The 72089-nt window shown below is 36.0% G+C and overlaps 2 protein-coding genes across 2 annotated transcripts; both read right to left on the bottom strand.

Moving 5' to 3' along the window:
- Nucleotides 1-17366: 17366 nt before the first annotated feature.
- LOC150099245 (glutathione S-transferase 1-like) lies at nucleotides 17367-33183 on the bottom strand. Its single transcript, XM_090403818.1, has 5 exons — nucleotides 32982-33183; nucleotides 21467-21525; nucleotides 19885-20026; nucleotides 19237-19401; nucleotides 17367-17650 (listed from the first exon to the last, which is right to left on the bottom strand). Exons 1-5 carry the CDS (start codon nucleotides 33120-33122, stop codon nucleotides 17507-17509), a joined length of 651 nt encoding a protein of 216 aa, XP_090259944.1. The 5' UTR covers nucleotides 33123-33183; the 3' UTR covers nucleotides 17367-17506.
- A 12811-nt stretch (nucleotides 33184-45994) lies between these two features.
- LOC150099244 (glutathione S-transferase 1-like) lies at nucleotides 45995-66855 on the bottom strand. The gene is made up of 5 exons (XM_090403739.1): nucleotides 66647-66855; nucleotides 52988-53046; nucleotides 49781-49922; nucleotides 48007-48171; nucleotides 45995-46281 (listed from the first exon to the last, which is right to left on the bottom strand). Exons 1-5 carry the CDS (start codon nucleotides 66785-66787, stop codon nucleotides 46126-46128), a joined length of 663 nt encoding a protein of 220 aa, XP_090259865.1. The 5' UTR covers nucleotides 66788-66855; the 3' UTR covers nucleotides 45995-46125.
- Nucleotides 66856-72089: the final 5234 nt, after the last annotated feature.

Raw genomic sequence — 72089 nt, 5'->3', positions numbered from 1 at the left:
AGGCAGTACCGGGTTCGCCGTGAATGGGACGCCTGGTACTATTAGGGGCTGAGTTTGCGGGACTAAACCACAGGGAAGGTTATTTCTATGGAAATTTCCAAAAATTTTAATTTTTTGTCTTTGAAGTATTAACGCGAAGACCACTGGCCATGCTGAATTTTTGCAAAATGCCGAAATAAATGTAGATAGACTCAGAGTCTCTGAGCGTCGCCACTACATCATCGGCATATGCTATAATTTTGCTCCGTCTGGAGATTAGGGAGTAACGGTATTCCTCTAACTGCAGGGGAGTTATCTATTTTCCTTATGAGGAGTTCTAACGCGAGTGAGAAGAGGAGAGGGCTTAGTGGGCAGCCCTGTCTTACCCCCTTTTTAATAGGAACGGGTTCCGAGAGGAATCCATTAATAGCTATTTGGATAGAGGCCTCTTGCGTAGATGTTTTTGATTGTTTGCCGAAGCTTCCGCCCCACACCTATTTTCTGAAGGATGTCCTGCAAGTACGTGTGTCTGACGCTGTCCAACGCCTTTTCCAGATCCGTAGAGAGAAGTGTCAAAGGATAATTTTTGTTTTTGGCCAGATGGATTAGATCTCTTAAGAAAAAGAGATTTAATTCCATCGATCTACCCGGTATTCCGTAAACCTGGGAGCTTGTTATGATTTTTTCTATACCGCATTTGATGCGGTTGCAGATAATTTTTGCAAATATTTTGTAATCCGAATTAGTTAGGGAGATCGGTCGCCAGCTATCTGCCAAGGTGCGATCCCGATCTTTCTTTGGGATAAAAATTGTGTAGCTTTTAACGAATTCCTCGGGGATATTTCCCGAAGTGAGGAATTCGTTAAATATTTTTACTAAAACTGGTAGCACGTAGTCCCAGATAGATCGGTAGAATTCTATCCCTAACCCATCTAACTCTGGGGTTTTCATTGCCTTCCTTGTTTTGCAGGCTTTTTTAATTTCCTCAGCAGTTATCGGCCTGTCATGCAGAGCGCTAAGGTGCTCGGGAAGACGTGTGATGTTCCACTCACTGAAAACATCTGCGCTCTGCTGATCAGAAAAAGCGCCGGGGGTACTGCTGATGGAAGTATTTCAGGGGTTGATTTTAGCAGTTGGCCATTCTCTTGGATCTGGTCAACCGTTCGCTCGTCATTTGCCGCCACCTGTTGTTGATTATAGAAAGCAGTGGAAGGTGTTTCCAAATATCTGAGATAGAGTCTCGGTCGAAAATCGAGGTCCTCGACTCTACTCTGCCGCTTTTGCTGTAGCTCGGTTTCTACCTGTCTGATAAGATCGCTACAGGGAATTCCTCTCCGCTCGTTGGTGCGGTACCAGCCGAGCTCCCTATAGAGATCCCTCAGACGTTGTCTCTGTTGGTGTGCCCTTTCACGCCCACACCGCTGAAAGAATTCCCTTGCCTGCGACTTGAACTGTAGCCAGGTTTCCCAGTCGCAGTTAGTGGCTCTCCATTCGTTACAGCGGTTCTGTAGCTTATCGCTAAAAAGACTGGGGAAATTGGGAGGGAGCCTCCATGGACCTCTGGCTGTTTCTGTTATTTCTGGTATCCTTATTTTTAATAGTACCATTTGGTGGTCTGTTAGCAGACCTCTCACAGCTATAGTACCCCAAGAACATGTGGTTCTAAAAACTGGGATACATAGAACCTGTCGAGCCTTGTTGATATCTGACCACGGCACCACGTTGTTCCGACTTTTAGTGGATTCTGCCGTCTCCAGATATCAACAAGGTCGAAGTTTTCGCAGCAACGTTTCAGTGCTGCAAACCCGCCAGTTCCGTTGTTAGCATTTCCGCCTATTTTGTCATATCGTGCAACTTCTATACAGTTCCAGTCTCCCGCAACGATTTGGTGTTGCGCACCTATAAAATAGTTTTCCAGTGTGGCAAAGAAACCGTTTCGTTGGTGGAGCTATTCTGGGTGTAGACAGCCACAAACCGGGTGTTACGGCCACCGTACTTCCAGTCCACGGACAATAGACGTCCCCTAGCGTCTTTCTGGACATTGAAGAAGATGGGGATACTAATTCGCCCCCGCGATTGGGGGGCGAATTAGTATCCCCATCCCTCACGAGTGAGCTTCCCCGAAAACACAATAGCTGGTGACCGGGTAGCTTCTCGAAAAAGTTCTCCACGTTCCAGTGTTTGTAAAAGTGGATTTCTTGTAAGAATAAAATGTTGATATTATGCGTTAGCATCAGTCTCCAGACAGCGCTATGCGCTTGAGGATTGCGCAGACCGCTTATGTTTAATGTTGCAATTTTTAAACTTTGGTTCATTTTAGGATTTTGGGGGGAAGGTGTTACTTCTTTTACGAACTTTCTGAATTCTGTGGCAGGGGGGGGGGGGTTTGTACTGTCTATTTCAAGGTTATCCAGAGTACGAAAGATATCTTAATATTTTTGTTTGAGTACGATCAGTTGACATCCTTCATCTCTTTAAGATAATATATGGTGCGGGAGGAGTGGAATACTGTTAATTTGATGAATCCTAAGATAATCACGTAGATAACTTTCTTACATAACTACCAATATGTTATGATAAATTGACAATTATATCTTTAGGGGTGAAGCAAGATGTTTTTCATATTCCCCGCTATCTGTTGTGGTTACAGTGAAGGTAAAATTTATGAGCAGATTGCTCTCCCTGAATGGGTATGGAGATTATGCACCACTAAAGGAGGCTAATATAGCTTTTGGTCTTCTATATTTGAATGTCTGTTGGCTCGTATGCTGCAGCTTGTTGAACCAAGTCGTTGGGATGTGTGGACGTCTTTAGGAAAAACTTGGTTGCTAAGGATTGTAGAAAAGAGAAAATATAGGGAATACTTGTGTCTCTGTGGTGTTATGATAAAAATGATAATATCTTAAAATAGTAATTTTTATATACTACAATAAAAGGTAGATTTATATAATATAATATTTTAAGTTTATGTTAAGGAAATTTTATATAATATTAAGTTATATTATATTATTTAATATCTTATACTATATTATATTAAAGAATATATATTTAAAGAAAAATATTTATATTCCCCAGAATATATATAAGTTCGAATTTTGATTATTCAGTTTTCAATTTCAAAGTATCTCTTGAAAACTTTAAGAAGGAAGGAAACCATAATTATATTTATTCATTAGCAATATAGAGAAATTTCTAACACTTAAATGTATACAGAAATATCCTAGTATATTGCAATCGTTTTTTTTTCCACTTCAATGCTTTATTAGTCATTTGTAAATAATTACATGCCAAACTAAAAAAAATGGAATTAAAAATTAAATCACTTCGATAATAATGCATAAAAATAAAATAAAAATAAATCTTTAACATTGTATAAAATAAATAAATAATAACTAAACCATTCTCGAAAATTTATGCCAAGTTCATAACTAAATTATATTGCAAACATTTAGTAAGGAAGTTTACAATATAATACGCTATACATTGCACGATGCTGTGATTAAAACCCTTGGAAGGTATTGGATGGCAATGCTGTACCAATGAAGTTTAACTGATGTTCGGCTGTTGCTGTTACCCCCTTCGGCGATGAGATTCGACAGTTATGAGTACGCTCTCTTAAGGTTTTTCCCTTAAGGGAGCAATTTGAGTCTCCGAGGAAAGTGTTCTCCGTCACGGTCCGCTGAAGGGCTTTGTCGGCGAATGCTTTTCTTCGGAATAAGAGTGGTTCTGCTCGGTGGTGGTGGTGGGTGGAAGGCCATCACTGAGTGGAGCCAACGCTGAGATGGACGGTCTTTCGCCCACGTTGAGTGGACTAGGGATCGTCCGAATTTTTCGAGACGGCTTTACCTTTAAATATGCCTTGTAAGTTAATGTTACATCATGTTATCGAATGATGTCAAAATGAAATAAGAATTATCTGCAAAAAATATATAATGTTTATATATTTTGATGTGCTGTTTTTATTTAATTTATTAAAATAAATATTTGGGCTATTAACCATTGTGGCAACGTTTCTGGTTCCATAATGCTGGACCACCAGAATAGACCATTGCAGATTCTATTGCAGCCATTGACTACAATAAACATCTCAGCCTGTTCTAGCTTTGGTTGATCTTTGTCACTTGCAAACAGTTTTTTTTATTTTTTTATTTACCTGAAATCCCGTTTTATCCCCGCAACACAGAAAAATCAACCTTAGATAACTCATACTGACAATAATATATCAGTTAAAGTTTAAGAATACGAGATGGCAGCACGTGTATACCATATTCATTACCTGAAATCTTGAAGTCATCGTTAGCCCCGAATTTTACTTTTCGACTGTCTTCCGACATTAATGAAAATTTTCAATTTTGATGAATGTTGGAATATTAATATTATATTATACTTTCGCAATGTATTCTTGAAGTGCTTTTAAAGGATCCGTATCACTTCATTGTAACAAGGAAGTTTAGGATAAGGACTGAAATCCTGATCAACAGCCTGCAAGTAAGAATGAACAAACAGTAGTAAATGTTATTTTCTTCGTAAATAATGCAGTGTACTCGTTACTGTATAAAACAATGACACCTAATATGCATATTAGCATCATAACATACATCTAAGTGTATTTATAATTGTGTATTGCAATCGCAGGCGTAACGAAAGGAGCTTTTGGTTTTCGTATTAAATAATAGGATAAATGGGTTTTTAATTATGTTGCTATAGAATAGAAACTTTTGCATTTAAAAGAAAGAAGACTGGAAATCAAAGAGCTTTTCGACTGCCTTCCATAATTATTGTTCATGCATTTATTGCACTTTTATTACATCCTAAAAACAAATTTGTCACTTTTACAATATCTACGTTTGTGTGTCTAATGAATGCAAACCCTTTCGTTTCCGGTGGATTTCCGAGACTTGACCTCTAGGAGGCTGCATGAAGCGTCAATGAAAACACACGAAACGTTTTATTAATATCGAAATGAGAATCGGCTGATCCTCATTTTACCTCATTTTTACCGACAGGAACATAAAAGTGACCACACGTGTTGCCAAAGAAACTGCATCGACAGCTACGCTAAGAATCCCAGAGGTGAAGCTAAGAGTTGTCTGCAAGTGTCAGGATTCCTATAAGAACAGAATGCTGATCGGCAGGTTTGCAGAAGAAATGAGGCCCAAATTAATGGTAATCCACTGTTACAATAGTGCTTTGCTAATAAAAGTCAAACTCTGGAAAATCTCGCTGTCTGTTGTTTTTATCTGCTAACACCTAACAGTAATTGCTTGTAAGAAATCTAATTTCCTGAACTAATTAATTTCCTGAGTGATTTTTGTCGACTGCATACAAATAAGACATTCCTAAATAAATACTTTTCACTGTGATCAAGTAATTCTATGACCAAAAGTCTTCCAGAATAGTTACTCTGTCAAGATCGAAACATGCAACAACTTTTATGGGTAATTAATTAGTCGGTCCAATTATGTTTCCGGAATTAGATTAAATGATCATTTAAAATAAATGTCATCGTCATCGGTTGCATCAAAATGTCGTGAGGAACGGGAGAAAATTTCCAATGAAGCACGTCTCAAATGAGTACAAACGATGACACACATTGGCAGATGAGCTTTCTTCATATTCATCATATTTGTAACTGTACTTAATATGTACAACTTATATGAGGGTGGTTCAAGGTTCGCATATAATACTGCCAATAAACGATTTCACTTGTTTCCCTTTAAGAAATTTTTTCGAAGTGCTTCCCATCCACCTACATACATTACTTAACTCACCGACAATGGAACTCAGAATTTTTTCCCGAAGAGATTCATTGCAGTATGGAGTCAAGCGTGTTGATAAAAAATAATGATTCTTTTTGATTTTTATGGAAATTTCCCCAAAATCTGTGTTTTCTCTTTTGTTGTCGTAAGACTGCAGTAGCACTAGCTTTTACTGTGATACTGAATGCCAAAAATCTGAAAATGGACAACGAGGTTGAATGAAATATTTGGATAAAGGAGGTTAATATTGATTATGTTTATCATTAAATGACTGAGATGATGATCTTCTACAAAACTGGAGAAAACTGAAAATCTTTTCTCATTTCTGTGATGTTCCAAATCCGATACGATTGCTGATCAAATTTCGTCATATTTGAAACCCATTTTGAGATCAAAAGGATTCGGGAATACCCCTCTCTAAAAATCCACCTCTTCCATAACAAAAAAGAACAAAAATTATACGTAATAAGTCTCTATAGTTTTCTTCAACACTGTATTTTGGACAGTGCACCATCCTGAAGTGCATTGCACGTCTTCGGTAAATATTAGCAGGTTTTCCCCTCTTCCGTTCAAACATTTGATTCAACTTAGTTGTTTGTTTGTTAGTTTTATCGACTTCTCCACGCACACTACCTTGCAATATAACTAACTGCTTACTGCAAAGATTCTGCCTTGGTTATTCGAACGTGAAAAGCATGATTCATCATAATAATAATTCTTGGCACAGTAGTCCGAGTAGTCAGTACATCTTCTCTCCGACCAACTGACTACAGGTGCGAATCCCGCCGTGGAGAAGGATGTTCATGAAAGTCTTCTGTGTGAGGCCGTCTTCCCGCTTACTGAAGGCCTCAAGGGGCTTCTAAAAGTTCTATGTTTCGAATTTAAAATAGGGTTTTCGGATTATGTGAAAATTAATAAAATTCATAAAAAAAAACCTATCCCCCCGCGGTACTAATACTACGACAAGTTCACAACCTTTTGTGGGTGGGAGTCATAAAACGTAATGAATACTATTAAAATAAACACTCGGAGAAGATTAAAATATTTATTAAAATAAAATTGAATGAAATTACGAGTGTGGCCCGAAGTAATACGGCGGTCAGAGAATCCACATTTCAGCCTAACATTTAATAAATTTAATTTAATAATTAGAAGGAGATCGCATTTACGTCTAAAACATACCAGGCATTCACCAGACAGGCGCCGATTTGACGGAAGAGGGCTTTGCTCCTGGATCTGTTTTACTAACATGTCCCATACATTCTGAATGGGGATCCGATCCTGGCTTTGGTGGCCACGGAAGATGCTGGAAATAACTGTCGTGCTTTTTGAACTACTGCTGAATAAATCTTGCATGATGGACAGTAGAATTCTTTTGCACGAAACAACCGTTACCTGCTGGATAAAAAATCAACATTTCAGGATGGACTTGGTCGTCAATAATGTTCAGATATTCCTTGCAGGGCACCTGATCTTCCAGCAATATGAGGGAACCCGTTCAGGCCCAACAGAACATGCCCTACACTATGACAACACCTCCAGAACGTTGACTTGAGTTTACAAGGCAAGCTAGATGGATTGTTTCATGGGTCCCGCTCCGAATTCATTCCCTGCCATCGGTACAGATTAAGGTGTAAGGGGGGACTCTTTGGACCTTGTGACTCATATTACTTTTTCCCAGTGTTCCTGACATCATTCTAAACGAACTTTCCGGTTCTCTCTCCAAAATGAAATCATACCGTCGTAACTGACGTGAATTTTGTAGCGCGGGTTGCATACATCACACGACAGCAGCACGCGACGCCAATATTGTAATGTTTTTTTTTTTTTTTTTAGCCTTGAAGCTCTATAGAACAAACATTGACTTTTTTCAGTCTAATTTGGCCTCCAATAAGCGGGTTGTTGGTCTCACGCCTGCGATGAAATTCATCGCCCCCACCTAAACACAATCATAATCATCTATGTCAAGGGCGGGACTAGAACCAGCGCTCTGTTGGTGGGGGAACCAACAATCAAACCATTCGGTCAACTAGGCTGACGAATTTGCTAAGATAGGGTTGATAAGACAAAGTTAAGAAATATTTAGTTCATTATCGACCATATTCATCATCTATTCAGATGCTGTTTGTGCTATTATTAATCAGGGTATCTACCCTTATTTTTAAAATCATTCAAGTGTATTAATGCCTACACTTATTATGGTTGAAGGAATTTCGCATGAAATGATTTTCTTATATTAGAAACTCTCACCTTAATAATTTAAAAATATTTTCTAAACAATTAATTTTAACCTATAATAAAATATGAAATGTATTTAAAAATCTGATGATCTTTCATAAAATTTAGAATTTAATTAGAATATATTTAGTACACCATATAATTTATTATATAATGGAAATTTAGACGAGTAAGTCAAACTATACTATCCGATTAGGGGGAATGAACATCTGATTCCCGGAAAAGTCCTTTTTAGGACTTCCAGGGTGACAAATGGCAATGCTATAGCCAATGAAGTTTTAACTGAGGCTAGGCTATTGCCGTTACCCAGCCATGACTAGAGCTTTTTAGCTCAATAACACTCTACAGATTTACTTCATTCAGATGACGGGATAAAGAGTCAAGGACTCAGTCCATCGCCCAGTTCTTTTAAGAACTATCCGATTGAATTATAAAAGATTCATGGAATCCAATATTCTTGGAGGGTAATGGATGGGAATGCTGTAGCCAATGAAGTTCTAACTGAGGCTCGGCTATTGCTGTTACCCTCCTGCCATGATCAGAGCTTTAATAGCTCAATAACACCTTATCCATACACTGTCCTCTACAGATAACGGGGAATATGAAAAGCATTCTTGCTTCGCCCCTTTAAGCCAGTCCTTATAAGGATAAGGACTATTCGATTCTAGAAAATGCGAGGAGGGATGAGATTAAGGAGAAAGTCCTTTTTAGGACTTCCAGGATAGCAAATGGCAATGCTGTAGCCAATGAAGTTTTAACCGAGCTCGGCTATTGCCGTTACCCAGCCATGACTAGAGCTTTTAGCTCAAAATAACACTCCATCCACACAGGTTTGCTTCATTCAGATGACGGGATAAAGAGTCAAGGACTCAGTCCATCATCCAGTTCTTATAAGAACTATAAGACCTACTATACGATTCTATACTATTTTTTCTTGAGGTTGGATCATTGGAAATCTGGGCTTTCCAATGATCCAACCTCAAGTACCCCCCAAACTGGTCGATGGTATCCTCAAATTCTATTAAGCAAATGTTCTGTTGAAACTTGTCGAACATGGAATAGATTCACCATGTTAGAAATTCCCAAATCATCTGTGTTATTTACTAAACATCCTCTCAGGTAAATCCACATCCATTATTAAAAACAATTTCCATTTTAAAGAAAAATCTCGGAGCTTAGTCTTTTACCAAGTGATCTCATAATGACACTAAATATTGCGTCTCTCTTTGCCAATGTCGTTAGATTAAGCATGAAGTCAATGCTGTCATCAATCGGGCCACTCCACTTTTCGTAACCAATTTTACCAGCAAATAGAACGCAAGGGAACGCATAGTAGCCATCTTTATCTCATCATCATCATTACTTCATGGAGCTGCTTGAACAGTGCTCAGGTGCTCCGTAATATCCATCCCACACCTTGTTATTGCTAAGCGATTCGGAACAACATAATTTGAATTAATTTCCTAGAAATCGATGATGATGATGATGATGAAGATTTCCCATTTTAGGGATATGTTTATATTACATTGAATGCAAAGTATTTAAATAGTAGGCTTTTTGGTTGTTTCTGTATGTTTTCCTTGTTTTGGAAAGTAGATAGTTAGGTATGGGAATATTACAATCTCGAAAGTGTTGAATTAGTTGAGATTTGTTAAACCGAACGGTAGAACTGTATAACTAGTATAACCAGTTAGGACGCAACACTCAAGGTTTTATAGGGAGGTAGGTTTCTAAACTTTGGCCAAGTGAGATATTGATACTCCTTTTATCCAATTAGTAGGTTCTAACAAGACTTTGCTAGTACAACAACTCAGTCTACAGGACACTTGTTGGCAGGCTTCCAGCCCTGCGGGATTTTACACTGCTAGTAGTCCGTCTAGGTCTACAGGATACTTTGCTGGCAGGCCCCTGCCCCAGCGGGGTTATCTATTAACCAATTTCTGCTGGCAGGAAATCGCCAATTTGACATGAACATCATCAAAGAACAGATCCAGATCCTTAATTAGGAGCAGTCCCTAGAGGTAGTCAAACTCATAATAGGCAAGTTAGAATCTGACTGGCTAGGATTTATAAAACAATATATTCACTCTAATGATCAGGATGGAGAGTAGGAGGAGAATGAGATCTCACAAGTTGAACTCATTGCTGCTCTGTCACCAAAATCCCCTTGTCAAAACATCTCTGAAGGGGAGCACTCCAACTAAAGAAGAACTATAGAAGACCAGATGGATGAAGACATGCCAACATTAGATGTCCTGAGGAACACCGAAAAGATTCCACCTGTTATACTAAGGGACAAGGACAAATGGATCACTGTCACATCAGCTCTTAGGGAACATAAAATCTCGTATTCCTGAGCTAAAAATAAGATGGAGTCAAAATCCATCCAGCCTCAGTCACTGACTACAGGCAGCTGACAAGATTAATGGACAACAAAAGTCTTCGATATCACACTTTTGCTTTACCCAGTGAGAAGAATCTCAAGGTAGTGCTTCGGGGAGTGACCGAGGGGATCACCTGTGAAGATCTGCTGATCTTATGAGTCGGCGCCTAACACCAGTGAAAGTGGGCAGGATGCTCAGGGCAGATACCACTGGTACGCGTAGAAATTGATAAGACACAGAAGAGATTTATGAACTGACATCGATATGTGGCCTCAGAATTTCTACTGAACCACTAAGGAAGGTCAACATCTGGACAGTGCCATAGGTTTGGCCATGCCCAAAAACTTTGGAAGGCAAATTACAGGTATTTAAAATGTGGCAAGGACCACCAGACTGTCAGGTGTACAAAACTAAGATCCACTCCAGCTAAATGCGCTAATTGCGGGGGACCTCATCCCGACAACTACAAGGGATGCATTACACAGCCAAATAACCGAGGGTCAGGAAAAACTACCCTTCCAACACATTTCAGCGATGCTCAAGACAGCCGTGCAAGTCACACCCCAGTCCAAATTATCTCCAGCTCGACAACTCAAGGAAAAAATGCCTAAAACTTATGCAGAGGCAGCACGAACAAAGGCTACTCCATCTCATGACCATATAAGATCAAATCCAACATCAGTACTAACTGCCTCACTAGCTAACATGTTACAAGAATTCAGTTTGACGAATCGTTCGTAGTCCTCCACGAAAAGATTCCTGTAAGGTACCCACTCAATTCTGACAGCCCTCAATCATGAATAAAAGAAAATTACATCCCAACTCTCTCATGATCACTGCATGGAATGCCAACGGACTCAATAACAAAATTCTGGAGCTGCAAGAGTTCTCAGACACAATCCTCACATAATACTGGTAAATGAAACACATCTCAGACCAGCTAATAATCCCAAATTACGGATCTATATTATGTACAAAACAGATAAACTCACCAGTAGCGAAGAAGGAACAGCTATATACATTAAAAACCACTTAAGCCACAATTTTCTGACCAATCTCCAAATCGAGAACCTAGAGATTACAGGCATTGAAGTTCATACCAACAATGCTGGCAATATCAAAATCTATTCCGTATATAATCCACCCAGCATTCCATTGCCGGTATCTGACTTGGACTCCATTCTCGGCTTCACAGACTCCATCATCATGGCTGGTGACTTGAACGCCAAACATACAGCCTGGCATAGCTCCACAATCAACAACAAAGGTCGAACTCTAAACCATTACTCAACGCAACATTCTATTGTCGTAACTGGACCCACAGAGCCCACCCATCACAGCTCAACTGAAAATTCAGAGGTACTTGACATAGTCGTCCTCAAAAACATCAGATACCAATATCAGCTGGAAACAATAAATGAACTTTCGTCCGATCACAACGCTATTGTGCTTCAACTTGGTACACAAGAACAATTCTCCCGTCCCCACGCTTTCTTATCTTGGGACAAACTCTCCAGAATCCTACCTGATCACATTGGCCCAGTCCCTGCTATTCACATCAAAACAAAAATGCAATAAAGTCAATTATCCAAACTACAGTCTTTCGCCCAAGTGGTCGGATCCCCGAGGAAATCATGAATTGAATCAGACTGAAAAACAAAACCATTAATAGGTATCATAACACAAGAACCTCTCAAGATAAAACAAATTTGAATAAATTAGACAGACAAGTCCGTGAAACCCTCCAAAAACATCGAAACCAAGAATGGGAATCTAAGCTAACGAAATTAAACCCAGAAGACAACTCTATTTGGAAGTTTCTGAGAACCTTCCGCACTAAAAGACAACTTTTACTCCCAATTCAGACCACGAAAGGAATAGTTTATACTGACAAGGAAAAGGCAGAGGCTCTGGCCGACAGCTTGGAAACTCAATGCCACCCCTCATATGAAATTTGAACATCAATCTCATCTACAAGATTCACCGCCGAGTTAGGCAGTCCATAACACAACGAAAAAAGATGACCTAGAACCTCTCACACTCACTTCTCCAGCAGAAGTTATAAACATTATAACCCACCTGAAGAACAATATAGCTCTAGGTTCAGATGGAATTAAAAAAATAATTAAACTACTCCACAGAAAAGCCATTGTACATCTAGTGAACATAATTAATGCCATCCTCAGACTCAAGTATTTCCCTTTAACATGGAAAATAGCAGATGTCACACCAATCAAAAAGATTGGAAAAAAAGCCCAACTCCTTGAAAGCTAGAGACCTATCAGTCTTCTGTCTAACCTTGGAACGATCGCAGAAAATGTAGTCCTCACTAGGCTTCAATCACAAACGGACCAACTACGTGTAATCCCAAATGAGCAATTTGGATTCAGTAAAAACCACACCACCGTTCAGCAGATCTACAGGCTGATCGAATACATCTGCGAAGGCTCAACCGCAACCTTCATACGTCTGCAGTCTTTTTAGATTCTGCAAAGGCTTTTGATAAGGTATGGCATCAGGGTCTTCTCTACAAGCTCATCACATTCAATATGCCTACTAATCTAGTTAAAATAATTCACTCTTACCTCAGAGACAGATACATGCAAGTCAAAATAAATGAAACTGTATCAACCAGACGCAAGGTTCTGGCGGGAGTGCCGCAGGACTCACTCTTGGCCCCCTTGCTGTTTTCCATCTATTGCTGATATCTCTCAAAACCCAAGCTCAACAAACACTGCATTATATGCTGATGACACGGCATTATTAGCAAGATCTTTCAGCCCCAACCTAGCTGTCAAAAGACTCCAAAACTGTATTCACACATTAGAGAAATGGTTGATGGACTGGAGAATCCAATCCAATCCACAGAAGCGTCCAGCTATACTGTTCACTAGAAAAAAGCCTCAAATCAAGGAAGATATACATTTACTAGGTGTTAAAATCCCATGGCAGAATAGAGTCAAATATCTCTGAGTAATTCTCGATAAAAAACTACAATTCACCAATCATATAGAACACATAAGTTCAAAGACATCCAAAGTAATAGCGCAGCTCTACCCCATGATCATCAGAAAAAGTAAATTCGATACTCAGAACAAACTGCTCATATACAAGATGGTAATATGCCCAGTTATCACTTACGCATCTCCTGCATGGAGTCATATTTCGAAAACAAATATTCAACAGCTGCAGAGAATACAGAACAAATGTCAGAGAATGAGTTTGATTGCTGCTTGGTTTATTAGAACTCCCAAATTCACAGAGACGTCAACATTCCCTACATCACATCCCTTCTTCACGACCTAGCTGAAACGTTCTTCAATAAGACAATTAATCATCCGAACCCACTGATCAAGCAAGCTTAAGGCTATAATAAAGCAGATTTCTGCAAATACAAGAGACCCAAATCCATTCTATGTTCAGCTGAACACAGTTAATCTCACTGCTCTTTCAGGGCGAGCTTAAAGCTCAATAATTCTCCACCCAAAGAACTTTCATTTTAAGATGGAGGGGAATATGAAAAGCATTTATGCTTCACCCAACAAAACAGTATCGTTCTGCATTATGCATACACAAAACCTGTGTATCCAGAATGCAGGACTTCCTGGGTAACGAATGGCAATGCTGTAGTCAATGAAGTTTTAACTGAGACTTGGCTATTGCCGTTACCCAGCCATGACTACAGCTTTTAGCTCAATAACATCTCATCCACACAGATTTTGTTCATTCAGATGACGGGATAAAGAGTCAAGGACTCAGTCCATCTCCCAGTTCTTTTAAGAACACAAGACCTGGTTAGGTGGAGAAGAGATTTACCCAGGGGTGTAATGGATGGCAATGAAGTTCTAACAGAGACTCGGCTATTGCTGTTACCCCACTGCCATGATCAGAGCTTTAATAGTTCATTAACATCTAATCCCTACACTGTTCTCTACAGATAACGGGGAAGATGAAAAGCATTCTTGCTTCGCCCCTTTAAGCCAGTCCTTATAAGGACTGTAAGGCCACAATAGATTCGAGGGAAAATTTTTTTGGAATGAGATAGTGAAATGGAATAGCGGATAATGATCTTCCACACCGCGTTCTGTTAGTTATATTTGTTCAAGGTAAGATTTTATCTCACTGAAATTTTCTCAAGCTCTCTCCTGTTCCCTGCCCAGTGCTCGGCAGTGGCCTTCCGCGTTTAAAAAGGAGTTTTCCACTTTCGGTCTATAATCGGTTGTAGGAAGGGACAAGGCAGGTCCTCTTCCATGCAAAACACCCTTCAAACTACAGATTAGGCTTAATCATTAATACCCCATATGATGACCTAAACTTTAAGGAACCCCTTGCAGTTTTCAAATATGTTGGATATATCCTTAACTCCAAATGGCCTGGTAGGGTAAAGATTCATCGGATTACTGAAGTCGAATCAGAGGACTACCAGTCCCCTGATCCACTTTCCAGCACTTCTCAAGATAACACCAGGGGGGGGGGGGGTATGTCACCAGCTATCAGCCAGCCCTTAGTGGACTCAGATAAACTCTACAGACTATCAGGTGGTCAGTAGAAAGAAGCGTAAGCAGTCTCGAGCTAGAGAACCTGAAACTGAACCTGAAACATGAAATCGTATATACTGTTCGATTCTATACTATTTTTTCTCCGCTTTCCAATGATCCAACATCAAGTGCCCCCCCCAAACTCGTCGATGGTATCCTCAAATTCTATTAAGCAAATGTTCTGTTGAAACTTGTCGAACATGGAATAGATTCACCATGTTAGAAATTCCCAAATCATCTGTGTTATTTACTAAACATCCTCTCAGGTAAATCCACGTCCATTATTAAAAACAATTTCCATTTTAAAGAAAAAATCTCGGAGTTTAGTCTTTTACCTAGTGATCTCATAATGACACTAAATATTGCGTCTCTCTTTGCCAATGTCGTTAGATGAAGCATGAAGTCAATGCTGTCATCAATCGGGCCACTCCACTTTTCGTAACCAATTTCACCAGCAAATAGGGCGCAAGGGAACCCATAGTAACCCTCTTTATCTCACCATCGTTACTTTATGGAGTTGTGTGAACAGTGCTCAGGTGCTCTGTAATATCCATCCTACAACTTTTTATTGCTAAGCGATTCGGAACCACATAATTTGAATTAATTTCCTAGACATCGATGATGATAATTGATGATTTCCCATATTTATATTACATTGCATGCAAGGTATTTAAATAGTAGCCTTTTTGGTTTTTCTGGTATGTTTTAGTTTGTATTTTTTCTTTGTTTTGGAAAGTAGATAGTCGTGTATGGGAATATTACAATCTCGAAAGTGTTTAATTAGTTGAGATTTGTTAAATCGAATGGCGGAACTTTATAACTAGTATAACCAGTTAGGACGCAACACCATTATAAGAGGTGTTGCATCAAAAATAACGGTCAAAAGACATTTGAAAAATAAATACTAATCACGTGAGCTTCTCCAAATTTTTTCACACGCTGTGCCCAAAGATGGGTTAGGTGGGAGAGAGAGAGAGAATAGATCTGCTATATATAATGGGAATGGGGGAATCGGTACTGGTGATCACTTATTAGCTGATGGGTTGCTGTGTAGTGAAGAAGGTGGTTGTTAATGACATTTTCTGTCACTCTCGCTAGTATTAAGGCGAGGGCAATGGGATAGCTTCACTTTATTATGGAGAGGCTGGATAAAGGTAGCTTGCTTCAATGCTATCGGATATGTCAATTTTTACGGGAGATGTACGATGGATATTAATTCTTGAGCGCAACTAGTAGGCGGTTACCATCTGGACCTGGATATTTATTCGAATCAATACAGGAGAGAATTTTGTTGATGTCGTTCTTGTGAAAGATCAGATGAGGCAGGCTGTGATCATTTCGTGGAAGAGTAAGAGATGATTTGCCTGGGAATTGTTCACAATAGTTGGAGGAAAAGAGTGCTGACAAGAAACTGCTTTATTTTAAGTGATGTTACCATGGTCACAGAAGGATATGCAAGATGGAGAAGTAGGCGTTTCCCCTACAGTTTTAGCGAGGATCCAGAAGGCTCGATGGCCAGATGAGTAGAGACAACATTTTTTCATGTGATCCTTACTGAGTAAGCTTTTTTGTTTACGATTTTTAGTTGCTTAAAAAAAATTCGGTTTTCTTAGTTTTGCAGCTAAATTTTTGTCGACGGCTTTGAATATTTGTTGGTGAACAAACGGTTTGGTAAGGGTGGGGATTTTTCATGAAGTAGGGAACGAAATCCCTTATTTCAGAAAGGATTATATCTTTATTTGGATTATATATTTATTTGTTAGGAGAAAGTGTTGGAATCAAAAGAAAACACAGAGCAGATCATGGAAAAGGGGTTTAGACATCTAGTACATATTTCCTGTGACTGACGTCGTTATAGTGGCAAGTCACACAATGCAAATCACTGATTAGAAGATCGATTAGGAAAAGAAAAAAAAAAGTGAACAACTTCATCGTCGTTTCTAGAAGAGAAGAGTTAACATTTTTTTAACTCTTCTACTCCAACTCTGAATTTCATTTTCAACCTCCTGATCAACAGCAAAATGTTTGCCACCACCTTGCTGATTTCAGCAGGCCAAATAGATGAACGTCCGTTGTGGTGAGGTCGGGGATGTAAAGCGAATGTTGGAGGTGAATGGAGGCTGACGAAGTCCGACTGAACTGGTCTTTGTTGTGATTGTTGGGCGCGCATGCTAAAATTTCTAGACCGATTCGTAAACTGTTGCAAGTGACAAACTCTTCTTAGCATAAACAGGATGCATCTCATTATCAATGTCTTTTTCATGAAGTCCTTTTGTTCACGAAAAACTCACAACAGCACCCTATTTCCCGACCTTGGTTGCCATTTGAGACTGCTTAACACAGCTAAAAACATGAGAATGCGCATCTTGTACATGTACCGTCATCAATCTAGACTGTGTTGCTACCTGTGATGAATACTGAAAACAAATAACTTTTTATTTATATTAATAATAACACACAGAAACATATTGAAAAGAAGTTTCTTTATTGAATAATTCATTTGAGAGGTAGATATATTCAAGATTCCTGATTTAATTAATAATTAATATAGTGAGGAATAGGCAAGCATGCCTGACAAATTAATAAAAATTTGATATTTAATTCTTTGTTAAATTTTTTTAATTCCTTCAACATAATCTCGAAGTATCTGTAACGGCTCTTTGGTCAATTCTTCAAAATAAGGTAGTTCCCTTTTCATGTGCTTGATCCAAGTGTGCAACTTAGGATAAAGACTAAAGTCATAGTTAGCTACCTGCAAAAAAAAGGCAATTTTCATCAAAGGCATTTTATTAGTAACATACAAATTAAAAACTTCCACTATAAAAACTTACTACTCAGGATTATAGAAAGAATATTAATCTATCATTATTTTACATCATACATTTAAAATCATTATAAAAAAACAACAGTTTTTAAAAACATCCACTAAAAATTTCAATAAGAAATACTGATAAAACCGAAGACCTGCTAAAATATATATATTGTTGACGGGAGAAGATGGTAGAAATAATCCTGAACGCACCATGGTTCATACGCACTGTGCAACTTCACTGGGACACAGAAGCCCCTATATTTATAGCTTCATTCAGGCAGTAGCAACTAAGTTCTTTTCAATAGCATCTGTGCTTCCTAATAATCTAGTTCAACTAGCTGCAAATTACGACGGAACAGATTACACCAAGCGCAAAAGACCAAAAGCTATTCTAAACTGCAACCTCAATGAGCCTGTTGCTCGCCCAATCAGGGCGAGCAACAGGCTCATTAATATTTTCCCTCTCACAGTTTTCTCACGGGACAGCGGGGAATATGAAAAGCATCTATCTGCTTCACACTTTAACCCAATAAAGTTGAAAGTTGAAAATATTCACGCCTTTTTATTTGCCCAATGGAAATTCGCATAGGTATTGTTTTTCTTAAGCTCTGGAATTTTCGAATATTTTTTGTTAATTTTTATAAAATAATAATGGAGAGATTATTAAACTTTTTGGCATAAAATAATGACGGAAATTTTCATTATACCTTTCGAAGAAAGATACCTTCACAAGTAAATCAAAATATTACGATTCACATCATGTTAATTACCATTTGTTTTTGTAATTCTGTCTGTGAGGTGAAACTCCGAAAATCTTCAAACGATATGTAGTTAATATGCAAATCAGTTTTCGAGTTTTATATTTTTATCATTGGTATTAGCCTATTAGTTGCAACAGTGTTAATTAGTCCTTTGCAAGTTGGTAAATATATTATTCTTGGATGAGCTGACTAACCGGAAACACCATGCTGACCAGTAAGAAATACGCAGTTTGGTGACGTCACCGTCCTATGAAGGTACATGCGCCGAGTTGGATTTATGTGCAGAATACCGAAAAGAACTTAGCGAACATATACTTGAAGCGAAAAAATAAACAGAATTTTTTGCTTCAAAATTTTTGTACCACTTAAAAATTTTTAAATTATGATTTTATCGAATATATTAATAAATCTCTAACAAGAAATTATGTTCTTGTTTTCATAGATCTCAATAAGCAAACAAAAATTTATAAATAAAATACTTGGAAAAGGACTATCAGCATAACGAATGCAATATACAAGTGTTGTGAAAGTAAATTGGTTTGGTGCATTATGGGATAAAAATCAGCTAGCATTGTGAAATTCCTATTCGTTATCGTAGCTTAGTACGAGCAATTTTTTCCCCAATAAAATATGAATGAAAAGAATAGAATTTCTGTCTTATTCGAAGAATCTTTATCAGGGATTGACAGAGTATCCTAGAGCTCTGTAATTTATTACTCAGGCTCTTTCTACTTTCTATTCATAAACGACCATCATATATTTTACCTCCGTCATGATGAGTCCTGCAAGGATGGAAAGATCGGCCAAAGTGAGGTGATCGCCAGCTACGTATTTGTGCTTGCTAAGGAATCCGTCCAAGAGCTTCAGAGCATTTTTCAAGTTCTCTTTTTTGTCTTCTGGAGCTGGCTTCCCTTCAAACAGTTCCGGATACTAAAAATAAATAAAAGAAACCGTAGAATGAAAGCGTCAAATATTTTGATGTGCATAAAGTACTTCAACAAAATTATTTTACATCAAAATAAATAAAGAATGGCAATTTTTGTTATCAAATCATGCAGTCTAAATCTATCATTATTAGTGGAAAGCATAAAATAATGATTTGATTAAAAGTTTATTAAAAATTTGACCAAAAAACACCATGTGATCGCTGAAAATTCTACGTAATAGCAATATTGAGAAAACAGATTTTGAGCAAAGAGATTTATACTGTATACAAATTATTTTTATGAGATATTTTAGGTTTCAGTGCTCACAATTCATAAATGGCCTCGAAGTGATTGTCTTTATTTTTAAAAGAAAAGACTAGAATTCAAATGACGACTACGGTCCAAGGAACGTTTTCAACTGAAGGAGAGTTAGCCCACCTCATGGAGAACGCATGCAATTAACACGCATGAATAAAATCCCACTTACCAGTGCCTCGGCTAGAGATTTATACAGAGTTCCAATATCAAAATAGAACAATCGATCAACCACCGCCCTCTTCTGAGGATCCTTCGGGTAGAGAGAACTTTCAGGTGCATACTTGTTCACTAAGTAAGCCATAATAGCTCGGCTATTCGTAAAGAGAGAAAAAAGGAAATAATTATGAAAACATAAGTCGAGTCATAACATGAATCCATTTGTGTTTTTCTATTTTTCATTAGACGGTTTGCAAATTTATATCATATTTTATTCATTATTTTCAGAATTAAATTAAAATATATTAAAGTAAATAAATAAATAAAAATGAATACATTAATAATACCAAAATATACTGAATATGTAAAACAAAATAAATGAAATGAACTTATACACCATTAAATTTATACAATAAGTTCATAATTTTAAATAAAATACACAGTAGATTCACTGTTAATCCGAACAAAAGCTCTGCAGTACTTTTCACCAGACGTAAAGCAGAACCGAATACAAGCATACAAATGTTTGGTAAAATCATCCCTTGGCGCAATTCTACCAAATATCTGGGAATTCATCTTGATAGACGTCTAAACTTCAAGTCACATATGGATAGTGTTGCCACTAAGGCAAGTCAGACTATAGCACAGCTATATCCACTTTTGAACAGGAACAGCTTCCTAAGCATAAGCTACAAAATCTTACTTTTCAAATCGGTAATCAGACCGCAACTAACTTATGCCTCTCCAACTTGGGGTCACACGACTAAAAGCAACATCAACAGACTTCAGATAATACAGAATAAATGCCTAAGAATGGCATTTAATGCCCCATGGTTCATCAGAAACATCCAGTTACATCAAGAAGCCAATCTTCCAGATATTAAGACCTACATGACAAGCATTGCAGAGAAATTCTTCACAATCACGGATAATCACCCAAATCAGTTAGTTCGACAGGCAGCGGACTACAAGCCCTCAGATCGTTTCAAACACAAAAAACCGAAATCCTCCATCGCAAGAGAAAGCTGATACAGCTTCAATGCTCACAATGAGCGGGTAAATTACCCACAATAATCTCATCACCCACAATCTAAAATCCAGATGAAGGGATAAAGAGTCAAGGACTCAGTCCATCAACCAATTAAGTTCAAGTTCAAGTTCAAGATTCACTGTTAAGAATAATCAATCGACCGTGAGATGCGGTGATTAAGATTAATACCCTTGGAGGGTAATGGATGGCAATGCTGTAGCCAATGAAGTTCTAACTGAGGTTCGGCTATTTCTGTTACCCTCCTGCCATGATCAGAGCTTTAATAGCTCAATAACACCTTATCTCTACACAGTCCTCTACAGATAACGGGGAAGATGAAAAGCATTCTTGCTTCGCCCCTTTAAGCCAGTCCTTATCAGGACTTATAAGATTCACTGTTTTTATGTAGTTATTCCGAAAGGAATTTATGCTAATTCATAGATTTCAGTTTTGTTAGTGTTATTAATCGAGGAAATCATCAATTATTCCTTTCTTCTCCATTTCCTCTATGTGGAATAATATCAAATAATAATAATAAAAAATAATTACACTTCAAATTACTTACCTTTCCCATAAGATGAATCCATTGTCGTCTATTGTAGGAACAGTATGTTGCGGATTTATCTAAGGGGGAAAAAATCAAGTTAAAGATTCTATAATAAAATGTGCACAACAATCACAATTAAATGAATACGCAAATAATTCTATAAGAATTAAAGAAATTAATTAATCGCACATTCATTACATCTTTCGAAATTCTTGAAAGAGAAGTGGAAAGCAGTGCGCTTATTTTTGTATCTTCTTTTAATCCATTCTTGTGTAAGCACAGGGAACGAAATCATTTAAAGAACAGAATGTTAAAAAAAATGCTAAGTTTAAAAACAGCATGCCATCAAGTGTTGAAATATTTAATTACATTGATCAGTAACCTATAAAAATCAAAATATGCAATGAGCATCCATCAGATGAGAATAGATTCTAGTTCGAAAGACTTCTGTTCCGTACGTAATCATATTTATATTTTTTCCCCTTTTCAACTTCACACATTAGGATATTTCGTCAAGTACGTACCTCCCTACCATTAAGATAAAATTGTATTAATCAAATGTATTTATCTTTAAAAAAACTTGTTAAAATAACCTTTTCTCCTATAAATACTTTAATTGAATATATAAACATTTATTTAATAAAATAATGCTTATTATTATTATTTAGCGACTGGCAACCCTCAGCTTTAAAACTGACATTTGCAAATGAAAAAAAAAAGCTTCTCTTGACTAATATTCATATAGTTCTTTAGTTGTTGTTTTTTGCAATCACTTATAACTGTGTGATGTCCCTAAAACCTCATTTTATCAAATGTGTACAGCTTCCAGAAGCATAGTGCTAGAAAATGCCTTTCTATATAATAATAATCTATTGGCTTGGATCAGGGAGTGGTTAACAGACAGATATCAAAAAGTTGTATACAGTGGGTGTGAATCTACCAGATTTTAGGTAACCAGTAGTGTACCAGGGTTCAGTCCTTGGCCCATTATTGTTCAATCTATACATTAATGACTTCAAGCAGGGTTTATCATCAGATTTGCAATTGTTTGCTGATGGTGCCAAGATAGGTAGGGTAATCAGGGATGCTACTGATATTCAGCAATTACAAAATGATTTGAATAGACTGGAAATCTGGGCAAACGAAAATGGCTGTCAGTTTAATGTTAGTCAGTGTAAAGTTATGCGCTTTGCCGTGATTAGAGATCCACCGGCATATTATATTGGCGGGGTTATGCTACAAGAAACTGAAGAGGCAAGGGATCATGGTGGATAAGAATTTAAAGTTCAAAGATCACATAGCAAAAGTTGCAAATACAACTCAGAGGATAATTTCTATGCTGAAGCGAACCTTGACATATAAGGATAAGGAAGTAATTTTGCCTGTTTATAAAGCTTTGATAAGACCACACTTGGACTACTGTGCGTAGATTTGGTCTCCCGGGATCTAAGGGGAGAAAGAAGCTGTGGATAGGGTGCAAAGAAGAGTTACAAAGATTATATCCGGATTATGGGATTTAGATTATGAGGACAGATTGCGATCATGAGGATTGCAGAGTCTGGTTAACAGGCGAAAGAGGGGTGATAAGATGGAGGTCTATAAACTTTTGAATGGGTGTTATAGCATTTCAAATGATGAAATTTTTCGTTATATGGAAGGCGGGAGAGAACACGGGGGCATCCATGGACGTTAACATTGTTCTCAGTCAAGAAAGGGTAAGACTAGGTTTTTCTCCCAGAGAGCAGTGAGTGAGTGGAATAATTTGCCCTTAGGTGAAGTGAGTGCATCTAGTGTAAATGAATTTAAGGGAAGGTATGATAGCTGAATTGGGTAATTTACAGCCTCCCTCGATGAGTCCTTGACACCCTGAAGGTCTAAAATAATAATAATAATAATAATAATAATAATAATAATAATAATAATAATAATAATAATAATAATAATAATAATAATAACATTCCTAATTTTATAATAACTTTATTTATATCTACCCTATATATAAAAAAATGATGGGCTTTTTTATGTATTTTCTATGTAACATTTTTGGCAAGTTATTTGAAACGTTTTGAAACTCAGGGGCTACCCTGAGTGTCGAGTCTTCAAAATTCGAGTCACCAGAATTCAAGGAGAACCGCCTACCAGTCTGGAACTTGTGGGGGGGCGCCGTAGGCGCCAGTGGGGCGGAACCGCCCCTTTCAAGTTTTCAAAATTCGAATAATCAGAATTCAAGGAGAAACTGCCTACCAGTGCAGAAACTGGAGGGTTTGGGCGCCGTAGGCGCCAGTGGGGACGTCGTCCCCTTTTGAAGGCTCGACAGTCACGGTAGCCCCTGAGTTTCAAAACGTTTCAAATAACTTCACAAAAAACGTGACATGAAAAGGTTATCATTTTATATATATAAAGTAGATATATATATATATATATATATATAAATTTTTTGCCAAGTGAAACTTTAGTTGCATGAAGATGTCATAAATTCTTCGACTTTGTAAAATCTTTATGTCACGTGACATCATTATTTTATTAATGTTGGTGTCCATTTTTCAAGTTTGATTTTTGCTATGCTGATAACATACTTAGTCTCCCTCATCGTGCATTTAAGCCATTTCTCCTCAGCTCACTAGCTTTATCTTAGTTTTTCTTCATTCATTGTTAATAATAAAGTTTATGTTTAAAAAAGAAACATAACTGTCTTTATTAAAGGTTCATGAAGTTTAAATCACAGTTTTAATTTTTAAAATCTAAATTTTCTACCATTTGTTTTCCTAACAGTTGTCACCTACATATAACTTGCTGTAACAGATACATTCCTATATTCCTATAACGGTGGAGAGGGATCAATCGACCGTGAGATGCGGTCGATTGGTTCATTAATGCCCTTGGGGTGATGGATAGCAACGCAAAGCTGTACCACTGAAGTTTAACTGAGGTTCGACTGTTGCTGTTACCCACTTGGGCGATGAGTTTTTGAGTTCGCTCTCTTGGGGTTTTTGCCTTAAAGGAGCACTTTGAGTCTCCGGGAAAAGTGTTCTCTGGCACGGCCCGCTGAGGGGCTTTGTCGGTGAATTATTTTCCTCGGAATATGAGCGGTTCTGCTCGGTACTCGAGTTTCACTGAGTAGAACCAACGCGAAGATTTGGACGGTCTTTCGCCCACGAATGAGTGGCCTAGAGATCGTCCGATATTTTTGAGATTGAACCTTTACTTACATGGTCGATTGGTTCATTAATGCCCTTGGGGGTAACGGATGGCAACAATGCAATGCTGTACCAATGAAGTTTAACTGAGGTTCGGCTGTTGCTGTTACCCCCTTGGGCGATGAGTATTTGAGTTCGCTCTCTTAAGGTTTTTGCCTTAAGGGAGCACTTTGAGTCTCCGGGGAAGGTGTTCTCCGGCACGGCCCGCTGAGGGGCTTTGTCGGTGAATTATTTTCCTCGGAATTTGAGCGGTTCTGCTCGGTACTCGAGTTTCACTGAGTAGAACCAACGAGGAGATTTGGACGGTCTTTCGCCCACGAATGAGTGGCCTAGAGATCGTCCGATATTTTTGAGATTGAACCTTTACTTACATGGTCGATTGGTTCATTAATGCCCTTGGGGGTAACGGATGGCAACAATGCAATGCTGTACCAATGAAGTTTAACTGAGGTTCGGCTGTTGCTGTTACCCCCTTGGGCGATGAGTATTTGAGTTCGCTCTCTTAAGGTTTTTGCCTTAAGGGAGCACTTTGAGTCTCCGGGGAAGGTGTTCTCCGGCAAGGCCCGCTGAGGGGCTTTGTCGGTGAATTATTTTCCTCGGAATTTGAGCGGTTCTGCTCAGTGGTCGGGGAGCCCGTCACTGAGTGGAACCAACGCTGAGATTAGGACGGTCTTTCGCCCACTATGGAGTGGCCTAGAGATCGTCCGTATTTTTGAGATTTCACCTTTACTTACATAGTCGGTGATTGATTCATTCAATCCAATACCCTTGGGGGTAATGGATGGCAATGCTGTAGCCAAAGAAGTTCTAACTGAGGCTCGGCTATTGCTGTTACCCTCCTGCCATGATCAGAGCTTTAATAGCTCAATAATACCTTATCCCTACACTGTCCTCTACAGATAATGGGGAAGATGAAAAGCATTCAGCTTCGCCCCTTTAAGCCAGTCCTTATAAGGACTATAAGGATACATTCCTATAACTTGCTGTAACGGGATAGAAAGAAAAAAATGGAAGATAGATAGATCAGTCCTTTTTAGGACTTCCATGGTAACGAATTGCAATGGTGTAGCCAATGAAGTTTAACTGAGGCTTGGCTGTTGCTCTTACCCCCTGGGGCGCAGAGATTCGAGAGATTGAGTTCGCTCTCTTATGGTTTTTGCCTTAAGGGAGCAATTTGAGTCTCCGGGGAAAGTGTTCTCCGGCAGGGCCCGCTGAGGGACTTTGTCGGTGAATGCATTTCTTCGCAATATGAGCGGTTCTGCTTGGTGGTGGTTGGTGGAAGGCCATCACGGAGTGGAGCCAACGCTGAAATGGACGGTCTTTCGCCCACGATTGAGTGGCCTAGGGATCGTTCGAATTTTTAGAGACGGTTTTACCTTAGCATATGGCAATGCTGTAGCCAATGAAGTTCAACTCAGGCTCGGCTGTTGCTGGTACGCTGAGTTTCGCTCTCTTAGGTTTGCTCCGGGTGAGTGAGGGTTTGCCTGAGAGAGCGTTTTGAGTCTCCAGGGAGGGTGTTCTCCGGCATGGCCCGGTGAGGGGCTGTGTTGGTGGATGATTTTACCTGGAATATGAGCGGGGGTGGGGAAGCTCGTCACTGAGTGGAGCCAACGCTGAGTTGGACGGCCACCATTGAGTGGTCGAGGGATCGTACTTATTTTTACAGATGGCTTTACTTATACAGTAGCCAATGAAGTTCTAACTGAAGCTCGGTTGTTAAACACGAACTTTCTTGTTGCAAAACTCTTTTCCTTGATCTGTGTTTATGTAACATAGCACTTCTTTAAAAATAGACTCGAAAGCATTAACAACATCGTCTGCTGATTTCTTCTTCAGTGTTCGAACCCACGCAAATCGGGAAAAACAATCAATGCATACAATATGGAAACATCTCCATCCCATTCTCTTTTGCATGAGATGACATATCTGTCAAATCACATTGAAAAGTGTGTAAAAGTGTCGGGACTTTGATTGGATTGCGTTTAAACTTTCTTCTAAAGGGTTTATGTCTCACATAAGTAGGCTGTGTTGCTAGCCAACTTTTCACGGTTTCATGTGACAAATTTGTATGTTTCTGTAAAGCTTTGATACTTCCAAAACTAACTACTGTATTAGGATTATAGTAATCTGCTAACTTTTCTATCACTAACAATAATTTTTTTCTTTGCAAGTGAAAATCAAGAACCATCGCAAAGGTGGCAGATGTTTGTTATGATAGCAGAACTATTTATACTTATGTATTTTGAACTGTCTATTCTCATATGAGAAGCAGTGTCAAAATCACCAATTCGCACATGTCTCATCAAAGAAATGTTTATGACAAGAAAAACACCACATGCTAGAATAGAAATAGAATAGAAATAGGAATTTACAAGTAGCACATTGGTGCTACTTGTAAATTCCTATTTCTGCATATTACATTGTAAATACTATCTGTGAAATAAAATGTGTAAACTTAAATGAACAAACGGTTTCGTGGCATTATAAGCTTCAGCCCAGGGCCCCGTTCAATCAAAGGGCCTCTTCGCAGTCAAAAAATAAAAATAAAACCAATTTAAATTACAAATTCAAGAAAAAATAAATTATACAAACTTTTTTCGTACCTAGGTAACGTTAAAATCGTTAATTTGCAACATTATTGGATTTGAATTAAATATCAAATATCAAGGTTTTAAATGACAGTAAATAGTAAATACGGTTCTGTCTTCTATCGCCTCTGTCGGTAGTCGGTAAAATCAAAATATACTTTGTCATTTGTAAATTATGCACATAATATAGCAAGTCGGAATGGTAATGCAAGTCTAGCTCATCCAGCTCATCTAAAGCTTGTTAGCTTAGCGTAGCTCTCACATATATACTTTATGCTCTCACTGTTTGACATTTGAGGTTATGTATAGTACAGTATAGTTGAATATTAAACAGTCATTTGTTCAGTGAGGTGTTTCGTTTCTTCACTGGTAAGTATCGGCAATGTTTACTAAATACTAAATAAATATAGATTAAATGTTAAACAACCTAATACGGTGGTGGATTTTCTTTAGTTTTTTTTATTTCTTTTCAGATTAAATAAATACCTAAAAATATGTCTGGTAGAAAATATAAAAGCGGAGCTGAAAAACAAAAAATAAAATTAAATAAAGAAAAAGAAAGAAGTAAATGTACCAAAATTTCAAATTTTTTTGTATTGGAAAATAAAAATGAAAATCTAAACGATATAGGTGCAGTAATAAGCGAAAGAGAGAATAACTTAACCGAAGAGAAACAGAAAAAACAACAAAATGTATATAACAATAACGAAGAATTACTAGGACTAAAATCACAACCGAGAACCTCTAAAAACAATGTTGACGTTGACGGACATTCAGTATCAGATAAAAATATACAAGACCCAGACGATGACCAGCTCTCTGAAGTCTCTGTTGCTGTTTTGCAAGAAGATAAAGAGGCAGAACAGACTTTAAAAAATGCAGAATTGCTTGCTAAATATGTTGACGTAGGTGTGTGGCCTACACAGCTAAATGAGAATTTTATTAATCACTGTCTCTCACATGAAATGACTTATTTCCAAAATAAAGATCCAAAAAATATATATCCAGTTTCAACAAGGTTTTGTTCTTTGTAATATCTTGTTGAAACGGGATATATATTTTTCAAATAAGTTCTTTGCGAAAAAAAATTAAAAATGGTCAATTACTGGAAAGGTCTTGGTTGTGCTATTCTACCAGTATGGGAAGTGTTTTTTGTCTAGTGTGCAAACTTTTCTCTGAAATCCCTTCTCAATACACAACCGGCTTCTCTGACTGGAAACATATAGGACCATGTTTAGAAAGGCACGAAAATTCTAATGAACATAGGAAATCATTGTTAGTATGGTTAACACCTAAAGAGAATAAGTGTGTTATTGACACACAGTTGCAGAGAAAAGATACGGCATATTACCACAATGTCCTAAAACGTGCTATTGCAGTTGTGAAATATTTACATGTAAGAGGCTTAGCATTCAGAGGTCACAAGGAAATATTTGGCCCCCGCACAATGGTAATTTTATGGGGGGGGGGGCTCTGGAATTACTAGCAGAGTTCGATCCATTCATGCGCAAACATATCCAACAACGAGAACTGTGCCCAAAGCCTTTCACTTCGTACTTATCAAAAACAGTTTATGAACAAATAATAGAGATTATGGGAAAACAAGTCATAAAAAGAATTATAGCTGAAATAAATGACGATGCAAAGCACACTACTCAATTGTGATGGACTCGACACAAGATTTGTCCCACAATGACCAACTAGCTATTATAGTACGATATTGTTTTGAGGGAAAAGTGTATGAAAGACGTGTATCTTGCATCAAAATTTGTAGTCACATTGGCCTATCTTTATTCAATTCCTTACAAGAATTTCTAGAAAAAAAGGGACTGCCATTGGATAATTGTAGAGGACAGACTTTTGAGAATGCGGCAAATATGTGCGGCCGATACAATGGTGTGCAAGCACATTTCAAACCAAAAAATAAATACTCTGATTATGTGCCGTGTGCTGCGCAAATCTATTTGGAGGAGAAGCGATTAAAGTTGCAACTCAAATGGTGAACTTTTCTGGAATAGTGCAACAAATTTATGTTTTCTTTTCTGCATCTACCCATAGATGGGAGCTTCTAAATCGTGAAAAAACTAAAATTTTCGATAAAAGGTTTAAGCCAGACTAGATGGTCTTGTCAGTAAGATGCTGTTAGAGCGTTAAAAATAGTTACGGTGATATCATGAACATATTAAAAACGTTTAGTGACAATATAGATGAGAACTTGATTTTCGAAGAGAGGCACAGAAATCACCACCTGTGAGACAGAGCGATCCTTCTTCAGGATGTCCTATATAGAAAACAAATATAGGACAACAATGACGAATGAAATATTAAATTATTTATCAATTCTTTCCATAAACTGTGATTTAACCAAAGAATTACAATGCGATGATCAAATAAAAGAATTTGCAGCGCAAAAATGCAGAAGGGTTACTCTTTAAATGTCTCTTTAAGGTATTAAAAACTTACATTATATAACTCTTGGAATGTTTATTTATTTTACTTTTAAGAATAAGTATTATTATTATTTTTTCTTAGTCTTTATTCTTAACGTGAGAATTTGTTGTTTCGTTTTTTTTGTTTGTTACTAAAAGTAATACCTAATATTTTTTATTTATGTTTGTTTTGTATACAAAACATTTTTCATTATAACTGTATATAAAAGTTTGTATATCCAAGTACATCATATAAAATAAAAAAGTTCTTCAATGTCTGTTGCCTATAATTTTTTCTATTAAAAAAGGATAAAAAAAAGTTTTTCGACAAAATGGCAAATGACTTGTCACAACTAATCCAAACTTGGGTTAATTTTGGTTAATTGGATAGGCCCCCAAAGAGTGTTAGTCCAGGGCCCCCCAAAGTTAACGGACCGCCGCTGCATCTATAGACAATCAAAGACAAAACATGACGACAATGACTGATGTGTGTGTCATCCTGGGAAAATTCCAAGATATCTAATTATCAAAAACATCGCCCACAATTCCATAGGCAAACCAAAAACACCATGCGACATCACAGAAAGACATTTGTTCCCCAGAAATTTCCAAACACATAACGTGACGATTCCTTATCTCTAAATAAAACCCACAATGCTTTACACTAACCCAACACACCACGTGATGTCCCTGACAGAAGCGGGGTACAGCGAAATTCCAAAATTTATTTTATCACTATCCATCACCCATCATGCCATACGCAAACCATTTACTTATCTACAACTCATAACAGTACACATCCATGACATGGACGTCGCTTCCCCCCATAATCACCCTACCCTATTTTGTTCATAGTATCCCACCAACCACGCCACGGATCCTTATCCACTAATATCTTCCTTTTCCATTCAAAACAATAACGTCACTTATTTACAATTAACAACTCACGTCACTTATCTTCATCTGATAATAACAAACATTCACGCCACGATTCCTTATCTTATCTTGATCTGGTCAGAAGTGTCCCACCATTCACGACACGAATCCTTATCTGTACCATCACCCATAATTCCATACGCGAACCAAAACACAAGAACTGAAGCCATTGACACATATATTCCTAGGGAAATTCCAAACATTCCAAACACATGAATTCACACACACAATGACATCATCTTCTTATGAACCAATCACGTCACGATTCCTTATATTATCTTAATCTTGATCTGGTCAGAAGTGGCTGCCATACTACTATTGTTGTTATTCTCTTACTGTGTCTAATTTATAAATTAAATTTTATCAAAGGTATGTATGTATAGAAAAATACACAATACATGTAGGGTTCAGTACTGTCCCGCAGATAGTTTCACACATTCGCGGAATGTCTTGGAACGCATTCCCCGCGGATAACAGGGAGACTACTGTATCTCTCTTCCAAGGTATTAAATTATTACCCCGTAAAGCTATTGTACATCTTGCTAGCATCGTAAATGCAATCCTCAGAATTCAATATTTTCCCTCCTCTTGGAAAATTGCTCACATTGTTCAAGTCTACAAACCGGGCAAAGATTCACCTCTATTTGAAAATTTTAGCTCCCTTAGTTTGCTAACAAATCTAGGAAAATTTTCTGAAAAAATCATCCTCTTCAGACTTCAAGAATCAGTCGACAATCTAAAAATCATTCCAGAAGAACAATTTGGCTTCCGTCGATATTATAGCACCGCCCAACAAATACACAGACTGATCGAATACATCACCACCGGATACAACTGGAAACAACATTCTGGTGCGGCATTCATTGACATCGCAAAGGTTTTTGACAATTGCTAAATGTGATACAATTAATCAAATCATATCTCATGAAGAGAAAGATACAGGTCAAGATAAACGGAACAGTCTTAACCCAACGTCGAATTTTGGTTGGGGTTGCACAAGGATCCTTACTGGCCCCGATTCTATTTTCAATGTATATAACAGATATCCTCAATGTCATCTATTATGGCCCTTTAAGCAGGTGACTCACGGCTGTTTTAGCCACACTTCGTAACCAAAACACTTCAAGAAAACATTCTAAAACTAGAACAATGGTTTTCTGACTGGAGATTGCTAGTTAACCCTAAGAAAATTATAGCTACACTCTTCACTAGAAGATTAGCATCTACCAAAGGGGACGTCTTTCTGTTTATTACCAACACTCCATGGCAAATAGAAGCCAGGTATCTCGGAGGTCACAGGAAAAAAGATTAAGCTTCAACAACCATATTACGAACATACGTGCAAAGGTATCTAAAGTCATCGCCCAACTCCACCCCTTGATTAACAGAAACAGCAAATTAAACACAAGAGTCCAAATGCTTGGATACCGATGGTGATTCGTCCTCTAATTACATATGATTCTACAGCCATACCTCCAATGTTAATACCCTTAATTGCACGAGTGCAAAACAAATGTTTAGGGATGATGCTAAATACTCAATGGTTCGTCGCAACACTCAGCTTCATTGGGACACAAATATCCCATATATCATTCTTACACTCTAGCAGCAAATTTCTTGAAAACGACTTCTGATACAACAAGCTACAAACTACAATGAAAAAGACCTAAAGCCATTTTGATATCAAGTGAAAATACGTAATCCTCATGCCCGTACAGGGCGAGCTAACAACTCATAAATTTTTCCCTTCATTGTATCCTAGATATCAGACAACGGGGAGTATAAAAAAGCATTTTGCTTTACCCTATGAAACAGTAACGTTCTGCGTTGGTATGAGGCCATCATGTCCTTCTTATTAGAGGTCTAAAAACTTCCTGAGTATAAAACACATCGTACACATTACCATAAAGTTCACTTTGTAATATTAAACAGACAGCAGTTCGTTATGCAATAGCAAACCTTGAAAGTCGTGAATTTACGGGAACTCTACATAACATATTAGCAATCTAATCAGTAGAAAAAAAAACTGTTTTTTTTTCTCTGTAGTAGTTAAAAAACAGCTTCTATTGTTTAAAATTTAACTTACACGTATGTGACAATAATGCAGGATAAATCTTTCCATAGTATATACTTTCAAAATTCTCTGATCTGCAAGCCTTTTGAACGAGAGTATGCAGTGTCTGACCTAGTTGATAATATTTTTAATTTCGCTTGCTATTTATTTTATTTATTTAGTATTATTAATATTTATTATTTTTATGTTTCATATTATATATTTATTAATTTAATTATATTTGTGAAATGCAGTTCTAAACAGATGAAATTAACTTTGTTAAAGTTCAAACTCGAAGTTAAAATTCCAGTTAAACACTAATCAACTTACTTCAAGAAATTCGGGCTTTAGGAATTCCTTAGTTTCGTAATCCAATTCCTTGAGTTTCAACTCAATTCCAAGGTGTTTAGCGGCATATTCAACTGCAAGGCAAGGAGGGCTTCCCTTCATTTTGTACAACAAGATAGTCATGATTGGTTTCGTTAGCTACTAACAACTAAACTACGAACTAACGCGTCCTCATGGAAACTACAAAGTGAAGCGTTGACATCATATTTCATAATAGCAAGAATTTTCTTTCTGGGCAGTCATTGGTCCTGGCAAAGTGCCAGAAACAGACAAGCGGTAAGTGAGCTATCAAACTGATGTTGATGGCACGTAGTCGTCACGTGATGAAACAAAAATAATAATAAAAAAGAGAATATCTGTTAATATCGCTTGTATATATATCAATCATTTTTAAAGATATGGATGAATAAAAGGCAGTTTAAACTTAATAAATATCAATGAGTATTCGAAGATTCTAAGAAGTTATATTGCATTGCATATTTACTTATTTATATTATTCCTTTGTTGTGAATTCTGGTTTATCAGAAAAAATATTGTTATTATTATTATTATTATCATCATCATCATCATCATCATCAAGAGATTTGCCATGTTTTAAATTAGCTGTATTTGATCTATAATTATTTTTCATGTAAGGCAGCGCTTTTTCTCTATTTGAAAAAAAAATTAGTGCCCGTCCCCCAGTATGGGGTCACTAAATTTCGCTTTAAACGTTTACAACTTTCTATTGTAAACATTTCTGTGACTTCTGTACAAACACAAACGCACCTTCAGAACAGTTAGAAGGCATAAATGAATGAACAAGAATTAAAACTGCGTCATGTGATTCTGTCTACTCAACTCTCCAGAATATATATTCCTGGCGACTAAACACTTTTGATGGCCATGATTTGTCCATGGGCGTATATAGTAGTGTACATGTTATCAACGCTCCTTTATCTGCACTGTCTATTTCAAGGTTATCCAAAGTATGAAAAATATCTTAATATGAAAGATATCTTAATATTTTTGTTTGAGTACGATTAGTTGACATCCTCTTTAAGATAATATTTGGTGTGGGAGGAGTGGAATACTGTTAGTTTGATGAATTCTAAGATAATCACGTAGATAACTTTCTCAGATAACTACAATATGATATGATAAAAATGATAATATCTTAAAATAGTAATTTTTATATACTATACAATAAAAGGTAGATTTATTTAATATAATATTTTAAGTTTATGTTAAGGAACTTTTATATTATATTAAGTTATATTATATTATTTAATATCTTATACTATATTATATTAAAGAATATATATTCAAAGAAGAATATATATATATATATATATATATATATATATATATATATATATATATATATATATATATATATATATATATATATATATATATATATATATATATATATACACACACACACTTACATGTATATATAAATATTCTAGTATATTGCAATCGGTTTTTTCCCCACTTCAATGCTTTATTAGTCATTTGTAAATAATTACATGCCAAACTAAAAAAATAGAATTAAAAATTAAATTACTTCGATAATAATGCATAAAAATAAATTAAAAATAAATCTTTAACATTCTATAAAATAAATGAATAATAACTAAACCAATCTCGAAAATTTAAGCTAAGTTCATAACTAAATTATATTGCAAACATTTCGTAAGGAATTTTACAATATAATACGCTATACATAACATGATATAGTATATTAATACGAATATATAGAATATAATATATGGCTTAACATATGTTATAAAACGCTATGTATAATATAATACAATGCAATAATAACATGGATCAGCCTTATAAGTTAATGTTACGTTATGTTATCGAATTATGTCTAAATGAAGCAAGAATTATCTGGCAAAATATACACTGTTTATATATTTTGATGTGCTGTTTTCATTTAATTTATTAAAATAAATATTTGGGCTATTACCTTTGTGGCAACTTTTCTGGATCCATAATGCTAGACCTCCAGAATAAAGACTAATGCAGGTTCTATTACATTCAATGACTATAAAATGTCTGAGCCAATTCTAGCGTTAGTTGATCTTTGTCACTTGCAAACAGGTTTTATTTATTTTTTTTATTTACCTGAAATTCTGCTTTATTCTCACAACACCAAAAAAATAGACCTTAGATAACTCATACTGTTTCTGACAATAATACGAGATGGCAGCACGTGTATACCATATTCATTACCTGAAATCTTCAAGTCATCGTTAGCCCCGAATTCTGCTATCAGAGATAAGAAAGAAAGAGGACGGGAAATCAAAGAGTTTTTCGACTGCCTTCAAAAATTATTGTTCATGCATTTATTGCACTTTTATTACATTCAAAAAACAAATTTGTCACTTTTACGATATCTTCGTTTGTGTGTCTAATGAATGCAAATCCTCTCGTTTCCGGTGGATTTCTGAGACTTGACCTATAGAAGGCTGCATGAAGCGTTAATGAAAACACACGAAACGTTTTTTTAATATCGAAATGAGAATCGGCTGATCCTCATTTTACCGACAGGAACTTAAAAGTGACCACACGTGTTGCCAAAGAAACTGCATCCACAACTATGCTAAGAATCGTCCAGAGGTGAAGCTAAGAGTTGTCCGGAGGTCAGGATTCATACAAGGACAGAATGCTGATATTCGAATTTGACAGGTTTTCAGAAGAAATGAGGCCCAAATTAATGGTAATCCACTGTTACAATGGTGGTTTGCTAATAAAAGCCAAATTCTGGAAAATCTCGCTGTCTTTTGTTTTTATCTGATGAATAAGTTAACAGTAATTGCTTGTAACAAGTCGAATTTCCTGACTGATTTTTTGTGGCTGCATACAAATAAGACACTCCTAAATAAAGAATTCTATGGCGAAAAATCTTCCCTGACAGTTACTCTGTCAGGATAGAAATATGCAAGAAGTTTATGGGAAATTATTTAGTCTGGCCAAATTATATTTCCGGTTTTAGCTTAAATGATCATTTGAGCATGTCATCGTCATCGGTTGCATCAGAATGTCGTGAGGAACGGGAGAACATTTCCATTCAAGCACGTCTCAAATGAGTACAAACGATGACACACATTGGCAGATGAGCTTTCCTCATATTCATCCTATTTTTAACTGTGCTTAATATCTATAACTTATATGAGGGTGGTTCAAGGTTCACATATAATACTGCCAATAAACGATTTGACTTGTTTCACCTTAAGAGAATGTTTCGAAGTGCTTCCCATCCACCTACATACAAAACTTAACTCACCGACAATGCAACACAGAATTTTTTTCCCGATGAGGTTCATTGCAGAATGGAGTCAAGCGTGTTGATAAAAAAGAATGATTCTTTTTGATTTTTATGGAAATTTCCCCAAAATCTGTGTTTTCTCTTTTGTTGTCGTAAGACTGCAGTAACACTACTAGCTCGCTGTCTATTGAATGCCGAAAATCTGAAAATAGACAACGAGGTTTAATGAAATGTTTGGATAAAGGAGGCTAATCTTGATTATGTTTATCATTAGATGACTGAGATGATGATCTTCTACAAAACTGAAGAAAACCAAACTCCCTTTCTCCTTTGTGTGATGTTTCAAATCCGATACGCTTGAAGATCAAATTTCGCAATATTTGAAACCCATTTTGAGATCAAAAGGATTCGCGAATAATCCTCTCTAAATATCCACCCCTTCCCTAACAAAAAAGCACAAAAATCATACGTAATAAGTCTCTATAACTTTCTTCGACACTGTATTTTGGACAGTGTACCATCCTGAATTGTATTGCACGTCTTCGGTAAATATTAGCAGGTTTAAAATTCTCTTCCCTCCAAACATTTGATTCAACTTACTTGTTTGTTTGTTTTTTATCGGCTTCTCCACGCACACTACCTTGCAATATAACTAACTGCTTACTGCAAAGATTCTGCCTTGGTTATTCGAACGTGAAAAGCATGATTCACTTCATCATCATAATCAATAATAATTGTTGGTCTAGTAGTCCGAGTAGTCAGTATATCTTCTCTCCGACCAACTAACTACAGGTTCGAATCCCCACGTGGAGAGGGATGTTTATGAATGTCTTCTGTGTGAGGACGCCATCATGCTTACTGAAGACCTCGAGGGGCTTCTAAAAGTTCCATGTTTCGAATTTAGAATAGGGTTTTCGGATTATGTGAAAATTAATAAAATTCATAAAAGAAAAATCCTTCCCCCCCGCGGTACTAATAATACGATAAGTTTGCGACCTTTTGTAGGTGGGAGTCATAAAAAAATAATGAATACTATTAAAATAAACACTCGGGTAAGATTAAAATATTTATTAAAATACAATTGAATGAAATTACGAGTGTGGCCCGAAGTAATACGGCGGTCAGAGAATCCACATTTCAGCCTAACATTTAATAAATTTAATTTAATAATTAGAAGGAGATCGCATTTACGTCCACAGCATACCAGGCATTCACTAGACAGGCGCCGATTTGACGGAAGAGGGCTTTGCTCCCTGATCTGTTTTACTAACATGTCCCATACATTCTGAATGGGGATCAGATCCTGGTTTTGGCAGTCAGGGAAGTTGCTGGAGGTCACTGTCATAATCGACGAACCACTGCTGAATAATTCTTGCACGATGGACAGTAGCATTCTTTTGCACGAAACAACCGTTATCTGCTGGATAAAAATTCAACATTGCAGGATGGACTTGGTCGCCAATAATGTTCCGATATTCCATGCAAAGCATTGACCTTCCAGTAACATGAGGGGACCCGTTCCGGCCCAACGGAACGTGCACCACACCATGACAACACCTCCAGAACATTGACTTGAGTTTACAAGGCAAGCTAGATGGATTGTTTCATGGGTCCAGCTCCGAATTTATTCCCTGCCATCGGTACAGAATAAGGTGTAAGGGGGGACTCTTTGGACCTTGTGACTCATATGACTTTTTCCCAGTGTTCCTGACATCATTCTAAACGAACGTTCCGGTTCTCTCTCCAAAATAAAATCATGCCGTCGAACTGACGTGTATTTTGTAGTGCGGATTGCATACGTCACACGACAGCACACTCAGCCTAAATGGGCACGCGCCGCCAATATAGTATTTTTTTTTTAGCCTGAAAGCTCTATAGAACAAACATTGACTTTTTTTCAGTCCAATTTGGCCTCCAATAAGCGAGTTGGTGGTCTCACGCCGGCGATGAAATTCATCACCCCCACCTAAACACAATCATAATCATCCATGCCAAGGGCGGGACTAGAACCCACGCTCTGTTGGTGGGGGAACCGACAATCTAACCATTCGCCAAACTAGGCTGGCGAATTTACTAAGATAAGGTTAAGATAAAATTAAGAAATGTTTAGTTCATAATTGAACATATTCATCATCTATTCAGATGCTGTTTCTGTTATTATTAATCAGAGTATCTACCCTTGTTCTTAAAGTCATTCAAGTGTATTAGTGCCTACACTAATTATGGTTGAAGTAATTCCGCTTGAAATGATTTTCTTATATTAGAAACTTTCACCTTAATAATTTAAAAATATTTCGTAAATAATTTATTTTATCCTATAATAAAATATGAAATTTATTTAAAAATCTGATAATTTTTCAAAAAATTTAGAATTTAATGAGAATACATTTAGTACACCATATAATTTATTCTATAATGGAAATCTAGATGAGTAAGTCAAACAGTTTAATTTAATTTCTCTCGTGTGGCGACCGGGAGAAATTAAATCCAACACTGAACCTTGTCCAACCATGTCGTAAGAGGCAACTAAATGAACGCAGAGTTTCGAGAGTTTTGCTCTTTCAGGTTTCTTCCGAGGGGTGGGGGGGAGCTTGGATTTCGGGTAGTTTGCCTGGTAGTGCATACATATTGAGTCTCCAGGGAGGATCTTCTCCGACACTGCGCGCTCACGAACGTTTTCGGTGGATACCTTTCCCTGGAATGGAATATGGACGGTTCTGCTCGGTGGTGGGGAAGCCAACGTTGGACCGTCTTTCGGCCACTATGGAGTGGTCAAGGGATCGGCCTAATAATTTTTAGAGTCCGCTTTACTTAATTATCCCCAATGTCGCACGAGGCGACAAAAATGGGTACCCTCGGAGGGTAATGGATGGCAATGCTGTAGTCAATGAAGTTCTAACTGAGGCTCGGCTATTGCTGTTACCCTCCTGCCATGATCAGAGCTTTACAGCTCAATAACACCTTATCCTTAAACTGTCTTCTACTGTTTAAGGATAAACTGTCTTCTACAGATAACGAGGAAGATGAAAAACATTCTTGCTTCGCCCTTTTAAGCCAGTCCTTTATAAGGATATAATTTAATTGAAGTGGTAATGAAGAAATATCATCAGCAGAATGAGTTGGTTAGGCGTGAACAGTTATTTTTAGGACTTCCAGGGTAACGGATGGCAAATCTGTAGTTAAGTTTTCGCATGCGCGCCCGACAATCACAACGAAGACCAGTTTGGTCGGACTTCGTCAGCCTCCAACCTCACCAGAACAGGGTTCATCTGTTTACTCTGCTGAAATCAGTATGTTGGTGACAAACATTTTGTTGTAGATCAGGAGGTTGAAAATGAAATTCAGATTTGGAGGAGAAGAGTTAACAGATGTTAACTCTTCTCTTCTAGCACCGACCATGAAGTTGTTCCCTTTTTTTTTCTTCTTTTCCAAATGAATCTTCTTCTAACCAGTGATTTGCATTGTGTGCCTTGCCACTATAACGACTTCAGTCACAGGAAATACCCACTAGATGTCTAAACCCCTTTTCCGTGATCTGCTCTGTGTCTGCTTTTGATTCCAACACTTTCTCCTACCAAATAAATGATATAATCCTTTTTGAAATCAGAGCCTTCATTCCCTACTTTTTTTTTTAAAAAAAAAAAACATCCTTAACAAACCATTTGTTCCCCAACAAATATTAAAAGCCGTCGACAAAAATTTATCCATTGAATATATTTTATTAAAAAATGTAATGACTTTTGAGGAAATGTTTCCAACAAATTTATACAGTTTGGAGATTATTCCATCTTCTCCTACTATTAGCGTTTTTTTCTTTTAGTAACCAATTTGATAGAATAATCACAAACCATACGTATTTTTTTAAGAGAGAGTACACTCAAGAAGACAGAGATATGAATCTCAGAAAAATAATTGGACAGAAAAGAAAACAAATAAAACTGTCTGACCAGATCTAAAATATATATACAGACTCATTAATAGAAAAGATCAAAAAAAGACAACTTCAGTGGTAAGGACATGTCGAGAGCATCCCCTTAGAATGGCTACCCAACCTTGCTCTGTATGCAAGATTAAAAAAATGAACACCAAGGACTAAATGGATAACATCAATAAGGGTCAACTCCGGATTACAAAGATATAGGCAGCTCACCAGTCACGTAAGAAACTGACACTCCTGGAGGTCGTTGTTGTGGAACCATGGAAGACCAAACCACCCCGACAGTAAGAAAATAAGTGTTTCTTTGCCTCACGGTTTGTAATGAAAGAAAAAATACGAATTAATAATCTCCTTTTGTTTTTTGCTTTTTAATGTTCATAAATTACGAAATAAGAACTTTCGACTGTCGTGGCAAATCCATCTATACACATTTGTTTACTTATTTTATTATAATATTATCTTTATTCTTGCCAAGATATATTGCTCTTTGCAAATTGTCTTCCTAATCTGATATTATTAACTAATCATCTACAAATAATAACAATATTTATTTTATTAATCCGGGAAGTTTCTATACCTGAGTTATTTAAAAGCACTCCACTAAATAGTGTTGCATTACAATAAATATTAAAAATCTGGAGATAGGGGATAACATATTTGATACCTTGATTTAATACTAGTTTTTAGAGACCTCTTCATTTATTTTTATTTAATTATTTTTGTACTGTCAGTAATAAAATAATACGTATGCTGTGTGTTTATTCTTTTTAACATATCTAATAATGTATATATTTTTTACTTTATCAGATGTTTTTGAACAATCTATAAACAGGGATCAGTTTTCTAAATTAAAGTCTATATTTTCTCTATAAGTAGTTTTAATCAAAATGCTGCATCCACTGCGCCTGTTTTCTGAACCTAATTTTGAAACAGTGTTCAATAAAATTAATTTATCTGAAATAGTCAGATTTCTTGCATCTATTTTTGAAATAATTGCATTAGTATACTTTTGTCCTTTCTGTCGAATTGAATATATTTTATTAAAAAAAAAATTATAATCTCTAAGGAAAACCTGTGGATGTCAATAATTCATTCACCGTAGATATCTTACCCTAATAATGAATAAAAAACACCTTGTGCAGCATTTTAGAAAAGCTCCAGACAAGACGTTTCTTGAATTCTTCAACAGATTTTGTGAAAATGTGTCTTACAATGACTCTCAGATTCAAGCAAATAGTAGTAATAGTGATACTTGTGGTTTACAGTTAAGTTACTGAGTAGAGGTTTTTTACTGTGGATGAAATACTATATCAGGTCTATTCTACTTCTCAGCATTATAAATTTATTAGTGTTATCCATGTTAATCTATGCATTATTGTTAATGCATAGATTACATTAACATGCAAATAATGAACCTGTTTTTGAAATAATGAAATAAAGCAAATAATGAACCTTATAATGCAAATAATGAACCTATTTTTGAAACAGTGTTCAATAAAATTAATTTCTCTGAAATAGCCAGGTTTTTTGTATCTATTTTTAAATAATTGCATTAGTTGAGACATTTATTAAAATATATATATATAATTCTTATTGATACGGAAACATTTAACTAGAATATTATTCACTTTTAAAGAGAAACATCATGTCGTAAGTCCTGAATTTTACTTTGAGTTCAAAACAACGAAGCTTTCAAGAAACTAAGGAAAGAGACAAGACAGGTCAAACCACCCATTAAAAATACACAAGAAAACTTGCAAGAGGGGGGAAAAACACATGATCCCGACTCGGGTCAAAAATAAGCCAAGCTTCCATGACGTGCCTCCCTACCCATTGGTTGATGTACAAACACGTTAGCTTATTACGATTTCGAAACAAATGTCGAGGGGTTAAATTTAATTACTTTTTGATAAGGGGAGGAATTAAAACTTCGCTAGAAATGATGCTGTATCAGCTGATCTCAAATGACCAATCACAAACCAGTTCAGACCGTTTGGTGTACATGATGTCATAGACAAACAAAATCGACAGTTCAAAATAGGGGTTGAATTTAATTACTTTTTGATAAGGGAGGAACCCTCCTAATTAAAAGTACATTGGGAGATGAGTGTAACTATCATGTGACCTAACTATAACCAATCACAAAGCAGTACGCTCCCCACACAGGCTCAAAGCGTGACTCTGTATGACCTAATTAAAACATTGCCATCGGCAATTAAATGTACGCCATAATACCTAACTAACTACTGATGCCTGTTTCTTATCGTTAATCGACCCTCTCAAACATGTCATTTTCGAAAAAGGTTCGGATTTGATTTTATCTAACCTACTTTATTGCTATTGAAAAAAATATGTATACTGACAATGCTTACTCTTTATTTTCAAAAAACCCAGCAGTCAACCAAACTGTTTTTTCTCTGTATGATGAAAACGCGACATAATGCCTCTGTCTCTTTTTCAGCCAAAATGGCAGTCCATGACTGAAGAAAGAATTTGCGTTTTTCTTCAACAGATGTTCTGATTCACCTTATGGTTCATATCGGTTTCTGTACTGAACACGTAATCCTTTTCATTGTCATTTTCTCTGACTATATCATCCCAATGCTTGCGGTGACAGACTTCAGTATCATGTCGAAAACTAATCACTTCGTTTGAAGATGGAAGCAAAAGAGAACTGTCACGTGATTTTAGTTCAGAGCAGGAGAAGCATCTTCATACTACTTTATAACGATCTACTGAACAATCAAGGCAATCTTCAACCAAGCTGATCCGCATACATTTTAGGGGACGTTTTAGCTTGTATGCAACAGATGTTCGGAATCACCAGCCTAGTGGCCTATTCGGCCCCTAGACTAGAAAGAATAATTTCTGTATTATCTTTAAACTGAAAATAAAGAAACCTAATAAAATGATGTGGTACTCAACCCATATTTTGTTAAATTATACATAAAAAATCGAGTTTAATCTAATACTCACCAGAAGATGTACGAATAAATCATAAACAAAAATAAAATACATTTTAACTAAAATATATATCATGTTTACATAGTTTATTGAAAGTTTTAAATAAAAATTTAAATAACTTTAACAATATATCATGCATTTTATCTTGATTTCAGAGTTAATATACTTTTGGTTTGGTATAGTTTTCGAAGCCTTTGAGAAACCAATCAGTGCTGCTGTTTGTTTAGAACTTCGAAAGTTCCTTTGTTTTTTCCATTCTGATTAACACTCTTGACGATTACTGACCAGCAGTGTTCTTAACATAGTTGGCTAGAACACGTGGTAACGCACGGTCACCAAGTATTTTGCATATACTCTTTGTAAGTGACATTTACATACATCTGCATAAAGGTTTCTTATATACTATACTATACTATATTTCTTATATACTTATATACTACACTATACTATACTATACTATTTATTCTCCGCTTTACAATGATCCAACCTCTAGTTTCTGAAACAGAGTAAACAAACTCGTCGATGGTCTCCTCATCCATGAAGTAGATGTTCAATTCAAACCTGTCTTACACCGTATAGATTCACCTTGTTACAAAGTCTCAAATCACCTCTGTTATTTACTAAACATCCTCCTCAGGTAAATCCACGTCCATTATTAAAAACAATTTCCATTTTAAAGAAAACATCTCGGCGTTTAGTCTTGGACCAAGTGATCTCATAATCAGACTAAATATTGCGTCTCTCTTTGCTAATGTCGTCAGATGAAGCATGAAGTCAATGCTGTCACAATCGGGCTACTGAACTTTTCGTAACCAATTTTACCAGCAAACAGAGCGTAAGGGAACCCATAGGTAACCCTCTTTATCTCATCATCGTTACTTCATGGAGCTGCTTGAACAGTGCTTAGGTGCTCTGTAATATCCATCCTACATCCTGATATTGCTAAACGATTCAGAGCAACATAATTTGAATTAATTTGCTGAAATCGATGAAGATGAAGATTTCCCATTTTAGGGGTATGTTTGTATTACATTGCATGCAAGGTATTTAAATAGTAAACTTTTGGTTGTTTCTGGTATGTTTTAGTTTGTATTTTTTCCTTGTTTTGGAAAGTAGATAGTTAGGTATGGGAATATTACAATCTCGAAAGTGTTGAATTAGTTGAGATTTGTTAAACCGAATGGTGGAACTTTATAACTATTATAACCAGTTAGGACGCAACACCATTATAAGAGGTGTTGCATCAAAAACATCGATCAAAATACATTTGAAAAATAAACACTAATCACGTTAGCTTTTCTCCAAATTTTTTCACACGCTGTGCCCAAAGATGGGTTAGTGGGAGAGAGAGAATAGATCTGCTATATAATGCGAATGGCGCAATCGGTACTGGTGATCATTTATTAGCTGATGGGTCGCTGTGTAGTGAAGAAGGTGGTTGTTGATGACATTTTCTGTCACTCTCGATAGTACTAAGGCGAGGGCAATGGGATAGCTTCCCTTTATTATAGAGAGGCTGGATAAAGGTAGCTTGCTTAAATGCTGTCGAATATGTCAGTTTTTACGGGAGATGCACGATGAATATTAATCTTGAGCGCAACTAGTAGGCGGTTAGCGTCTGGACCTGGAGATTTATTCGAATCAATAGAGGAGAGAATTTTGTTGATGTCGTTCTTGTGAAAGATCAGATGAGGCAGGCTGTGATCATTTCTTGGAAGAGAAAGAGATGATTTGCCTGGGAATTGTTTACAGTAGTTGGAGGAATAGAGTGCTGACAAGAAACTGCTTTATTTTAAGCGACGTTCCATGGTAACATAAGGATATGCAAGATGGAAAAGTAGGCGTTTCCCCTACAACTTTAGCGAGGATCCAGAAGGCTCGATGGCCACATGAGTAGAGACAAGCTTTTTTCATGTGATCCTTACTAACCGTTTCTTTTGTTTACGATTTTTTAATTGCTTGAAAACATTAGGTTTCTTAGTTTTGTGCATAAATTTTTGTCGACGGCTTTGAATATTTCTTGGTGAACAAACGGTTTGGTAAGGATGGGGATTTTTCATAAAGTAGGGAATGAAAGCTGATTTCAGAAAGGATTATATCATTTATTTGGTAGGAGAAAGTGTTGGAATCAAAAGAAGACAGAGAGCAGATCATGAAAAAGGGGTTTAGACATCTAGTACATATTTCCTGTGACTGACGTCGTTATAGTGGCAAGGCACGCAACGCAAATCACTGGTTAGAAGAAGATCGATTTGGAAAAGAAAAAAAAAAAAGGTAACAACTTCATGGTCGGTGATAGAAGAGAAGAGTTAATATTTGTTAACTCTTCTCCTCCAACTCTGAATTTCATTTTCAACCTCCTGATCAACAGCAAAATGTTTGTCACCAACATACTGATTTCAGCAGGCCAAACAGATGAACGCTGCTGTAGTGAGGTCGGAGATGTAAAGCGGATGTTGGAGGTGAGTGGAGGCTGACGAAGTCCGACTAAACTGGTCTTCGTAGTGATTTTCAGGTGTCCATGCGAAAATTTCTAGACCGATTCGTAAACTGTTGCATGTGACAAACTCTTCTTGGCATAAACAGGATGCATTTTATTATTAATTTCTTTTTCGTGAAGTGCTTTTGTTCACGAGAAACTCACAACTGCACCCTGTTCGACATCTGTAAATTTCTTGACCTTCGTTGCCATTTTAGACTGCTGAAAACAGCTAAAAACATGAGCATGCGCAACTTGTACGTGCACATCATCATTCTAGACTGTGCTGCTATCTGTGATGAATACTGAAAACAATTAACTTTTTATTTATATTAATAATAACACACAGAAACATATTACGAAAACAAGTTTCTTTATTTAACAATTCATTTGAGAGGTAGATATATTCAAGGTTCCTGATTTTATTAATAATTAATATAATGCGCAATAGGCATGCATGCCTGACAAATGAATAAAAATTTGACACTTAATTCTTTTTTACATTTTTTTTAACTTTTTCAACAAAATCTCGAAGTTTCTGTAACGGTTCTTTGGTCAATTCTTCAAAATAAGGAAGTTCCTTTTTCATGTGTTTGATCCAAGTGTGCAACTTAGGATAAGGACTCATGTCATAGTTAGCTACCTGGAAAAAAAAAGGCAATTTTCATCAAAGGCATTTTATTAGTAACATACAAATTAAAAACTTTCACTATACAAAACATACTACTCAGGATTATAGAAAGAATATTAATCTATCATTATTTTATAACATCCATTTAAAAGATTATAAAAAAACTCAACAGTTTTAAAAAACAGCAGTACACCCACTAAAAATTTTAATGACGAAAATAAAATACTGACGAAAGCGAAGGGCTGTTGAATATTCCTGTATTTTTAGTTGCCCATTAGAAATTCGCACGGTATTGTTTTTGTTAATTAAATTTATGTTTTTTTTTCTTAAAAAGATACTATTCATGATTATAGAAAGGATACTAAGCTATCGTTAGTTTATATCATACATATAAGACTTTATAAAAAACCAACAGTTTGAAAAAACAGCCGTACACTCACTAAAAAGTTTAATTTCTTATTAAAATTTTAAGTGAGTGTACGGCTGATAAAACCGAAGATCTGCGCAAAAATGATTGTATCGACCGTGAGATGTGGTGATTAATACCCTTGGAGGGTAATGGATGGCAATGCTGTAGCCAATGAAGTTCTAACTGATGCTCGGCTATTGCTGTTACCCTCCTGCCATGATCAGAGCTTTAATAGCTCAAAAAACACCTTATCCCTACACTGTCCTCTACAGATAACGGGGAAGATGAAAAGCATTCTTGCTTCGCCCCTTTAAGCCAGTCCTTATAAGGACTATATATTCCCGCATTTTTTTTTTGTCCATTGGAAATTCGCATAGGCATTGTTTTTCTTAATTAAGCTCTGAAACTTTCGAATGTTTTTTGTTAATTTTTATAAAATAATAATGGAACGATTATTAAAAACTTTCTGGCATAAAATAATGACGGAAATTTTTGTTATACCTTTAGAAGAAAGATACCTTCAGAAGGAAATCAAAATTACGATTCACATCATGTCAATTACACATTTGTTTGTAATTCTGTCTGTGAGGTAAAACTCCGAAAACCTTCAAAATGATATGTAATTAATATGCAAATCAGTTTTCGAGTTTTACATTTTTGTCATTGGTATCAGAGTATTAGTTGCAAAAGTATTAATTAGTGCTTAGTAAGTTGGTAAATATAGTATTGTTGGATGAGTTGACTAACCGGAGACACCATGCTGACCAGTAAGAAATACGCAGTTTGGTGACGTCACCGTCCTATGAAAGTACAAGTACATGCGCCGATTTGAATTTACGTGCAGAATACCGAAAAGAACTTAGCTTTACAAACATATACTGCAAACGAAAAAATAAACAGAATATTTGTACCACTTAAAATTTTTCATGATTTTGATGAATACATTAATAAATCTTTAACAAGAAATTATATCCTTGTTTTCATAGATCTCAATAAGCAAATAAACGTTTATAAGAAAAATACTTGGAAAGTGACTCTCATCATAACGTATGCAAACGTACAAGTGTTGTGAAAGTAATTGGTTTGGTGCATTATAGGATACAACTATCAACTCGAATGTGAAATTGTTATTTACACACGTTATCGTAGCTTAGTCCGCGCAATGTTTTTGCAATAAAATATGAATAAAAAAAGATTTTAGTTTCGGTCTGATTCAAAGAATCTTCATCAGGGATTGCTAGAGTATCCTAGATCTCTGTAATTTATTACACATGCTCTTTCTACTATTCATAACTCAATATTCATAAACGGCAATCATATATTCTTACCTCCGTCATGATGAGTCCTGCAAAGATGGAAAGATCGGCCAAAGTGAGGTGATCGCCAGCTACGTATTTGTGCTTGCTAAGGAATCCGTCCAAGAGCTTCAGAGCATTTTTCAAGTTCTCTTTTTTGTCTTCTGGAGCTGGCTTCCCTTGAAACAGTTCCGGATGCTAAAAATAAATAAAAGAAACCGAAGAATAAAAGCGTCAAATATTTTGAAGTGCATAAAGTACTTCAACAAAACTATTTTAGCAAAATAAATAAAGAATGGCAATTTTTGCTATCAAATCATTCAGTCTAAATGCATCGTTATTAGTGGAAAGCACAAAATAATGATTTGATTAAAAAGTTTATTAAAAAAATTGATCAAGAAACACCATGTAATTGCTAATATTCCGTGTAATAGAAATTTTTAAGCCACTGAGAAGGCGTGACTAGGTGAGCTTAAATTTTGAGCTCACTCAGCACCTAGCGGCTGTGATTGGTTATTGTGTCAACCAATCCAATTGAATGCTGTCATGAGTTGAGACTATATCCAATGGCTTTATTACAAACAGCTGTTACACATTTTCTGGAACTGAAAATTTGAAAGTGTATGTTAGGAGAAAAAGGCTAATTGTTTTTTCTTTTGCTTGTGCAGTATAACATTTGTTGAGGTTGCAAAGTGTTTTAACGGTATAGAGACATTTTTATTCTAGCCTTTGGAAACAACAGACAGTAAAAAAATATCTATTCCTGAATAAAAATGAATATTCTGTGTATTATAAGACGTTGTTGATCTACAACAAAATACCAGCATATGTGATTGATATAAGACAGAAGAACAGGTGATACTTAAAAAAAAAATAAAAAAAACTATTGAATTTAGAATTCCGAGAGTGTGTGGATAATTCCGATAATGATCGGATGTTATGAAGTATTCAGAGTTATCCTGCAATTAATTGCATTGGACCAATTAAGATGAGTGCTGATGCGCTATGCCCTCTCAAAACTTTCGTACATCGATAAAATGCAATCCCACGGTCATGGGTGTCTGCAGGGAACGGGAATGGGGCACTCCCTCTGGGATCGATTAAAAAATTCCACAAATTAGCCATAGAACACGTGTTTTATTGCAGTAATAAAACACGTGTTCCTGATTTTGGTTTTCTTTTTCTGATTTGTGAACAGTGACCGGTTAGTTTGCCCTCTGTCTAGCAAGTTACAGAGTGAAGTGTCAATTGTAAATTTATAGTGAAACAAATTTAAACAAAAAAAAAGTACATTTTTAAAAGGTAAGCGTGTGTAATTTAATATTATTTTACTTATTAGTTTTATGATTTTTTAATTTTAAACTTAAATAATTTAATTTAGGAATAATTAATTAGTTGATTTTTAATAAAATATGCTGGTCAATTTTCTAATACATGAAATTGCGCTAAAAACTATTAATTCTGAATACCTTTTTTTCCCAAGAATTAAAGATCATTAAAATCGATGCAAAATGAAAATAATGTATTGATAGGTTACATCGACAAATAATTACATAAAAAAATAAAGCTAAAAGACGTTTATTGATGTAATCATTTAATTAAATCAATACTTATAAAAATTTATTGTGTAATTATTTGTTTCCAAGCAAATTCATAAACGGCCTCGAGATGATTGTCTTTGTTTTTAAAAGAAAAGACCAGAATTTAAATGACGGCTACGGTCCAAGGAACGTTTTCAACTGAAGGAGTTAGTCCACCCCATGGAGAACGCATGCAACTAACACGCATGAATAAAATTCCTACTTACCAGTACTTCAGCTAGAGATTTATACAGAGTTCCAATATCGAAATAGAACAATCGATCAACCACCGCCCTCTTCTGAGGATCCTTCGGGTAGAGAGAACTTTCAGGTGCATACTTGTTCACTAAGTAAGCCATAATAGCTCGGCTATTCATAAAGAGAGAAAAAAGAAAATAATAATGAAAACATAAGTCGAGTCATAACATAAATCGACTTTTGTTTTTATATTTTTCATTAGATGGTTTACAAATTTATATCGCATTTTATTCATTATTTTCAGAATTAAATTAAAATATATTAAAGTAAATAAATAAATTAAAATGAATACATTAATAATACTAAAATATACAAAATATACTGAATATTTAAAACAAAATAAATGAAATGAACTTACACACCATTAAATTTATACAATAAGTAAACTATGTTCAAAAGTTTGAATAAAATACGCAAATAATTTGAAAGTGGATGTTAGGAGAAAAATGCTAATTGTTTTTTCTTTTGCTTGTGCAGTATAATATATTTGTTGAGGTTGCAAAGTGTTTTAACGGTATAGAGACATTTTTATTCTAGTCTTTGGAAACAACAGACAGTAAAAATATCTATTCCTGAATAAAAATGAATATTCTGTGTATTATAAGACGTTGTTGATCTACAACAAAATACCAGCATATGTGAGAAGTTACTAGTTACTATACGCAATTGGAGGCTCATCCATGAATTTGATGAGTGGATGTAGATGTGTTGAATTACATGTGTTGAATAGATTTCGTGTTTTGATTATGAGTTTTGGAATTGGTTTTTAATGTAGTTCACGAGTATCTTTAGTCAGTGAGTTTAGTAACCAGTAACTGCAAGATTCAATAGTACACAAGTGTCTGTGGTTATTAAAACAAAATACATACAGGTAAGTGAACAGTATTTATAAGTGGGTGATTCTCTAGGCCTAACCGCCATTGTTAACTTATTGTACTAAATACTTCACAATGAGCGAACAAGAAGATGATGCTTATATTAAATCGCTCAACAACAAAGGGTGTCTGCTTAGCATTCTCAAAAAGATACTGAAACAAGTTGAAAATGATTGGCCCGGTAGTCTTATTTTCTACTCCTCGCCAGCTGAAATCGAATAGTGCGAAGACACTCCCCAAACAGAGGAGAAACTTGATTTGGTGATTTCTCCTTCTACAGACTACGATGAAACTCTGGCTCGCAAGAAAGGTAAAACCTCTGACATCTCATGGATTTAGGTATGCAAGAGGACACTCACATCCCCCCCCCCCCAAAGAGAGGGTACCTCCGGGAAAAGAGGAAGTGGACACACTTGAGGTCCACCATGTCAAACCTACAGATACAGTATGTCCCAGCTAAGAATACGGATGATGGCGTTAGGATTCAGCCTGCTACTGTGATAGACTTTAGAAAACTAACAAAAGAACTGGATTCAAATAATATCCAATACCATACATTCTCTCTTGTCTCGGAACGAAATCTGAAGGTGGTCCTAAGGGGTGTCTCGGAGGATATAACCACTAATGAAATAGAGGGCGACCTCCGTCTCCAGGACCTGCCATCCATCAAGGTCAGCAGGATGACTAAAGCGGACAAATCCCCTATGCCTCTAGCTGTAATAGAGATACATTATGCCTATAAAAATATCTATGACCTCAAATCACCCCAGAGCCTTTGAGAAAGAAGGCTTCAATTGGGTAATGGCACAGATGCCAGAGATTCGGTCATGCTCAGGGGCTCTGCAAGGCAGAGTTCAAATGCCTGAAGTGTGAAAAAAGCCACACTACCAACATCTGCACAAAATCAAAAACTACACCGGCAAAATGCGCCAACTGCGGCGGCCCTCACACTGCCAATTATAGAGGTTGCACCCAAAACCCGAAAAACAAACAGTCGGAAGCAGGCAGACTCTCTTCCTCCCCTAGCAGACCCCTATCCCAGAGACCACAACTACACAGTCCCCCACGGACAACCAAACACGTTCAGAAATCCATCCTCTGCAACCAGAAGTCTCAAAAAAATCATCTCAACAGAATCAAAGACATATGCAGACGTAGTTCGTGCAAAAATGTCAACCAGGAAAGGATTCAGCCAGCACCACTATCAAAATGACAGCTATTATCACCGTCTCTCTCTAGCAAATATGCGGCTGGACTTTAGTAGATCCAACCCCTCATCTATCATCACAGCACTCACTAATGAACAGTAATAAATTAAAACCAGATTCACTAGAGATCATCGCGTGGAATGCGAACGGCCTGAGGAGTAAGATCTTAGAACTCCTGGACTTCGCCCAAAGACATCACCAAATGTCCTTTAGTAATAAACGAAACGCATCTAAGACTTTCAGACAACCCCAGAATTAAGGGATATCAACCGTACAGAACAGACAGACTGTCCCACAGAGGACGCGGCACTGCCATTTTCATTAAGAATTACATCACTAATCATTCTATAAACATCCATCCTACCACTAACCTCGAGGTCACTGGCATTGAGATTCTCACGCGCTTGGCTGACAAACAAAAAATCTTCGCAGCATATAATCCTCCACAAAAAATATTACTGTTCTCGTATTTGAACGCCATATAGGATACCAGAAAGCCTACCATCATGGCCGGTGACTTAAACGCCAAGCATCCAGTCTGGAACAGCCGTTCTACCAACAAAAACGAACATATACTAGCAAATTATACTGGATTCAACAATCTGCTTGTGGTAGGTCCCGCCGAGCCCACCCATCACAACACATATGGTCGGCCTGATGTCTTGGAAATAGCCATACTACAATACAGTATAATGACAATTAATGATCTATCATCTGATCACAATCCAATACTGTTAAAGTTGGGAAACCATGAAACACAATACTGAGGACTAATCTCCTAGCCAACTCAGGGCGAGCAATTAGCTCATAAAGTTTTGTCCACTCACAGTTTCTCTTCAGATAGCGGGGAATATGAAAAGCATTTGCTTCACCCCTTAGGTTGGTAATTTTGTAAATTGCAAATATACAATAGATTCAATGTTTTTATGTTGTTATTCCGAAAGGAATTTATTAATTCATAGATTTCAGTTTTGTTAGTGTTATTAATCGAGGAAATCAATACATTCAACTATTTCTTTCTTCTTCATTTCCTCTATGTAAAAACATATCGAATAAAAAAAAAAAACACTTAATTACACTTCAAATTACTTACCTTTCCCATAAGATGAATCCATTGTCGTCTATTGTAGGAACAGTATGTTGAGGATTTATCTAAGGGGAAAAAAAAATTCAAATTAAAGGTTCACTGACAAAATGTTCACAACAGTCACAATTAAACGAATACGCAAATAATTCTATAAGAATTAAAGAAATTAATTAATCGCACATTCATTACATCTTTTGAAATTCTTGAAAGAGAAGTGGAAAACAGTGCGCTTGTATGCAATGAGCATCCATCAGATGAGAATAGCTTCGAAATAGATTCTAGTTCGAAAGACTTCTGTCTCGGACGTGATAATATTTATTTTTTTTCCCCTGTCATCTTCACACATTAGGTTATTTCGTCAAATACGTACCTCCCTATCTCTAAGATAAAGTTGTTTTAATTAAACGTATTTATATTTTTTTAAAAAAATTGCTCAAGTAACTTTTTCTTCTATAAATACTTTAAACATTTCACTTATTCAGATATATTTACCTACTTGTGATTATGAGGATGAGAAGGTAGAGAGAGTTTATGGCGATACAGAACAGGGTTTGGAATGTAAAGAAACAAAAGATATAATTATAATACAGGGCGATATGAATGCAAAAATCGGAACAGGAAGGGAGGAAGATATTGATGCGCTATATGGATTGGGAGTGAGAAATGAAAGAGGAGATATGCTGTTGGATTTCTGTAGAAAACATGATTTAGCAATTATGAACACTTGTTTTAAGAAACATCCAAGAAGATTGTATACGTGGAAAGCCCCCAGGGGAGGATATAAATAGTAGAAGAAATCAGATAGATTATGTTTTGATAAACAAAAGATATAGAAACATTATCAAATATGTGACAACATATCCAGGAGCAGACTGTAATAAAGATCATATATTGTTATCAACTAAGATGAAAATTAATCTTAAAAAAGTAACTACAAGGAAACAAAGCAAATCAAGAAACATAGAATATAAATACAGCGAACAAATTCGCAAAGAAAGTAGCGGAAGAAATGAATGAGAGAAATATACAAGAAAGTGATGATGTAAGTGAAAAATGGAAGATTCTGAAGGAAAGCATAACTACAGAATTACATTTAGCCAAAAAAAGAAGAGAAAAGAAAGAAGCCATGGATGACGGATAATATTTTGAGGAAAATATCACAAAGAAGAACGTTAGTTAATAGTAAAACATAGGAGAGAAAAAAGCAGTTTAAAAACTTGAGTAGGGAGATACAAAGAGAGATAAGAAGGGAAAAGGAAGAGTTGTCAGATGAAAGAATAAAGATACAACAGTAAAGACAGAAAGAAATGACATAAAAGGTGTTTATGATGACAGGAAGGAGAAAGATGCAAAGGACTGGAGCAGTGAAGAATGAAAAAGGTGAAATTCTGATAGAAAAAGAGAAGTTATTACAGAGATGGGAAGAATATGTAAGTAAACTTTATGAAGACAGAGAAAAAGGAGAAAATCAAATGAAAGGGCACAGTGGGCAGAGGCTGTACATCATGAGGGAGGAATTGAATCTAGCAATTCAAAAGATGAAAGAAGGAAAATCCCTTGAAATAGATGGTATACAGATAGAACTTATAAGGAATATAGGGTGAAAAAGGTATGGAAGTGTTATGGCAAATTATTAACGGAATTTATGAGGGACAAGAATTACCAGAGGAGTTTAGAAGATCAGTTTTTATCCCCATTCCAAAAAAGACGAGAGTTTTGGACCGTAACAATTTTAGAACGATAAGTCTTATAACTTATATAGCAAAAATTCTGGCACAAATAATTTTGAAGAGAATTAAGAGTAAAATAGAAAAAGAAATGAATGAGGAACAGTTTGGATTCCGAACCAACAGAGGAACTAGCGAGGCTTTATCTTGTCTAAGGATAATTGGGGAGAAAACACTAAACCGTGGTGGAAAGTCGTTTTTGGATTTCTAGACTTTGAAAAGGCATTTGATACAGTGAAACATAAAAAGCTTTTTGACATTATAGAAAATATTCATATTAACTCATGACTTGGAAATTTTAAAGAGATTATACTGGACACAAACAACGTTAGTATGTGTTACTGGAGAGGAAACAGAAGAATTCCCAGTGGACCGAGGAGTTAGACAACGATGCAAGTTATCATCGTTGTTGTTTAACTTTTAATAGTGAACAAATGCTTATAGAAGCACTTGAGGGTGTAGAAGAAGGAATAAAAATAAATGGAAGAATCATTAATAACTTAAGATATGCGGATGATGTAGTGGTGATGGCAGAAATTGAAAATGGGTTACAACAAATTCTTCAAAGAATTGAAAACTCCTGTAAAGAGTACGGACTAAGGATTAACACAAAAAAGACCACGATAATGATAATGGGCAGAAAAATAGGAAATAATGTAAAGATAAGACGTGGAGGAAAGATTTTAGAAGAAGTGGAAAGATTTCAATATTTCGGTAGCTGGATCTCAGAGAAGGGAACTTCAGAGTTGGACATTAGAATAGAAATAGAATAGGCAATGCTAAATCGGCATTTATGAAAATGAAGAGAATTTCAATAAACAAGAACACTAAAATAGGTGTTAGAATTGGAATAGTTAAAGCAACAGTTTGGAGTATTGCAAGTTATGGAAGTGAGTCATGGACACTAAGAAAGAGAGAATTTGGAAAGAATTAATGCACTGGAAATGTGGTGTTATAGAAAGATGGAAAAGATTAGCTATACAGAAAGAATATAAAAGCAAGAAGTTTTAAGAAGAGTTGGGATGGAAAGAACGCTGCTCAAGAATATTATGCAAAGAAAGACCAGATTTGCAGGACATCTTCTGAGAGGTTCCTCAGGACATCTGATAAGAACTATATTACAAGGGAAAGTTGAGGGGAAGAGAAGACGTGGAAGACCAACTAAAGAGCGGTTCAATGACATCGTGGAATGGACTGGTTTAAGAATGACGGAGGAGACATACCGATAAAAATGGAGAAGAGCTGCTCATCTGCTGTAACCCTCTTGCTAGAGGATGCCATCGGGCGACGAAATACTTTAATTGAATATATAAACATTTATTTAATAAAATAATGCTTATGATTATTATTTAGCGACTGGCAGCCCTCAGCTTTAAAACTGACCATTGCAAAAAGAACAAAAAAAAAAAAAAAGAAAGATTCTCTTGACTAATATTCATATAGTTCTTTAAGTTGATTTTTTTTTGCAATCACTTATAACTATTATGTCACTAAAACCTCAGTTTATCAAATGTGTACAGCTTCCAGAAGCATAGTACTAGAAAATGCTTTTCTATTTAACAATATATATATATATATATATATATATATATTAGGATAACCAAGCAATTTTATATGCTTGGTTATTTTAGCTCCTAATCCCAAGTATGCCCATTTATTCCCATATATATATATATATATATATATATATATATATATATATATATATATATATATATATATATATATATATATATATATATATATATATATATTTCAAAAAATAGATTTAATGACTCCAAGACCGAGATAACATATAATGATTTTAATGATAAATACTACTAGTTTCGGCATATAGCAGCCTTCTTCAGGTATTTATAAAGGAAAGGAATACTAATAAACATTGAATTATTTAAATAAACAAACTGGAAATTACAGGTACAAATTGCCTCACATAATCGATACATAAAAACGTTGTATTTTTCAAGTTGTTCCAACTGGCGTGCCATTGTTTGTTGCAATTGTGCGTGCAAGTTCACGTGAACGCCAATATTGAATAACTGCAGCATGGCTATCTGGGATGTTATAACTTAAATTATTATTTAAGTGGACCGGGTTAAGTAGGATTTCCCGTGATTATACGATTTTTCTTTCAAACTCATCTTCACAGCGAAAAATATTTTCTGATCTATTCCAGCATACAGAGTGGCTTTGTTGGTCATCATTAGGATTATTTGAAAAAAGAACATGACTGGATAAAGCAGTTGCATGAGATCTTTTGTATGAGATGTCTCTCTTATGCTCTTCTATGCGTTGTTCAATAGATTTGTTAGTTTGACCAAAGTATGGGATATTGCAATCACACCACAATTTATATACTCCAGGGTACTTAAGGTTGTGATGAGTAGGTTTTGGATGGCTGATTAGAGAGCGGATTTTTGGAAGTGTGGTGAAGAAGGTCCTGATATTATATTTTTTAAGGACTTTAGCTATTTTCTTAGAGACTGTGCTAATGTATGGAATAGAGATGCTACCTTTAAAATTAATAGTCTCTGTTGTGCACTGCTTAGGAGGGTTCAGAAGAAGTTTCTTAATTGTTTTTTCAGAGTATCCATTTTGTTTAAAAATAAGAGTGAGGTGATTCATTTCTTTTTGTAGTTCATCTTGTTCATTTAAGAGAGAACGTGCTCTGTGTCCTAAGGTAGATATAATTCCAAGTTTTTGTGGTGGAAAATGATGAGAAAGATTATGCAGATATCTATTGGTATGCGTAGGTTTTCTGTACATAGAGATTTTTAATCTTTCAGAGCACCGTGTAAGCATAACATCCAAAAAAGGTAAAGAGTTATTATTTTCTATATCAGCAGTAAATTTTATATTAGGATGTTGGATGTTTAGATGACGAAGAAAATCTGTGAGAGCTGTGTGCCCGTGATTCCAAATAATGAATATATCATCAACATATCTTTTCCAAACTTTTGGTTTAAATGAGAAGGAAGATATGGCTTTCTTTTCAAAGTCTTCAAGGAAGATGTTAGCTAGCACAGGGGACAAAGGGTTGCCCATTGCCAGGCCTTGTTTTTGTTGGTAAATGGAGTCCTTATATCTGAAGTAACCAGAATGAATGCAATGCTTTAATAAAGTGAACATTTTTTTGATTAATTTGTCCTGTAGTAATGTAAGTACCTCGTCCGTAGGAACGTTAGTAAATAAAGATATAATGTCCAAACTAGCTAGAATATCATTATCATCGATGGGAATATCTTTAATATGAGAAACAAAATCTGTGGTGTTTTTGATGAAAGATGAAGATTTATTGGAGAAACACTTGAGGTACTTTGCTAAATATTTTGAAAGTTTATATGTAGGTGAATCAATTCCTTCCACAATTGGGCGAAGAGGGATGTTTTCTTTATGAATTTTTGGAACTCCATAGATGCGTGGGATAAGAGGATGTAGAGAGCGTAATGAGAGGCGAATATTATGAGGAAGTTCACTCGCAGTCTTTAACAAGTTGTTTGTACGGTTTTGTAATTCTCTTGTAGGATCTTCCTGAAGAATTGAATATATTGAACTATCTTCAAGTAATTGAAGCATTTTGTTGTGGTAATCTTCAGAGTTGAGGATGACCGTAGAGTTGCCTTTATCTGCAGGTAAAATAATAATGTTACTGTTCTGTTTTAGATTTTTTAGGGCTTTTCTTTCAGCCACTGAAATATTATCTGTTGGAGGTTTGGCATTATTTATAATGAAAATCGATTCAATACGAAGAAGTTTCGCCAAATGATTAGGAATGAGTGAACATGCTTTTTCTAAAACCTACTCATCACAACTTCATCACAACCTCATCCAAAACCTACTCATCACAACCTTAAGTACCCTGGAGTATATAAATTGTGGTGTGATTGCAATATCCCATACTTTGGTCAAACTAACAAATCTATTGAACAACGCATAGAAGAGCATAAGAGAGACATCTCATACAAAAGATCTCATGCAACTGCTTTATCCAGTCATGTTCTTTTTTCAAATAATCCTAATGATGACCAACAAAGCCACTCTGTATGCTGGAATAGATCAGAAAATATTTTTCGCTGTGAAGATGAGTTTGAAAGAAAAATCGTAGAATCACGGGAAATCCTACTGAACCCGGTCCACTTAAATAATTATTTAAGTTATAACATCCCAGATAGCCATGCTGCAGTTATTCAATATTGGCGTTCACGTGAACTTGCACGCACAATTGCAACAAACAATGGCACGCCAGTTGGAACAACTTGAAAAATACAACGTTTTTATGTATCGATTATGTGAGGCAATTTGTACCTGTAATTTCCAGTTTGTTTATTTAAATAATTCAATGTTTATTAGTATTCCTTTCCTTTATAAATACCTGAAGAAGGCTGCTATATGCCGAAACTAGTAGTATTTATCATTAAAATCTTTATATGTTATCTCGGTCTTGGAGTCATTAAATCTATTTTTTGAAATGTATAACAACCGAGTAAAAACTAATCGCCACATATATATATAATTTTTTCCCAAGTGACACTTTAATTGGATGAATATATCATAAATTCTTGTTATTTTTCATATATATTTGTATTTGAAAATCTTCATGTCATGTGACAACTTATTATTACTGTTGGTCCATTTTCAAGTTTGAGTTTTGCATTGCTGATAATAAATTTAGTCTCCCTCATCGTGAATTTAAGCCATTTCTCCTCTGCTCAATAGTTTTATCTTAGTTTCCTTTCATTCATTGTTAATAATAAAGTTTATTTTTAAAAAAGAAACGTAACTGTCTTTATTAAAAGTTCATGAAGTTTAAATGACAGTTTTAATTTTTAAAATCTATAATTTTCTACCATTTTATTTCTAAGAGTTGTCACCTATATAGAGTTGCCGTAAATAAATATGTGAATGTGAATCGACCGTGAGACGCGGTGATTTATTCATTCGCTATTCAATTCAATACCCTTGGAGGGTAATGGATGGCAATGCTGTAGTCAGTGTAGTTCTAACTGAGGCTCGGCTATTGCTGTTACCCTCCTGCCATGATCAGAGCTTTAATAGCTTAATTCCACCTTATCCCTACACTGTCCTCTACAGATAACGGGGAAGATGAAAAGCATTCTTGCTTCGCCCCTTTAAGCCAGTCCTTATAAGTACTATAAGGACTGTAAATAAATATGTGATAGCGAATTCTTCGTGTGGTTGCCGGGATAAGAATTGCTCCACCGCAAATCCATGCGTGTTGTAAGAGTGGCTAAATGGACGCAGAGTTTTGCTCTCTCAGGTTTCTTCCGGAATTTCGCTCCCGGTGAGGGATACTTAGATTTCGGGTGGTTTTGCCTGGAAGTGCATACATACATACATACATACTCAAAAAAAAAAAAAAAAAAAAAAAAAAATATATATATATATACAGGGTGTTCGGGATAAATTTGACAGTTTCGTAAGGAAAAAGAAAATCTTCTTTGTATCTATTAAATTTAATGAATTGACAAAAAACATTACAGGCAGAGTTAATTACAATACTATCAACAAGATTTACTCAAAATAACCACTATTAGCATCGATCACAGCTTCAATTCTGCTTCGGAACCTCGAACAAGCTGATGCTACAGTCTCCCTGGGAAGGGCCGCAAAAACTGTTTTAATTTTATCCATTAACTGGGCTTTTGTATTACTGGAAGTGCGATTGGTGTCTTTTTCAACTGCGCCCCATACAAAATAATCCATGGGGTTAAGGTCTGGGGAGTTTGGAGGCCAAACATTTGGACTGGTGAAGTCGTAGAAATTTTCAGACAACCATTTTTGACTTTTCCCAGAGGTGTGGCAAGGGGCCGAATCCTGCTGCCATACATACGGCCTACCATTGGCTACCCTTGTTATCCAGGGCTTGACTACAGTTAGCAACTCCACGAACAAAGCCCGAATTCCAATGCCAGGGTTCTTCAACACCTGTTCCTGCAGATTTGCGAGGAATTCTGCTGTACGAACGCAATCAGATCGTCTGCTAGGGATCTTTCTTCTTGCTACATCCTCGTAGTCACCATTGCAAGTCTCTAGTTCATGCCCGATTGTTTTTACTGTATTCAGGGAGCATTGGGCAGCAGTCGTAATATCCTTATTTTGATGGCGGGCACGAATCATCATGATACAAGTTATTCTCTTCCATGATTCAGGTGGGTTCCAGCTATCCATCCTTTCTGACATCTTGTATATGAATGAAGAAGGGTCCAAACTTTTAAATGAAGAGAAGTGTGTGTTAATACATGTAACTTACGGAAAAATATAATTAATTATAAATATGTCAAATTTATCCCGAACACCCTGTATATATATATATATATAGTCTCCGGGGAGGGTGTCCTCCGGCACAGCCTGCTGAGGGGCATTGTCGGTGGATGCTTTTCCCTGGAATATGAGCGGTGGTGGGGGGTGCCCCATCTCACCGAGTGGAGCCAACGCTGAGTTGGACGGTCTTTCGGCCACTATGGAGTGGTCTAGAGATTGGCTTTACTTAAGTATCACCAATGTAGCTAATGCATGTCGTACGAGACGACTAAAATTGGTACCCCGGGAGGTTAATGGATGGCAATGCTTAGCCAATGATGGTCTAACTGAGGCTCTGCTATTGCTGTTACCCTCTTGTCATGATCAGAGCTATATATATATATATATATATATATATATATAGCTCAATAACATCCTATCCGTACATTGTTTCATATTCCCCGTTACCTCTACAGAGGTAACGGGGAATATGAAAACGCCCGTCTAGCCAGTCCTTTTAAGGACTAAGGCATACAAAGTTTAAAAAGAGGCTTTATTACACAAAATTACAATAAAAAACAAAATAACTATAAACTGTCCATGTAATGTCCAACTTTCAAAAAGTCTATTAATTCATTATATATAAATAAAATTCTTCTGATGAAGAATGTAAAATAATTATAAAATGTTCAGTTTAGGTCCACGTTTACTATCCCAGCGGCAAATCTTGGCCGGAGTACCGCAGGGATTCCTACTGACTCAATTGCTATTCTCTATATACATGACAGACATTCCGCACAACCCAATACCATCCATGATGGCCCTACATGCGGATGATAAAGCATTATCAGCCAGATCTCTTTGGCCACACCCCATTACTAAATAGCTTCAAGAAAACCTTCTAAAGTTAGAGAAATGGTTCTCCAAATGGAAACTAGAAGTAAATTCTCAGAAGAGCTCAGCCATTCTCTTCACGAAAAGATCGATATCTCCTGCAGGAGACGTCTTACTATTCAATACTACAATTCCCTTTGCAGACAGAAACAAAATACCTTGGTGTCGTCCCCGACAAAAAATTAACTTTTAACACTTTCATTGCCAAGCTGAAAATTGGAATTTCGTGTGGTGGCCAAATTTTTTTTATTTTTTTATTTAGTTAGTGACGTCAACGCGATAACACGTGATCGGCCGTTTGGTGAGAACTGGTATCGCGCGATATCGCGTGATTGGCAATGAACATGTTAACCAGCACATCAAGACTACGTGTGCAAAGCCATCTAAAGCCATCTCCCCGATCTACCCCTTAATTAACAGGAACAGCAAGCTAAACATCACAATCCAATTGCTTTTATCCCAGCTGCTGATTCGTCCAATTGTTGCTTACGCTTCTCCAGCCTGGAGCCATACCTCCAACACACATATCCTCAAACTGCAGCTTGTACAAAACAAGTGCTTACGAATGATTCTAAACGGTTCGATGGTTCGTCAGAACCAAGCAAATTCACCGAGATATAAATATTCCTTATCTCTTCAATTTCCTACAATCTTTAGCACCAAAGTTTTTCCTAAAAACGTCCTTATCCCAACGATCTAATTCAGCAAGCTGTAGCCTACGAGGCAACGGATATATTCAAACATAAAAGACCAAACGTCATTTTAATTTCAGGTAGCGATACATAATCTGTATGCCCATTCAGGACGAGCAAACTGCTCATAAAATATTTCTCACTCTAACCGTAACAGATAGCTGGGAATATGAAAAACATCTTGCTTCACCCTTACAGTCATTAATTGTCAGCATGAGGCGATAATTCGTTTCATCTTTGGTTATTAGAATATAGATTAGTTTCACTGATTACCTAATTATGTAGATAAAAATCTACATAATTTTCTTACAAACTGTGATGTTGCAGAAATTTTGACTATCTGAGAAAAGTAGTACGCAGGTTAAGGCATTTAAAATGAATAATCTCCATACGGACAATTTAATCCAATGCTTTGCTTTCGAGCTACTTAAAAAGATTTGATGAAGAAGTGAAGGAGAAGACACAAGGCCATAGGAGGAAAAGATTGACTTGGTGGTTTCCTCAGCCACAACAAAGTTTAAGGAAGGACACGCGTGCAAGAAGCGCAGAACAGACGAAATACGCAAGGATAACATCCCCCTGTTGATGATCCTTGTAGCTCTCCTAAAGAGAATGTGCCTCCGATAATCCCACGAGAGAAGAACAAGTCGAAGAATCTGGTAGCAATAATGAAAGAGGAAAACATAACATTCTCGTGGGCGAAGAATTCAATGAGGGCATTAAAATTCAGCCTGCACAGTGCGTGATTTTCGTCCTAACTAAAACCATAGATTCCCTGAATATCCAATACCACACATTCTCCCTCAATTCGGAGAGAAATTTGAGGTGGTGCTCCAATGAGTGACAGAAGATATTAACACTGAAGAGAGAGCAGTAGATCTCTGCTACCAAGGACTACCACCAGTAAAGGTCAGCAGAATGTTAGGTGCTGACAAAAGTCCGATGCCACTCGTTCTTCTGGAGATCCAAAACTCCCATCAAAAATATATATATGATCTGAGATCGATCTGTGGACTCAAGATCACTATTGAACTTTTAACAAAACGAGCTTCATCTGGGCAGTGCCACAGATGTCAGAAATATGGACATGCTCAAAGGCTTTGCCAGGCTGACTATAAGTGTCTGACATAGGGTGAAAGAAACCCCACAAACACCTGCACCAAGCCTACAACCACCTCGGCCAAATGTGCTAACTACAGTGGCCCTCACTAGGCACATTGTGTGCGTGAGAGGTGGGTGCATCTACTACATCGATGAAGGATCAAGTACATTCTAACCGGACTGCAATCATTACAGCCTCTCTTGCTACCATGCGTCAACATTTTAGTAACTCAAACACCTCACTAACTTCTACAAAAGGATTCCTTCAAGAAACACGTTCTATTCTAACAGCAATCACTGACGAACATAAATAATCTTCTCCCGGATTCACTACAGATTGTATCTTGGAATGCCAACGGCCTAGTTAAAGGCAACTCGGGGATGCCGAGGATTGTATTCTTGTAAGTTCTCAAGTCCACTTAATTTTCATAGTTTCTACAAACATTCGGATTTGAAATGTTGGATCTGATATACACGTTCTCGATGGAATTATACATCGCCGAAATGTAGCCGTAGGGCTCTTTCTTTTAGTAATAGACAATTCGATGATCCTAGAGGTAGTCCAACACCAGGACAACTCGTTGCAAAGGTGGAAAAAGCTACGCGCTAATTGCAGCCTTTCAGAAATCAAGAATATCTGGAATTGCGCGCCGTTCTGAGTAGTTCTCGGTTATCAGATCGACTGTCGCGGTTTCGCAGTGCTTGTGTACAAGTAACCCTTTTTTTTTACATAAAAATGGCCCCAAAGTGCAAGAGTGGTCAATTTTGGTCCTTTATGCAGATGACTAACGGCTGTGTGATGCTTGGCAATTGGGATATGCCAAATCGAAGCTTAAAAAAAAAAAAAAAGAAAAATAGAAAACGTGTGCTGATGTTGCTAAGATTCCATTGACATTCAGATAACTTTATTATCGTATGATGTTATAATTATTCTCTTACTGTGTCTAATTTATAAATTAAATTTTATCAAAGGTATGTATGTATAGAAAAATACACAATACATGTAGGGTTCAGTACTACCCCGCGGATAGTTTCACGCATTAGCGGAATGTCTTGGAACGCATCCCCCGCGGATAACGGGGAGACTACTGTATCTCTCTTCCAAGGTATTAAATTATTACCCAGTAAAGCTATTGTACATCTTGCTAGCATCGTAAAAGCAATATTTTTCTCCGTCTTGGAAAATTGCTCACATTGTTCAAGTCTACAAACCGGACAAAGATTCACCTCTATTTGAAAATTTTAGCCCCCTTAGTTTGCTATCAAATCTAGGAAAACTTTCTGAAAAAATCATCCTCTTCAAACTTCAAGAATCAGTTGACAATCTTAAAATCATTCAGAGGAACAATTTGGCTTCCGTCGATATTATAGCACCGCCGAACAAATACACAGGCTGATCGAATACATCACCGCCGGATACAACTGGAAACAACATTCTGGTGCGGCATTCATTGACATCGCAAAGGTTTTTGACAAAATTTTGCACTATGGGCTACTGTATAAACTCATAATTTCCAACATTCCACTGTAGATGGTACAGTTAATCAAATCATATCTCATGCAGAGAAAGATGCACCTCAAGATAAACGGAACAGTCTTAACCCAACGTGGAATTTTGGTTGGCGTTGCATACTGGCCCCGATTCTATTTTCAATGTATATGGTAGATATCCTCCATGTCATCCATTATGGCCCTTTAAGCAGTTGACTCACGGCTGTTTTAGCCACACTTCGTAACCAAAACACTTCAAGAAAACATTCTAAAACTAGAACAATGGTTCTCTGACTGGAGATTGCAAGTTAACCCTAAGAAAAGTATAGCTACACTCTTCACTAGAAGATTAGCATCTACCAAAGGGGACGTCTTTCTGTTTATTACCAACATTCCATGGCAAATAGAAGCCAGGTATCTCGGAGGTCACAGGAAAAAAGATTAAGCGTGAACAACCATATTACGAGCATACGTGCAAAGGTATCTAAAGTCATCACCCCTTGATTAACAGAAACAGCAAATTAAACACAAGAATCAAATTGTTTCAATACCAAATGGTGATTCATCCTCTAATTCCATATGATTCTCCAGCCATACCTCCAATGTTAATATCCTTAAACTGCAACGAGTTCAAAATAAATGTTTAGGAATGATGCTAAGTACTCCATGGTTCGTCGGCAACGCTCAGCTTCATTGGGACACAAATATCCCATATATCATTCTTACACTCTAGCAGCAAATTTCTTGAAATCGACTACTGATACAAGTTACAAACTACAGTGAAAAAGACCTAAAGCCATTTTGATATCAAGTGAATATACCTAACCCTCATGCCCGTACAGGGCGAGCTAACAACTCATAAATTTTCCCTTCATTGTATCCTAGGTATCAGACAACGGGGAGTATAAAAAAGCATTTTGCTTCACCTTATGAAACAGTAACGTTCTGCGTTGGTATGAGGCCATCATGTCCTTCTTATTAGAGGTCTAAAAACTCCTGAGTATAAAACATATCGTACACATTACCATAAAGTTCACTTTGCAACTGATAGACAGCAGTTCGTTATGCAATGCCTAACCTTGAAAGTCGTGAATTAACGGGAACTTCATAAGATGATATGCGCATGCGTCGTCAGTAGAAAAAAAAAAAAGCTTTTTTTCTCTGTAGTAGTTAAATAACAGCTTCGATTGCTTAAAATTTAAGATATACGTATGTGACAATAATGCAGGATAAATCATTCGATAGTACTTTCAAAGTCTCTGCAAGCCTTGGGAACGAGAGTATGCAGTATCTGACCCAGTTGATAATATTTTCAATTTCGCTTGCTATTTATTTATTATTATTAATATTTATTATTTTTATATATTATATTATACATTTATTAATTATTAATTTAATTATATTTGTAAAATGCAGTTTTAAACAGATGAAATTAACTGTTAAATTTCAAACTCGAACTTAAAATTCAACGAAACACTCAACAACACTAATCAACTTACTTGGAGATATTCCGGCTTTAGGAATTCCTTAGTTTCGTAATCCAATTCCTTGAGTTTCAACTCAATTCCAAGGTGTTTAGCGGCATATTCAACTGCAAGGCAAGGAGGGCTTCCCGTCATTTTGTACAACAAGATAGTCATGATTGGTTGTTCCTAACAACTAAACTACGAACTAACGCGTCCTCAGGGGAACTACAAAGTGAAGCATTGTGATGGAATCATTTCATTTAATAACAGCAAGAATTTTCATTCTGGGCAGTCATTGGTCCTGGCAAAGTGCCAGAAACAGACAAGTGGTAACTGAGCTATCAAACGGATGTTGTGGCACGTATCGTCACGTGATAAAATAAAAATAATAATTTTAAAAAAAGAGAATATCGAGCATTTTTAAAGATATGGATGAATAAAAGGCGGTTTAAACTTAATAAATATCAATGAGTATTCGAAGATTCTAAGAAGTTATATTACATTGCATATTTCCTTATTTCTTTATTGTGAATTCTAGTTTATTAGAATATATGTTATTATTATTATTATTATTATTATTATTATTATTATTATTATTATTATTATTATTATTATTAAGCGATTTGCCATTTTTTTAAATTAGCTGTATTTGGTCTATAATTATTTTTCCTGAAATGCAGTGCTTTTTCTCTATTTGAAAAAAAAATTAGTGCCCCCCCCCCCATATGGTGTCACTAAATTTCTCTTTAAACCTTTACATATTTCTATTGTAAACTTTTTTGTGACTTTTGTAGAAACACAAACGTAGGTTAAAGTACATTGAGAAGGCTTAAACGAACAAGAATTAAATCTGCGTCATGTGATTCTGTCTACTTCCCTTTAGCGAGTCAAAACTTTGATGGCCATGATTTGTCTATGGGCGTATGTAGTAGTGAACATGTTATCAACGCTGCTTTATCTGCACTGTCTATTTCAAGGTGATCCAGAGCATGAAATTTATCTTAATAGTTTTGCTCGAGTACGATTAGTTGACATCCTTCACCTTTTGAAGATAATATTTGGAGTGGGGAGGAGTGGAATACTGTTAGTTTGATGAATCATAATTTGTTACATAACTATCAATATGATATGATAAAATGATAATATCTTAAAATAGTAATTTTTATATACTATACAATAAAAGGTAGATTTATTTAATATAATATTTTAAGTTTATGTTAAGGAAATTTTATATAATATTAAGTTATATTATATTAAACAATATCTTATACTATATTATATTAAGGAATACTTATTTAAAGAATAATATATATATATATATATATATCGTAATTATATTTATTCATTAGCAATATAGAGAAATCTATACACGTAAATGTATATATAAATATTCTAGTATATATTGCAATCGTTTTTTTTTCTCACTTTATTGCCTTATTAGTCATTCGTAAATAATTATATGCCAAATTAAAAGAATGAAATTAAAAATTAAATTACTTCCATAATATTGCATAAAAATAAAATATAAAATAAATCTTTAAAATTGTATAAAATAAATAAATAATAACTAAACCATTCTCGAAAATTTATGCCAAGTTCATAACTAAATTATATTGCAAACATTTAGTAAGGAAGTTTACAATATAATACGCTATACATAACATGATACAGTATATTAATACAAATACATATAATATAATATATACCTTAATATATGTTATAATACGCTATATATAATATAATACAATGCAATAATCATATCGATTAGCCTTATAAGTTAATGTTACATTATGTTATCGAATTATGCCAAAATGAAGTAAGAATTATCTGCCAAAATATATAAAAATTATAAGTGAACTTATAATAAAAAAGAAATGATAAAAACGTGATCATCACTTACATTGTGTAATCAGTAATTCCATACATTTTAAGGACATCTCCATTTAATAATTAATTTTTTTAAATTGATGTGCTGTTTTAATTTAATTTATTAAAATAATTATTTGGGTTATTAACCTTTGTAGCAACTTTTCTGGTCATAATGCTAGACCGCCAGAATAAAGACTAAAGCAGGTTCTCTTCCAGGCATTGACAACAGAAAATGTCTCCGCCAGTTCTAGCGTTAGTTGATCTTTGTCACTTGCAAACAGGTTTTAGTTATTTTATTTACCTGAAATTCTGTTTTATCCTCGCAACACAGAAAATTCGACCTTAGATAACTCATACTGTTCCTGACAATAACATATCATCTAAAGTTTACGAATACGAGATGGCAGCACTTGTATACCATAGTCATTACCTGAAATCTTGAAGTCATCGTTAGCCCCGAATTCTACTATCAGAGATGAGAAAGAAAGAAGACTGGAAATGAAAGAGCTTTTCAACTGCCTTCCAAAATTATTGTTCATGCATTTATTGCACTTTTATTACATTCTAAAAACAAATTTGTCACTTTTACGATATCTACGTTTGTGTGTTTAATGAATGCAAACCCTCTCGTTTACGGTGGATTTTCGAGAGTTGACCTCCATAAGACTGCATGAAGCGTTAATGAAAACACACGTAGCGGTTTATTAATATCGAAATAAGAATCGGCTGATCCTCATTTTACCGACAGGAACTTAAAAGTGACCACACGTACTGCCAAAGAAACTGCATCGGCAGTTACTGTTACAATGGTGCTTTGCTAATAAAAGCCAAACTCTGGAAAATCTCGCTGTCTGTTGTTTTTATCTGATGAATAAGTTAACACCTAAAAGTAATTGCTTGCAACAAGTCTAATTTCCTGAACTAATTAATTAGCTGCTAGAATCCAATTCTTATACAGTAACTCCCTTTATAGATGCGTCGAAATTAATAAATGAACGAGGTTTGGTTGTCGACTTTATAGAAATGAGACATTCCTAAATAAAGAATTACCCGTGATGAAGTAATTCCATGGCCAGAAATCTGCCAGGACAGTTACTCTGTCAGGATAGAAATATGCAAGAAGTTTATGGGAAATTATTTAGTCTGGCCAAATTATATTTCCGGTTTTAGCTTAAATGATCATTTGAAATACATGTCATCGTCATCGGCTGCATCAGATGTCGTGAGGAACGGGAGAACATTTCCATTCAAGCACGTCTCAAATGAGTACAAACGATGACACACATTGGCAGATGGGCTTTCTTCATATTCATCATATTTGTAACTGTACTTAATATGTATAACTTATATGAGGGTGGTTCAAGTTTAGCATATAACACTGCCAATAAACGATTTGTCTTGTTTCACCTTAAGAAATTTTTTAGAAGTCGACAAAGTAAATGATATTTTTTTCCCGATGAGATTCATTGCAGTATCGAGTCAAGCGTGTTGATAAAAAAGAATGATTCTTTTTGATTTTTATGGACATTTTCCCCAAAATCTGTGTTTTCTCTTTTGTCATAAGATTGCAGCAGGGGCGGCTCGTGCATACGCACTACGGAACTGCTACACCTGCAATTTTTCTCGATATATAAATATATTTATTAATTTAATTATATTTGCTTGCAATATTTATCATCACCAATCCTATCCATTTCTCTTATTTTGTATAAAAAAATAATAAAAATCCATCTTGTACCACTTAGGAGGGAGAAGGACGCTAGCAGCACTGTGTTTACCACAGTGTCATATTGCTAGTATTTGCTACGCGCGCAAGCATATGCACGTCATAGTGAGATGCGAACTATTAGCGTAATGTGGCACTGTCCGTCGCGCAGTTCCACTGTTGTTTATATGCAGTTTGCGTCAGTAGCAGAGTGTTCGTAGTGCTTATCGTGTTTACTCCGTCTCTTTAAATATTTGTACATTACAATTAAAGGATTTAATTGTAATGTCGAAAAATTGTAAATCCATTCCTTTAATTACAATTAAAGGAATGGATTTTATTTTAAATTAATTTTGAATTATGCTAAACTGTATAATATTTTCGATAATAAACAATATTTTTTCATGTTTAATTTTTTTTTTAATTTTTACTATAATTTTGATATTTTATCCAAACACGTATACACTGTGCTTACAGTATGTATGTATATTTCGAAAGTTGCAGCGCCCCCACGATTTCAAGCCACGAGCAGCCACTGGATTTCAGTAACACTGGTAGCTTTTACTGTGATACTGAATGCAAAAAATCTGAAAATGGACAACGAGATTTGAACTCCGAAAGATCCTTTGTTTTTCCTGCTGTGATCAATTGACAATTGATCACAGCAGGAAATTGTCAATCAATTGTCAATCAATTGACAATTGATTGACAATTGCTGACTAGCAGTATTCTTAAATAGTTGCGTAAACACGCTTTGAACCACGTGACAAAATATTATGCATATATTCTGCGTAAGTAATGTCTACGGACATTTGCATGCAAGTTTCTAATTTAGTGGCTGACGAGCCAGGTATTTTTGTCATATAAAACAAATATCGCGCAGTCCTACCATCTACGTTGCAGAAGCAATATGTAAACAGAAGATGTGTTAGCTCTTACAAGAAATTCATACTCTATAAAAAGGTTTTCAAAGCCGTCGTAGTATTCACGGAGTTGTTTTCGGAAATATCTCACACGTCCTTCATTTTCAGAGCGAACACCCTGGAGATTTGGCTTAGTTTACGAAAATTCATAACTTCGTTCACTTCCACGACTAAAACGAAATTGGATTTGAAGTTTCAGGACGTCCTCGTAGCTTGTACCTGTTTCTACAGAGTTCTGAGTCTATTTCATTTCAAATTCTATGTCTGTGTGTCATGGGACCTTTGTTCTGATGGATGAAAAACCCGATTTTCCAAAGAGAAAACCCCTCGTCTCTATATAAGACCGGCTAACTCATCTTTAGTTAAAAAAAAATCACACCTTGGACGGGAGTCGAACATAGGTCTTTCCGACCAAAGGGTTTAGTTTACCGACTAAAGTACGGAGTCTGGTATCCATTGTGGAAATAGCGAACAGACGAACGCATATAAGTAAAAAAATGGTTCTGAAGACTACCTAAAGAGTTCAACTATGAGGCTTTGAAAATTCTGTTTCGTGAGAGAGAAAACGTATTGAAAGGAACTGAGAATATGTTAACAAACAGTGTATGAAAAAAAAAAGTAGAGATTTGAAACTATTTTTTGTTCGCTGATACACAATATTTTCTATGGGATTTTGCATGGTGAAAAGAAGATATTCATTTCGGAACAACCCTCGCAGAAGTCATAACTTCTGCCTTAACCCATCTATTTGGGATCGGCTTTTTTACATGGACCATAAAAAGGAAAGATGAAAAATTAATTCAAACAGCAGAAATGAAGTTCCTCAGAAAAACAGCTGGAGATACCAAGTGGGACCATAAAAAAAATGAGGAAATTTTACAATCCCTGAAAATAAAACCAATTAATTACTACATATGACAGTATAAACAAAAATGGCTAGAACATTTAAATCGAATGGACAACAGCAGACTACCAAAAA

The sequence above is a fragment of the Typopeltis vanoorti genome, chromosome 14, assembly GCF_054136105.1.
Source record: "Typopeltis vanoorti isolate ZY-2024b chromosome 14, IOZ_Tvanoo_1.0, whole genome shotgun sequence".
NCBI classification, from domain to species: domain Eukaryota; kingdom Metazoa; phylum Arthropoda; class Arachnida; order Uropygi; family Thelyphonidae; genus Typopeltis; species Typopeltis vanoorti.
The sequence above is the reverse complement of the archived record's forward strand: the minus strand, read 5'-3'. Positions and strand labels throughout refer to the sequence as shown.

Coding starts and splice junctions, on each gene's coding strand:
- LOC150099245 (XM_090403818.1), bottom strand. CDS start 33,122: ATGACTATCTTGTTGTACAAAATGAAGGGAAGCCCTCCTTGCCTTGCA. Junction 21,526..32,981: donor TAAAGCCCGAATTTCTTGAA/GTAAGTTGATTA, acceptor TTTCCCCCTTAG/ATAAATCCGCAACATACTGT. Junction 20,027..21,466: donor GGATTCATCTTATGGGAAAG/GTAAGTAATTTG, acceptor CTTTACGAATAG/CCGAGCTATTATGGCTTACT.
- LOC150099244 (XM_090403739.1), bottom strand. CDS start 66,787: ATGACTATCTTGTTGTACAAAATGACGGGAAGCCCTCCTTGCCTTGCA. Junction 49,923..52,987: donor GGATTCATCTTATGGGAAAG/GTAAGTAATTTG, acceptor CTTTATGAATAG/CCGAGCTATTATGGCTTACT. Junction 46,282..48,006: donor CAGGACTCATCATGACGGAG/GTAAGAATATAT, acceptor TTTTTTTTCCAG/GTAGCTAACTATGACATGAG.